Source organism: Mustela erminea, chromosome 6 (assembly GCF_009829155.1).
Source record: "Mustela erminea isolate mMusErm1 chromosome 6, mMusErm1.Pri, whole genome shotgun sequence".
NCBI lineage: Eukaryota > Metazoa > Chordata > Mammalia > Carnivora > Mustelidae > Mustela > Mustela erminea.
The window spans coordinates 65,472,747-65,544,835 of NC_045619.1; the positions used below are offsets into that span (position 1 = coordinate 65,472,747).

Genomic DNA, 72,089 nt, shown 5'->3' on the forward strand with positions numbered 1-72,089 from the left:
GAATGACTGCGTTCATCTTCCAGGAATTCCTTCCACATGTCCCTTCTCATGCTGAGGAGTGGGCAGATCTCTCAGCAGGAGGCCTGAAAGCTTAGTTCTGCCCAGTCCTTCTGTTTCTGTTTGGTGACTTAGTGTTTATTTTTGCTATGGTAGCAGATAGAACTCTAGCTGGTTATAACTTTCCTTCTCTCTTTACTTGGTTGGGGGTGAGAAGTCTAATCAAGAAAAATCAAAGATGGTGCAACTCTGTCATATCTCACTCAGGTCTGTCTTTCTAACACTCCATGTTTGGGAGTCAAACCTCCATAGAGCGCTTTCAGACTTTTTCTCTGGCCCACTCCAAATCCTGGTTTCTGTCACAAAAGACAAAGAAATGTTTGTTGAATTCAACACAAAGTGACATGTAGGATTTCATGCAGGATCTCACTTGTTCTGCCTCCCTTTGGTCCTAATTTTCACAGATTTTACAAATTTTGGAAAATCCGTAGTTTGTGGTTGTGGTCATATCCCACTTGTACTGAAGGAGTAAACTTTTTAATTTGTTTCTCATTCTTCTAATGATATGTATTGTTTAGCTGATATGTACTGTTTAGAATTGAAAAATTGGAAAAGTTTTTAGTATGCTACTTAAAATTATGAAGTTAAATGATAATAGAACTGCTTATCAGGAGAATCAAAGAAATACAAATAAAAGTAAAAACTGTTAAGTGTCTAAAATTTAAATAGGGAGAAGAAGAAATGGTAAGAAGGAAACTCTAACGTAAAATAATAATATAGAATATAAAATAAAATCACATATAGTGAAGTTGCCAAATATATCTACTATAGTAAATATAAACCGGATAAGCTTTAAAAACAAAGACTCTTAGCTTTTATTAAAAACCAAAACCCAGGGACGCCTGGGTGGCTCAGTTGGTTAAGCAGCTGCCTTCGGCTCAGGTCATGATCCCAGCGTCCTGGGATCGAGTCCCACATTGGGCTCCTTGCTCAGCCGGGAGCCTGCTTCTCCCTCTGCCTCTGCCTGCCATTCTGTCTGCCTGTGCTCGCTCTCTCCCCCTCTCTCTCTTTGATAAATAAATAAAATCTTAAAAAAAAAAAAAAAAAAAAAACAGGGGCACCTGGGTGGCTCAGTGGCTTAAACCTCTGCCTTCGGCTCAGGCCATGATCTCAGGGTCCTGGGATCGAGCCCCGCATCGGGCTCTCTGCTCAGCGGGGAGCCTGCTTCCTCCTCTCTCTCTCTCTCTCTCTGCCTGCCTCTCTGTCTGCCTCTCTGCCTACTTGTGATCTCTGTCAAATAAATAAATAAAATTTAAAAAAAACCCAAATATAGACTATTGAAATAGTAAAAAATTAAAAAATATTTGAACAGTGTAATTTATGACAAGTAAATAGTATCATGTCGTTACTATTGAATATATATATATGTTCATAAGAATTCATACATATGTGTGCACACACACAACTTACAGTCTACAAATAGGTTGCAAAACAGTATGAAATGACCTTTACTTAAGTAAAAGACCTGAGTATGTGTATTCTAAATATACAAAAAAAATCTGAAAAGATTTATAATACCTTTCGAGGAGTAAAATTTGTTAGGCTATAAAAGGAAAAGGGGATTTTATTTCTCACTTTTTATGATTCTCAACCGTTCGTCATGAACCTATTTGGCTTTTATAGTAAAAACTTTTTAAATAACTATCACATATATTCAAAAAATGAATTGTCAAATATTTTGCATACAAAACTGAATCCTTAGTCTATGCCCAAAATCGTTTCCTTTCTCCTGGATTACTTAAAAGGGCAATGTTAAAGTTTTCTATGACTCAGTCACAACCTGCCACAACTGTAAAAGTGGAGAATTTGAAAGAAAGTAGATTCTGTTAGAACCTTGACGATGGAGGTATACGGTCTAACTGGAAAAATGACAAATGAGCCTCAAAGGACGGCAGGTGCCAAATACTGGTGTATTAAAGCATTAGACATTGTGAATAAAGCAACTGAAATTTTGTTTTTGTTTTTTTTTGTTTTTAGAGAGAGAAGGAGTGCATGCAGGGGCGGGTTGGGGAAGGGCAGAGGAAGAGGGAAAGAGAGAACCTCATGCAGGCTCTGTACTCAGCGCAGAGCCCCACAATCAGCTCAGTCTCACAACACTGAGATCACGACCTGAGCTGAAATCAAGAATCACATGCTTCACTGACTGTGCACCTGCATGCCCTCCCACTGAAGTGCTTTAAGCAAGTAGCGTAACACCATCAAAGTTGCATTTTCAAGAAATTGATGGTTGAAGGTTGGAGAAAGAAGTTGGAGGACGCCAAGAATGGAAACAGGACTCATGATTTAAGGCTGATCATCTTAAATCTTCTGCTAGCTCAAATACTAGGTTGTGAAATTTGACTTACGAGTCTCACAACTGGAGGACAAAATACCAGCTTTTTTTTTTTTTTTAACTCATGAAATATAATTACATGTTTGCAGCCCTCTCTGGACTACCTCATTTTTTTCTTCTTCCAAGTGGCAGTTAAGACCTTGGATTCAACCCAACCATGTGACAGTTTTAGTCAGCAGCTATATTTGCGTCTTGTAAATCCCAGCGACTAAAAGGAAAAGAGAGGAAGAGGTCTTCAGGCATAATCTTTTGAAGTCAGCCTGGATCCAGACTGAGGTCAGTTACCTTGGTCTGAAGAGCAGAACAGATTGTCCTTTCAACGGGCAGACAGGTACTAAAGGAAAGAATCCCAAAAAGTTGAACTATGAATGCTTACTCCTTTTCTCTAGGGGTGGGGCCATAAATGAAAGGTCAGAGGGGACAGAATTGTTCCTTGCATACTTTTCTTCGTTCCCTGAGAATGTGATGAGTAGGGAAGAAGTGTGACCCTGGAACCAAGGGGCCAGGCACAGTGAACTTCAATCACGTTTGAGACTGCAATGTCCGTCAGACTCCTGGGAGCAGAATGGATCATCTCAGTGTCAACTGAGTACAGAGGGCTGTTTCTTCAGCATGCTGTAAGAGCTCCCATGAGGGAGTGAGAGGGTGGTTTATTGGAATGGGGGCTCACATATATATGAAGCCAACATTTGACTTTTTGAAAAGAAGTTAAAAGTGTTATTTCACTCTTAGAAGAATAAGTTAATGACTTAAGGAATGCATTTACAAGGTTCCTGGTTACAGTTTGAGGTTTGCATTTAGAAAAGGCTTTCAGGCATGTTCTGTGGATTTCTCTTTCCTTATTTCCTCCTCTTCCTTTCCCTTCCATTCCCTTCCTTTCCTTTCCTTCCTTCCCTTCTTCGCTGTCTACAAGTTTATAAAGAATACTAACTTCCAAGCTTTGGGCTATGCATCATTCCACTGACAGGTTCAAAGGAAGTACACACAGTAACTATGGAAAATCCTACGTCAGAGCCACTATTCAACAACATCAAGGAGAAATTAGTGGGCATTTTATGAAGGAAGATGACCAGAACATTGATAGTTTTCATCTTACAAACTACGTTAGAGTGTTTCTTCCTATTTCTAACTGTCCAACCCTTCTCTTTACTTTCTTTTAGTGCTCTGAACTATGATGGTGCAATTGGAGAATTTCTGGTTCTGCTAATATTGTGGATTGGATAAATTGAATAGTAACTTGCTACAAACACCCCCAAAATACTGGGATAAGGTACAGTACTCATTTTTTTTTTAAGATTTTATTTATTTGTCAGAGAGAGTGAGCACAGGCAGACAGAGTGGCAGGCAGAGGCAGAGGGAGAAGCAGGCTCCCCGCCGAGCAGGGAGCCCGACATGGGACCCGATCCCAGGACGCTGGGTTCATGACCTGAGCTGAAGGCAGCTGTTTAACCAACTGAGCCACCCAGGCATCCCAGTACTCATTGTTTTAAACACATAGTTATATTAGTAAGAAGAAAGGAAAATCCATATATAAAAAAAGCAATCTGAAAATCAGGATAGTGAGCTCATTACCTGAAATAGAGTTTTCTAACTAAGGTGATGAGTGGAGTATTTGTGGGGTATTCTTAATCTTATTAATCCACAAGCATGGGTCTCACTCCCTGCGTGAGAACAGAAGTTGATGGCTTTGAGGCTGCATGAGGCAGAGAAATGGAACTGGAAAGTAATACAAATCATGGTTCTGGAAGCAGAAATTAGAAAAAAATATTCTTTCACTGGCAGAAGTTGTTGACAGGGAAATTTTAGTTCCCTTCAGGATTCTTGGGTAAAAATAAACACATAATAAAAAGACTTGAGAAACTAGGAATAAAGTGATCAGTCCTAACCTGATAAAGGGAATCTAAAAACAAACCTAGAACGAACACCAAACTTAATGCTGAACTTTTTAAAAAAAGATTTCATTCAGTTATTTATTTATTTATTTGTTTATTTATTTTAGAAAGAGACAGAGAAAGAGCGTGCATGAGAGTGGGGAGGGGCAGAAGGAGATGGAGAGAGTGAATCACAGGCAGACTCCCTGCTGAGCACAGAGCCCAATGTGGGGCTTGATCTTATAATCCTGAGATCATGACCTGAGCCAAAATCAAGAGTCAGATGTTTAACCTACTGAACCACTCAGGCACCCCAATGGCGAAATTTTTTAAATCTTCACTTTAGGAGAAGAATATGAGCTCTCACCACTTATTGTCATTATGCATCATCACAGTGAGGAGGGAAAAAAAAAGGCATGGGAATTGGAAGTGAGGAAGCAACATATTGTTTTTTTACATTCTGTCATCTCCTTCTTGGAAAACATCAAAGAACCTACTGACAAATCACTAGAGGGGCTAGGGGAGTTTTGTAAGGTAGAAGAAACAATAAATAAGACAAAAAGTCAAAAGAAAAATGGACAGAGGATTTGACCAGATGCTTTATTAGAAGAGGAAAAACAAGTGGCCATCAAATATACTGAAGGATGCTCAGCTTTATTAGGTATCAGAATTCAGATTAAGACCATGCTGAATTATGATTTCACACCCACTGGGCTGGCCAGAAGCAGAAATTATGGTAAACTAAAAAAGTCTCCCAAGTAGATTTCTGAAGCTCTTTCTTTTCTCACAGTTCCTTCCTCCCTACAACTCTGCCCCAGAACGCCAACCAACTTTCTTTCTCTGACCAATCTGTGCTTCCTTAGTTCATTGCTCTCAATGATCCTCCCCGCTGTATAATAAGGAACGTGCTTCCAAGCAGAGAATAGGTCCTCTTGGTCTTTTTCTTTCCCTCAGGCATCACAATCTGGGCCACCTGCCGTCCAATGCCTGAACACAGTTGTTTCACTTATTTTGTTCAGTTTTTCATTTGCTTGTAGTGGGAAAGCAAAGGTGGGCCTTCTTACTCTTGTCATGACTGCAAACAAAATTTCCCTGTATCTATGCATAACAGAATTCAGAGAGAAGGGAGCAGCGCAGAAAAAGGACTCTAGCAATCTGCACAGAGGTAACCTTGTGTCTTTCCTGACACGAGAATAAGCATGCTTAGGGTAAAACTCTACGTGTTTGGAGAAAAAAAAATGACCAGGGATCTGTGGGCTTCATGCTTCCAAGAACTCGTACAGGGCATGAAGTTCCAGGCAGTCAGAGTTACAAGTCCACACTGATCACCTAGGGCATTTATTAGAGACCCTGTATGAGTCAAACCTCATGAATAAGATTAACTCATCCCTTGAGATTGTGCCATTTGAGACAACATGGCTGCACCTACAGGGTATTATGCTGAGTAAAGTAAGTCAGGCTAAGAGAGAAAAGTACCGTACAGTTTCACTTGTAAGTGGAATCTAAAAACAACAACAACAAAAAAAATGAGTAAACAAAAAGGAGAATTAGATCTATAAATACAGAGAACTAACTGATGGTTGCCAGAAGGGGAGTGGGATGACTTTGGAATAAGTAAGTCACAAGAATAAGAGACACAACATAAGAAATATAGTCAATGATATCGTAATAGTGATGTGTCAGGACAGAAGCCAGCTATACTTGTGATGAGCATAGGATAATGTATAAAAGGTCAGATCACTGTGTACACCTGAAACTAATGTAATATTGTGTGTCAAATATATTAAAAAGAAAGAAAGAGAAAGAAAGAAGGTAAAAGAGCTAAGTCATACCTCCAGTAAATGTTACTCTGGACCTTCCCTGACAAAGCTTAAATAAAACTCAAAAAGATCAATGTAACTTGCAATAATTTTACTACCTTTAAAAACAAAGCCCAACAGTCTGTAGAGGAATTCAACAAAATCCAGACTTAAAAAAACATATCATTTACAATGTCTAGAATCAAGTGAAAAATTATTAGACGTTTAAAGCAGGAAAATGCAACCTATAATTAGGAGAAATATCACTCAATAGAGAAAGACCAAAATGATGGAAAAAGATGGAAATGATGGGATTAGCAGACAAGGATGTTAAAACTACCTTACAGTATATAAAGGAAAATGTGAACTCAATGAGAGCAATAGAAATAGAAAAAAGAACCAAATGAAACCACAGACGGGAAAAAAAAAAATCTAAAATGAGAAGCTCACTGAATTAGACTAATGGCAGATTACACTGTGCAGAAGACATAATAATAGAAAGCAACCTCAATTAAGTGTACAACGAATAATTTTAGTATAGCTCATCTATGTGTATATTAATAATATATTTTATAGTAACAATTTTAAGACCAAATTCAGCAATATAAGTACCTATACAGATATATATATATATATATATATATATATTAATAGTGTTTGTCCTGAGACTACTAAGTTGGTTTAACATTTGATAGCCAATCAATGAACTTTACCAAATTAATAAAAGAAATAATACAAGTTCTAATGCCATTTAAATAGATATAAAAAACTAATTAAAAAATTAACCCTCAATCTTGATAAAACTTTCAGCAAAATAACAATAGATCTATTTCTCAACTTGTTGAGTGGAATCTATGAAGATCATAAACTGATTTCATACTTAATGATAAGTAACTGAAATATTTTCCCCCAAGTTCAGAAACAAGCCAAGCATATTCACTCCCAACACTACCATTCAATGTTGTATTGAAGGTTCTAGCCAATGCAATAAGGGGGAAAGGGAAAGAACTAAAAAAGATATATTGATTAGAAAGGAAGTAAATAAATAAACTTGTTTTTTTTGCAGCTGGCATAATCTTCTGTGGAAAAAAAAATGTAAGGTTCTTAAAAAAAACTACTCAATGGGGCACCTGGGTGGCTCAGTGGGTTGAAGCCACTGCCTTCAGCTTAGGTCATGATCCCAGGGTCCTGGGATTGAGCCCCGTGTCTAGGCTCTCTGCTCAGCAGGGAGCCTGCTTCCCCCTCTCTCTCTGCCTGCCTCTGCCTACTTGTGATCTCTGTCAAAGAAATAAACAAAATCTTAAAAAAAAAAAAAAAAACCCTACTCAAACTTAAAAATAAATTCAATTGAGTTAAAAGTAACAAAGTTAAAATACAAAGTTTGATTGCATTTCATTGTGTTAACAATTAACAACTAGAGCTTGAAATTGGAAAAATCAATATAATTTATATTGTTAAAATATGAACTAGGAAAGCTAACAAGTATATGCAAAAAAATTAACAAAATATATCCAATTCTAAAGGAAAGCAGCAGAAAAATCTTGGTGAAATTGGGGCAGGCAAAATTTTAAAGTAGAACACAAAAAGTACAAAGTGTAAAGAAAAAATTTTAACATGGACTTCATCAAAATTCCAAAATTTTGTGCTTTGAAAAAACCCTTAAAAATAAAAAAGCAGGGGCCCCTGCGTGGCTCAGTGGGTTAAGCCTCTGCCTTCGGCTTCGGTCATGATCTTGGGGTCCTGGGATCAAGCCCCGCATCGGGCTCTCTGCTCAGCAGGGAACCTGCTCCCCCCCCCCCCCCCCCCCGCCTGCCTCTCTGCCTCCTTGTGATCTCTCTCTCTGTCAAATAAAAAAATAAAATCTTAAAAAAAAATAAAAAAGCAAGTTGAAGAACTAAACATTCTCTTTCTTCCACTATAGATTAAAGGAATTGTATCTAGAATTTGTAAAGAATCTTACAATTCCTTAATAAGAAGACAAACAACCTGTTTTTTTAAAAAATATTTTATTTATTTATTTGACAGACAGAGATCACAAGCAGGCAGAGAAGCAGGCAGAGAGAGAGGGGGAAGCAGGCTCCCTGCTAAGCAGAGAGCTGATTCGGGGCTCGATCCCAGGACCCTGGAATCATGACCTGAGCTGAAGACAGAGGCTTTTAACCCACTGAGCTACCCAGGTGCCCCAAACAACCCATTTTTAAAAAATAATTTAAACAGATACATCAGAGAATAATTACACGAATCCTCAATAAGCTCATGAAATGAAACTCAATGTAAATATTCATCAAGAAAATGTAAATTAAATCTACCATGAGATACTACTGCATACCTGTGAGAATGGTAAGATTAAAAAGACAGACCATACCAAATTTTGGTAAGAATTTGGAGAAACTGAACCCCTTATTAATTTCTGGTGGAAATATAAAATGGTACAACCACTGTGGAAATAGTTTGGCAATGTCTTATAAAGTTAAATAACATTTTCCATATGACCCAATCATTAAAAAAATTTTTTTTAAGATTTTATTTATTTGTCAAAGTGAGAGAGCACGAGAGAGAGAGAGAGAGAGAGAGTGCACGCGAGCGAGCGCACAAGCAGGGGTGGGGGGAGGCAGGCAGAGGGAGAAGTAGGCTCCCTGCTGGGTGAGAAGCCAGATGCTGATGCCAAACTCCACTCCATGACCCTTAAATCATGACCTGAGCTGCAGGCAGACAATTGATTGAGCCACCCACGTGTCCCTGACCATCATTTTAATCCATATTCACTCAAGAAAAATGAACAGATGTCCACAGAAAGGCTGTTTGTAAATATTCAAAGACTGGCTTTATTCATAATGGCCCAACCTGGAAATAATCTAAATATCCTTCAACACGTAAGTGGCTAAACAAATTGTAGTATAATTACACAGTAGAATACAACACAGCAATCTGAAGGAATGAAATATTCATACACCCAACACGATGAGCCATAAAAACATTATAATGAGTAAAAGAAGACAACAGAATAAATACTATAGGTTTCCATTTATAGGAAACTCTAGGAAAGCTAAACCTAATGTATTGTGATAGAAAGATCATTTGTTGCCTGGAGTCAGGGATGGGCAGGCACTTTACCGGGAAGGGGCCACTGGGGAATCTTTTGAAGGTGATGATAATATTTTATAAATGATTTTTCTGTTGGTTATAAGTACATATGCTTTTGTCTTACTGGACTGTACACTTAATAGGAGTACAACTTATTATTTATAAATTATGTCTCAATAAAACTTGACTTTAAAAGTCTTGATAGGGGCACCTGGGTGGCTCAGTGGGTTAAAGCCTTTGCCTTCAGCTCAGGTCATGATCCCAGGGTCCTGGGATCGAGCCCCGCATCGGGCTCTCTGCTAGGTGGGAAGCCTGTTCCCCTCCCCCCACCGCCTGCCTCTCTGCCTACTTGTGATCTCTGTCTGTCAAATAAGTAAATAAAATCTCTAAAAAAAAAAATAAATAAAAGTCTTGATAAAAGCAAGTACAAGGGCAATCTTATAGTTTTGATTTTCATTTCCCTGATAATTCGTGATGTTGAACACACTTTATATACATGGTGGTCATTTGTGTGTCTTCCTGGAGAAATGTCTAGTGCAGTCCTGTGCTCATTTTTAAAATCAGGTTATGAGATAACATCCCCCAACTGTAGAATGGCTATTATCCAAAAAGAAACAAAAGATAACAAGTGTTGGCAAGCATGTGGAGAAATTGGAGCCCTTTTATACTGTTGGTGAGAATGTAAAATGGCTCAGCCCCTGTGGAGAATAGTATGCAAGTTCCTCAGAAAAATTAAAATAAAACTACATCTAATCCAGCAATTCCATTGCTGTGTATGCATCCCAGAGAACTGGAGTGGGATCTCAAAGAGATATCTGCACCCCCGTGTTCATTGCAGCATTATTTACAACAGCCGAGATATGGAAACAACCAAAATGTCCATTCACAGACGAATGGCTAAAGAAAATGTAGTCAATATGTAGAATGGAATATTGGCCTTAAAAAAGAAGTAAATCCTACCGTTTGTGGCAACACAAATGAAACTGGAAGACTTCATGCTGCGTGAAATAAGCCAGTCTCAGAAGGCCAAATATTTTATGATTCTACTTATATGAGGGATCTAAAATAGTCAAAAGTAGAGAATAGAATCATGGTTGCCAGGGATTGCCAGAGGGAGAGGAAATGGGGAGTTGTAAAAATGAAAGGATTTAATTTAAGCAATTATAACATTGCCTGGCACATAGCAAATACTCCATAGATGTTAGCTTTTAGCATTAATATTGTCTTGGCTCTCCAACAAAGAATGTTGATAAGGGATTACTTTAAGATGTGAATATCATCTATTCATCATTCTTGTGAAACTCAACTTCAAAGTGCACACACGCACACACACACACACACACACACACAAACTCAGAGACACACACGTGCAAGCCAGGAAGAGGTGACAATTATGACAGTGCAGTTGTGAGACTCTAGTAAAGGTCTTGTTCATAGAAATGAAGAGATAAGTTCCAATTTGGGAGGGATTATTAGCCAAGGAAAGTGTCAGGACTTGTCAATGAAGCAGAATTACTTTAAGTTACAAGCATTTGGAAGAGAATGTTATGTGTATTGTTTAAATGTGTAACAATTCCTGAATTATAATTCCAGTGAGTCACCGGGCACTGACCCCACCAGGGAGTGGAGGGTGTGACAGCCATTCACATTCTTGTACATACCGGCCTGTTCACTCCCAGGGGATGGAGTGTTTATGGACATAACCTCACTCGAGCCTGTGTTCCTTCTTGCAGAATTGCAAACATTACACAAATGGCCTTCATCTTGCCTCAGACTTGCCGCTAACCTACATGTGGTTTCAAACCCTTCATCATAATCTCCTACTGACCTTGTAGCCAAATGAAGACACTGAGTATTCCTTTACACAGTCACATCTTCTTCACCCCATACTTGTGATTTGGGGACTTTAGGAAAGGACTCTAAGTTCCTCTGATTCTATTTTACTTTGCTGGATTTGGTTCATCACCCAGTCCAACAGATTGGTCCGTTTGTTGAAAGCATACTCTGTCATCTAATAAATTTGTTATCCATTTCAGTTTTGGGTCCTCAGGATATCTGGTAAGCATGCATTCTATGACTCCATCCAAGCTTTTGATAAAAATATTGAAAAGAAAAAGATCAAGGACAGAGCTTTAAAGCAAGTCATCCCAGAGATCCTTCCAAGTTACCATTAACAGCAAGCTTGACACTGGTGTATACTCTGATCAGCTACAACCATAGGGGCTTCATAGTCAAACATATTCTGGAGATGTTCTCTATTGTGCAACTCTTAGAATTTTGCATTACAAGTCAGCATCCTAAAGATTTAGGGAATTCCCCAGTGAAAAGGGACTTATCTCACCATGATGTACTCGTTCATGAGACACACTTAACATTCCAGGGACCTACAACTATGGAGATTTAGGATCCTGTGAAACAAGGTCTGACACCCAAAGGAGAGGACCTCAACATCATGTGAGTGGAATGCCATTGTGTGGAGCCTAGATCATGTGGGAGGAAAACGAGAGGTCCGGGCTCTGTGTGTTTTATTGGTTTTAGTCCATGATACTCAGAGTCTCTGGCAGTTCAGTGCTCTTCCTCACTGGCTCTGCTCATCTCTGCAGAAGAATGTGGAAGACAAGGGATGGTAACCATGATTCTAGAGAGAGAGTCAAAGAGCTCTCATCATTCCTGCCGAAACTGGAATCTCCCTGAGTAGAGCCATTTTGGTGGTTCTCCATGGACAACACTTAGCTGGGAAATATAATGCCTCAAAAAGCTGTGATGAATGTAACTTGCTTTTCATTTCTATGACTAAGGGTCAATCATTCTGTAAGGTGTAGCCACAGTGGCACCATCTCTTTTCTGGAATGTAGTGGAAGAAAGATAGCCTTCTTGTTTCGTATATGTTTCCCTCCTCTCTGAAAGTCCTGTTTCTATCAGTGTCAGGGATAAGAGGAAAAGAAGAGATGGGATTTTGTTTGTTAGCTTTGTGGGAGGAGGAACCCCTGTGGAGAAACACAGTGCGTACAGAGAAGCAGGGAAGGCCTCTGCTTTACGTAAGCGCGGACGGGTGACTGCATCTCCGTTCCCCTCTCCCCGCGTGTACTGGGGATGGGGAAATGATGAAAACATCAAGGCGTGACTTCAGTTTGCTAATTATCCAGGGGCTCCGTCAGCCAGCCAAATAACATGCGTCTGCTCCTGCCTTCTGGCCCAAAAGCTGACCCTGTCTTAGCAGGACCGCCCTCCTTCCAACCTCAAATCAAATCCTCTTATTCATTCATCCGTGACTTCTCCCACACACTGAAGAGGCCAAATATGTTTAATTACAGAGATTATTTTGTAGCCCAGTGGACTACCACCCCACAGAGACTCCCGCTGAGATCACAATGTTCATTTCCCTGTCAGAAGTCTGCTGTGATTTTAATTTATGTTGTCTCGGAAGTGAAGAGTTCAAGGTTTTTCTCTTTGCTAAGATATTAGACCAGATGTCACTGACGGGATGTTTCTGGCAACAGCAGGAATCGTGTTCCCAGACCCCTGAACAATAACTTTGTAAAGGTTCTTCCAATCTCTAAACACATGCGTACTCCTACCCGTTCTGCCTTCTTTGCCTCCTGTTTTTCTTTCTGTTTTTCTTGGCAGGTGTTGGTGTTGGGTAAACAGTCCTTTCACGGAGGTGCTTGTCTGTCAGGTCCCACAGAGAGTCAAAAAAAATGGCAAGTTAATAAATTCAGGATTGTGTCTGGCAGGAGGTGTGTTCCAGTCCCACATGGCACATCGGGCAGCAGGTTAAAGCAAAACAAAACGTAACAATGGAGTGGAACTACAGCACCCAGAAGCCCAAGGTTAAAACAGAACTCAGTAAATGACCTAAATGTAAATGTCCCCGAAGCCAAGAGCATATGAGGCAGCAGCAGAAAGAAGACCAGAAAGGCATGACTTTGCAGCAGTCACCATTGGACAATTTAAAAACTACTTATAAAGTAGCAAGAGGAGTTTTCAAAATGAAATTGTTCCAAAAATGTAATGTTTTTAGGATCTTGCCTTACAAGTGTTGTCTGATGAAGGTGGCAGAAATGCTGGTTCTTCCCCATGCTGCCAAAGGCGTTCCAGGAGAGTGCCCCCTCGGTGTCTCGTCCCCTGCCATGCGGCAGCCTCAGCTTTAAAGAAAATGCAGGACTGGGGGCGCCTGGGTGGCTCAGTGGGTTATGTGTCTGCCTTCCATTCAGGTTGCGATCCCAGGGTCCTGGAATCGAACCCCACATTGGCTCCTTACTCAGCAGGGAGTCCACTTCTGCCTCTCCCTCTGACTCTCGCTCCTGCTTAGGCTGTCTCATAAATAGATAGATAGATAGCAGCTTAAAAAAAAGAAAAGAAAATGCAGGACTGTTGGTTATTACCGTTTTAATCTTTTCTAAGGACTCCATGTGTTTTAAGCCACTGAGCCACCCAGGCACCCCAGGACTCCATGTGTTTTAAAATGATTCCTGTATCCTTGGTCATGATATCTGTTCACTTAATGCAGTGGGTAGGGAGACAGGTATCTTATTGGTGCAAAAGCAGAATTTGATATGCACGATAGCAGAGGACAGCTTTATGGAGAGGAAAATGAAGACTTCTTTGGATATGATACTTAAGCTTTTAAACAACAGTCAAAGAGTGAGACTTTGAAATGACATGGAAACTGAAGAAGGAACTAACTTCTTAAACAAAGGGCTGTTGAGAGTGGGACAGGCGCATCTGAACTTTGTGTAAAATGATAAATGCCACCAAGGTGGTCCCAGCAGATTGTAACATTTAAAACTCTAGGGCGCGTGGGTGGCTCAGTGGGTTAAGCCGCTGCCTTCGGCTCAGGTCATGATCTCAGGGTCCTGGGATCGAGACCGGCATCTGGGCTCTCTGCTCAGTAGGGAGCCTGCTTCCCTCTCTCTCTCTGCCTGCCTCTCTGTCTACTTGTGATCTCTCTCTGTCAAATAAATAAATAAAATCTTAAAAAAAAAATAAAACTCTAATAAGGGTCTACGTCAGGGCTCCATTTAGCAGAGAAGCTTTCCATGGAAAATAGAAAACATTCTTTCTGAGTATCTGAGGATCTTATGTGTACAGCTCCATGAGCTCCTCAGCAGAAGTAAAAGCATTGATTTCCTGTAAACTCTTCAGGCCAACAGATCAGTCACGTCCAAAGATGTTGGCTGGTTGAAAAAGAGAAGGATTTCATTCTCCGTACCTCTGCAGAGTGCTGGAAGCTTTTGTTTGCCTAGGCCACTAATGAGTCTTTCTTCTCCAAAAGCAAAATAGCAATAACAAAAACTGCAGATGAACAAACAGATCCTCCGTGGGGCAATGAAACCTGAGAGATCAGAGCGTTCTTTGGGCACTTTATCCTCCCTGATTTTTCAGTCTGCACTTGGACCTCATTCCTCACCTGACGTCAAATACAGAGTCACTTTAACCCAAAAATATTTGCTTAGTGAGCAAACCAGTAACACGGGAGAAAAGCACATTAAAGGAAAGGACTCATCTTCCTTGAAGACTCGAAGGTGACCTGAACTGAAGGCAAAAATTTCCAGGGAAAAAAAAATGGATGTCTTGGTCTTGACAGTTCAAGGTCAAGAAGTCTTACTTAGAACATCACTTGGTGGAAAGTTAGAGGAAGTCCCTCTGTAGAGGATACAGAAGACTCCCTTTGTGCCATAATGGACTGATGTTATGAGTTACTGATCCAGCGACCAAGACTCCTCTAAAGCACGTTAGGTAGGGTTCCTGCTAGACATGTATTATGGAGAGATGACAGAGGGTGAGTGTAAGTTCCTGTTTCTGGAGGGCGAGAAGGAAGGACCTGTCAAGGTCTGTATGCAAGGATGCCAAAAAACTATTATAAGAGAAGCCTGACCCCAAGAACAGAAGAGGATTCACTGGGAAACGTTATTCCAGGCACAATGAACTACTGGTGAGACTAAAAGGAGAATGTTGCAAATAGCAGAATATCTGTTATTCTGTTTTTCCAAGACCTTGCAAGGTCTGACACAGGGACTTGGACCAGATACTTGGGGAGAGCGGCTTGTAACAGGTAGGACTGTATGGCTAAAACTGCTGTAAAACGTGTGAGTCCAAGGTGATGCTCTTCATGTTCCCTACTAGTTACATGTCTATATACATATATACTAGTACAGGTGTATCATGTTAGTTACATACAAAGGATTTTCCCCTCCTTTACTAAAGGGGTTCTAGGAGTACACGGGAAGGCATAATGGAAGAATAATGTCACCACACAAAATGACAGAGGACTTAAAGCCACAGTTGCCTGCATCACCGTCACATTATTCCGTTCTTCAAAATCCTCTAGTAGATTCTTACCAGACTCCAAATAATGCTGAGATTCCTTGCCAAGGTAAACAAAATTCTCTGTGTTGACCCCTCCCTGCCTTGCTCACTCTATCCCCTCACAGTCTCTCCCTTTCTGCTTCAGCCATTATGAATCTTTGTTCTTTTGTCAGAAAACCAAATCTACCCCAGCCTCTGGGCCTCCAGTTTGTTTTCCTTTTGTCCAGCCTGCTCTCTCCCGAGATCTTCACCTCACTTCCCCTCTCATCACATGCAGGTTTCTGCTTAAAGGTCACCCTCTTAGAGAGGCCTTTCCTGAAATCCAGAACCTGTGAAGATGAATTTGAGTTGGAACTGGCTTCCCCTATTCTGAGCTGGAGGTCGCATACGGTCTTGCTCATTGGCTAACAGCAACCCCATCATGTGCCGAGACTAGTGTGGCTGGGAAACATGGTCATCACAGATCCATCTCAGGTACAGAATGTGATTTTTTTTTTTTTTTAACAACCCTATTCAGCACTGTTTTGAAGTTTCTTTGAACTACTGGGGATTCTATGTAGAGCTGAGTGCTGAAAGGTAATCGGCCCAAACTCTCAGCATTCAGAAGTCATACATCAAAACATGATCATCAGATCATTCTGAAAATTAAGTTTCTGAGAAATGAGGACCTCTGTTAAGCCATAGAAGAATATATAATAGTTTGCGGAGTCAACCTTTGCAGACAGAGCAGAGATGAAGCCCATGTTATCTGTGAAAGTGTCACCAATACTGAAGACTGCTTGGAGTAAAACAAAATGAGCCTAAAGTGAAAATAAATCACCTGATATCCAAAATTTGACAAATAAGCAACTATATTTAAATCCCTTTTCTCTGGGATACAAAGCAATAATAAAACTCACAGAAAAAAGAAAGAAATGAGAATGAGGATTTCCAACCCCTTTATTCTCAGAATGAGTGAATATTGACTGCAAAAAGATTGAATAAAAATGAGGGTGTCTTCTGATCAAATTTTAGTTTTAAAAACACGCTCTTAACTTTGGAATGTTTATAGGTTAAGTGTGTTTATCTAAAATAAATCATGCCCCAGTGAAGTTCCTAAAGTTACTACAATGCTAACTCATTTTGTACCAGGCATGACTAACTCGTATCAGCTTAATAAGTCTTGGCAGCACCCAGGTGGAAGAGATGGAAAGAGATACTATCACAGTTTATAAACAAAAAAGGAGAACAACTAATGTTACATGAATCTGTTCACACTTGAGAATGCCAAGATTTTTTTTTAAGTTACAATGCAGATCTTTGTGATAATTAAAAAATAGACACAAGCTTCCTTAGTTTTCATTCATCAGTACAAATGAGGTGTGGTTTCTGCAAGTGCAGGTGTGCATGGCAGGAATACACACATGCCCCACATGTCAGAAGCTTGCTCGGCTCATGCAGGTGAGCTGTGTAAGAGGAAAATATGCTGGGTGCTCTCTTCAAAATTGATGGAGCACAGACTCCGGAAAAGGCCTCCATCACTATGAAGTCAGCAGTCCAAATATAGGCCATGTGATGGGGTGGACCCCACAATCAGCTTCAAAGTAAACTTTAGTGGTTCACCCAGAACTATAGTTTATAATTTAGGAGGAACTGGAGTGTCTTGGTTTGTCTCAGATCTTTCTTCAGGAACCTATACATAAGCCAGTGCTGATTCATTGTAATGGTATTGGTCCTGACATATTTTCCTTGAAAATATATGTGGCTTGGAGAAACGGGGGATTCTGAAAATTAAGACAGGGAAAACCCAAGATGAGCACAGAGTCTCTTTTAAATGCAAGTAAGGAAGGAAGAGAAAGGAAAGCAAAATGAAAAACAGATGGAAAGTTTGGTATTGAGTAAACTATAGTCTTTTTTTTTAAATTAACATATAATGTATTATTTGTTTCAGGGGTACAGGTCTGTGATTCATCAGTCTTACACAATTCACAGCGCTCACCATAGCACCTACTCTCCCCAATGTCCATCACCCAACCAACCTATATTCTTAGTAAATAGCCCAGGCAAGGCTAAGGTCATTCTGAGCCATATTTTGAAACAACTGCCCCAGGGGTATGAAATGGCGTTTTTTCCAAAATAAAGGCAGATTGACTGGACTACTAACAGCTTCTATAGTAAGCATTAGTAAGCATGTCTTTACGTTGAGCTGAATTGTGTTATTTCCACACTATTTATATGTAAGTGATGCTTCTTGCAGCTTATCAGACTGCTTAGTTTTCCTTTAGGTAAAGAACAAGCTACTAAGATAAACAATGGATACAATGTATGGCAATGTTTGTGTTGCAGGGACATATGACTTTGGTTGTGTTCCAGGGATTTCTAAAGTGAGTGAGTTTATTAGGCTTTTTCCATTGTTGAATTTCTCCTTCTGCTGGTTCTTGAATTTTTCTATTTCATGATTTATTCCTTCATTCTAGTGAAGCACATCCCCTTCAAGTCTCAAGTCCCTTGAGAAAGAAGAGGTCAGAGGTTAATAATTTTTTAAACTCAACTGTCTGAAAATAAATTTTCTTATGTCCACATATTTAATGGATAGCTGAAAATCAATTATTTTAACTCATAATTACTTAATGATAAGGTTGAAACACACCTCAGAATTTTTAATGCGTGACCTTGCTGTCTTTGAGTTTTACTAGGCTGTAAGCCAGGCGTATTCCCTCTCTTCCTCCATGACATAATTATATCTCTGGAAGTCTTGAGGATCTTCTTTTTGTCCTACGTATTATACAATTCATGTTGTTGGTGTGCCTGAGTGTTGGTCTTTTTTACTTATTTAGCTAGAATCGCATGCCTTTTTGTTCTGGTAAGTTTTCTTCTATTATTTCTTCTATTTCTTTAATAATGTACTCTATCTTCTCTGCTCTCTTCCAGAATATCTAGTCATTAACTGTTGGGTCTCTAGAAGTGACCCTCTGATTATCTTACATTTTATCTCCAATTTTCCATCTCTTTCTCTTTTTGCCTTCCATTTTTTTTTTATATTTTCAAAAGTTTTTTTTCTTTTTCTCTGTTTGTTCCCTTTTTATAATACCCTATTCTTTTTGATAGATGCAATATTATCTTTTATTTGTCCAAATATATTTAACATAGTTGCAGTCTTAAAGTTGTGTTTCCTGGTTTGACATATTTCTTTCAAGTTTATTATTTTCTTTTATTTATCTCAACCTCCATTTTTCATTTTTACTTTTCATAATTGGCTCAAACCGTGAGCTAATCAATTAGAGGACCTCCAAAAACCAATATCTGTAAGTCCTTTCTTTAGAGTTATTCCTTTCTCCAAAGAAAAAAATCACCAATCTTTTGCAGATGGTGAGGTTGGCAATGATGTATTGTTGGCTGCTAGCATCCCCGAAGAGCAAAGATGAGACACCATTTGCTAAACAACCTTCCACCTCGTCTTATTTTCATTAGCACGTGATCCTTTTTCTACTCTTCTTGCTTCTCTCGTTCTCTTTGTGTTCTCTGCTTTATACCTTATTAAAAACTTCTTTACTTTCATGATTTGAGCTTGCGGCGATCCACCATGTTTAAGCAGTCTTAGCTTCCCCTTGTTCCACAGTGCCTAGACTACAAGAGATTATCAGTAAATGTCAGCTGAATGGATGACTTCGAGTCACAGACATACAAATGTGAAGCAACAGGAGGGAACATTCTATTCTTTAAAACTTTTGTTTGCTGAGAAACATCAATTTTTCCTCAAAGATGGTAGGACTTTTCTATTAAAAGGGATGAATTGTGTTCCTGTCACTTTCTGCACAGCAATTCAAACTTCAAATTTCAGTCATGTCCCCTGATCCCAACCATGGTTAGACTGAGAGCTCCTCCAAGGCAGACTCACGCTTGGCTCCTCTTTTGTTTGGTGCATAGTCAGCTCCTAAAAAAATATAAATGAAACCTTTCTTTAGATATATGTGAACCTTGTCTAAATTGTTCTTAATCAATGTCTAGTTCAGTAGCTTGGCAACAAGATACGAAAGTCAACAACAGAATCAGACTGACCAATGGCTCAGGCAGATCAATGGCTGCTTGCTCTGGGCAGGCATTTTCAAACTGGTATTTTAGCTCACATTTATTTGGAAGAGAGGTGAGATTGTACAGCAAAAGGTGGGATGAGCAGACCAGGTGGTAGTGCCTCTTTTGGCCCCAAACTTGCAAAAAGAGAATTTGGTAAAAGAGAGAAGCTTTACAAAGCTCCCACTTTGTAAAAAGAGAAGCTCTGCATAAAGAAAGATTTGCAGTGAACTAGAACCCTTTGCAAATTATTTCAGACACTCTTTATTGCATAAACATGCTCTTATAAGTGGAGTAGTGCAGCTGGTGGTGGTGGTGGTGGGAGTTCTTCTGGCTTATCCGTGTGAGTCATATGGTTCTCTGCCTAAAAAGAGTTCGCATATGTTCGATTTTCTCTATCTCATTATGTTTCCAGTCTCTTTTAGATATTCATATCCTGGGTAATTGCTCAACAAGTATTACCCTTAATTCAACTTTAGTCAATGTATATCTGCATTGAATCTTTTTTTTTTTTTTTTTTTTAAGTTGGTAAACGAGTTGGAAAGAAAGAAAGGGATGTTTGCCTTCATAATCTTGGTGGGGTCATTCACATAGCAATTCCATTGTTATAGCCTGTCTGGGTATAGTCTCAATCTTAACTCAGCTTTCTGGTGGACTTGGCAAATACCAATTCAGTATTGCAGTCCTTCTTAGAATGACCTTAGTGGTGTTATCACAAACATTCACATCTTTGACTTGGTGACCCTTTGCAAAGGCAACTGTTGGCTTATCAAATGAAGTTTTTTAGGCCTAGAATAGTGGTCAAAAATGAGACCACATTGGAGTTAATTAAGCAGCAGCTCTAAAAGTGTTGCATCCAAAGCAGATTTCAGATTTGCCCTTTGAATACTGGACAACTTTGGAAGCAGGGATTTGAAATACATGTGAGTGGTAATGTTGTCTTCCCAACATGATGCTAAACATGGTTTCACTTCATTTTGTTCATACTTTCATCTTCTCTATAGATTTCACATTCCTCATACATGGTGCTTAACCTCACCTACAGTTTGCCTTAAGCCCTCATTACCTCATTGTCTGTTTGAGCAACTTGTGCATGTTTAACAACCTTAGATGAATGTGGCTATATTTGCTTGTACATCAGTATGTGTTATTACTTATTTCCTAGAAACCTTTTTTCCCTTTCTTTCTTTCTTTGTTTCTTTTAGAGAGAGGGCAAGTGAGGAGTCAGGGCAGGAAAGGGCAGAGGTAGAGGGAAAGAAAGAATCCCAAACAGGCTCACGCCCAGCATGGAAACCAACATGGGACTCAATCTTATGACCCTGAGAGCACAACCAGAGCCAAAATCAGGAGTCAGATGCTTGAACGACTAAGCCATCCAGGTACCCCTCTTTTATTTTACTTTTAAAAACCTTATCAGTCTTCATTACTACCATGCCTAAAGCCATCTTTTCTGGATGTCTTATTTGTTCCTTTCTTCCTAGAACAGGAATCAGTTTGGGTCTTTCAGGGCCTAAGTTGCAATAAAACACTCTAGAAACAGAAATACTATATTGGCTATTACTACAATGTCAAAGAGTGATAACTACTTTTCACTTATTTTAAAATTTAATTTAATTAGTTTCATTATTTTACCTTTATTTTTATTCTTTGTAATATAGTTTAGTGGAACTGCTAAGACTTGAGAGTGAGACAGAATTGGATTCAATTTATGAATCTACTGCTTGTCCTAGCTTTGTGATCTTGATTGAGCTAATTAGTCTTTCTAAGGTCAAATCTAAGGTATGACCGAATATACTGATTTCATAGAATTGTGATAAAAATTATGTAATAAAGCGAAACTCATCTTACTAATGGGTAGATTTTGATTGTGTTCTTTTAATTAGGTCAAGTATTTCTCAGACCCCATTGTACACCAAAATCACCTGGGGCACTTTAAAAAAATACAGATGCTTCAGACTCAGAGATTCTGATGCAACCAGTCTTGGGTAGGAACTGGACAGTGGTATTTTTTAAATCTCCCTAGGGGTCCTAATGTTCAGCCAATGTTAAAAATTGTTGGATGAGAGCTCAGTGAATGTTAGCAATCATCATTCTAGAGGGATGATGACTAACTTCTTGGGAAACTTAGAATGATAACAGTGCTTCGGCCACCATGAGGAAGATGAGAGTCTCTGAACTACAAAAATAATCAGTTCATCCTCATTTATCCTTATGGTTAGTGGTGCTGGAGAAAAGAGAGTCTTATATGGCTTTCCTTCGTTCCTCTGTACCTATTAAAGCATTTGTAGGTTCTGTAGAGAGAGTAGAGATCAGTGTTTTTAATATCAGCAAAAATACTTTTGAAGCAAACAATTTTTAGTAGTTACTACAGATCTTCTACTATATTGGTTTAAAAAATCTGATGTAAAAGTAAAGGGAAATCCATTTAAATTAGTCATATGAAGTTATAGATACATCATACAGAAATTTTTAAATACCTGATTTTAAAAAAATAAAATAAAACGTCAAATGAGAAATAAGTTAGAAAAACTTTGGCATAGGTACCAAAGAAAGTTTAAAGCTATTTTATGTGTAAGTCAAAAGTTCTCTATTATCTTTTTTGGAAGAATCTGCACAATGATGGGTTTTGCTTTTAGTTCTTTAAAAAAGCAAACCTGTAACTCTCATAGCAGTTTGTTACTAGTATTGGGAGATCCATAATTAAGTTATCCCATACTTAAAAGGTAACTCTAGAAAGTCAGTCAGAGCAAACATTTTCACATGCTAACAAAACCGGAATAGAGCTAAGGCCACCAGGGATGAATAAAGGTCTGATTTCTTTTGTAGCTTTTCCAGAGGTTTGACTATAAGAACTACTACACAGGACTAAGTAGAAGGTAAATACATTATTATTTTCATTATTCAATAATAATAAATTAATTCATTGCACTGAAGAGACTACATAAACAACCAAAAATAACTATTCAAAGGAATTTCTACAATGTTTGGAAATGGAAAAGAGAAAGTTGGCAAAGAGATATTCTAAAACACACAAATTCACATCAAAGACATATGGTATATTTTTGTGGGTTTTCCCTAAAGTACAACTAACATACAGCCCTAAAATATCTGGTCCTATAACCAAGCACCTAACACTTGCCAGATGCTGTGCTAAGTGCATCATCTTATTCAATCCGCACAACAACCTAACCATTATCATCCCCATCTTACAGATGAGGAAACCAAGGATCAAAGAGTTAAAGTCCTCACTACTCCTAGTGTGGTTTAGGAGGAGCAGCCACACTGCCTGGTCACCTGCAAGGCATGCACAATGACGGGCTCTTCCCCACAAACACTGGATCACCACCATCAGCCTTCTAACAGGATCTCCAGGTAATTCCTCTGTAACAGTCGTACCGGTTTAAATAGGTTGCCCTGGGTATACATTCAGATACTAGCCCAAGCCGGGACTCAATTTAGTCAGTGTTAGTATAAAACAGACACTAAGATGTGCATCCTAGGAAAGTCAATGATAATACCATTTTATAAATTAGAAAAGCTAAGATTGAACACAGGCATCATGCAGGGCACAGATAGGTCAGCCAGAGGGAAGGCGGGTAACTGGGGTTGTGGGCTCTAGAGATGTGAGCATCCACATTCACCTCCACCCTGACTCTGAGGAGCAAGCTGCTTCCGTTTTCCAACAACCCCAAGGGCACCGGCCTCAGGGTCTAACCTCTCTCTACTCCATACAGTTGAGGAGACACTATCTTTGATGGGCTCAAAGGAAGAATTGTTCACTTCTCTGTCTGTGGCTGCCACTGCCACCACTGAGACTGTGCGAGGAGCCCAGTGCTAACTCACACTTCCGTGGTAGGAGAGCACTCCTTGTGGCTTTCCCTGGTTCTTGAACACACCTCTTGCTGAAGCTCTCCAAACCCTCACACAGCGAAAGTCAAAGCACCCCCTTATTTATTTCTGGGAATCCCCACAGGTATCTCCTGTGTTCAGAGGTGAGTCCTGCCAGCTGCCACTTGGTGCTCTCTGTTTTCTTGTTTCTCCCCCAACTTTCCCCAATCCCCAACCCCTACACTATGTCCAGAGTCTGTTCATTCTGTCACAGCTGTAGCTTCCCCTGAAAACTTCTCTGTCCACTAGGCGGCCGCCAATTACTGCATTTAATTTAACCATAACCCTTTTGTGAGGTAAAACATTTGCAGATGAAGAAACTGAGGCTGAGCCAAGCCCATTAATAAGTTAGGAAGCTAAGAAGTAACACAGTTAACACGCGGTAGAGACTGGATTAAAATTCATATCTGGTTGCCTCCATATCTGACCAGAGCCTTTTACCAAGTGTAGACATTTGCCTGTGAGAGTGAGGGGCTCTGTCTCCCAAGAGGGCACCCTTGTGAGGACGACCGCGCTCCACCTAAGCCAAGAGCGGGTGACTCTGAGCTCAACTCAGGGAAATGAGGTTTGTGCTGTTATTTAGGTTTGTGCCCCATTACACCTACAAAGGCTCTTCAACAGGTCCTTTTACAGATGGGTGAAGAGTAACTCCCACTGAAACACGTGGCAGATCCCTGCTGTGGGCAGCAGTGGGAAGTGGCCTCTAACTGTCTCTACCTGACAGCAAGAGACTCGACACAAGAATAGGCCCTCTGACTGGTGTTGACAGAGAATGTGCTGCCACTGCCAAAGGGAGGCCCTGCCAGTGAGAGCCACCATCACGGTGACTTGGTGATGAGGCCTGCCCGGGGATCTCCCACCAACTATAGCTGCCCATGCCAAGAACCTTTCTCTCCAGAGGCCACAGGGAAGTCATGTGTGGGCATCACACCTGGGACACGGTCCAAGGCCACCTTTGGGAGCCCAGATAGCATGTAGTTTGGGGAGACCTGGCTCCCTTCACTGTTTCCAGCGTGAGTCACATTGGTGAGGATAGAGTTTGTTGATCTTTCAGAAAACTCCTAAACAAGAACGAGAAAGAAATTCCCAAATGAAAAACGAGCAGGGTTAGAGGCACCGACACTGAGATTTGGGGAGCCTTCTGCCGAGAATTTCAGTTCTAACTGGATTCCTCAGCTGGGGAGTGTCTGGGAAGGGGGGTTACGTACATGTTATCATTTGCCATTCGCTTTGGGACATCTGGTCAGCAGCTGTTTCCAGAAAGTTCTCATTTAAACTTTGGGGGTTGTCATCATCATGGTGCAATTTTTTTTCCCCCTTCTCAGTGCTCTTAGTCTCTGGCACCATCATATTTCTGATATCTATTTTTGAGGTGTATCTTAATTCCCTCCTGAAATTTCTACATGTTTCTCTGAGGCTCCTGCCTTGTCTTTTATTTTCAGATACTTTTCCAGGAGTTCCGTTTACGTAACTTTGCTCCAGGGTCCCCAGACTCCTCTCAATCAACTGCATCTGCTGGCCAGTGTGGGTCATCCTGTCATCCCTGTTTGGGTCTGGTCTTGTCGTTCCCTCCACGTTCCCTTCATGTCCCTGCCACCCAAACACTTCACTCTTCACTCTCACACAGAAACACCCTCAAAGATGTTGACATATAATAAGTTACCTTCTTCCAGGGCTTGAGAAATTCTCTAGGAAAAACTTAGTCATTTGTCGAGGCTTCTTAAACTCTACCATTCTGCTGAGTTTCCAGGTAATTACTGCTAACTGTATTGCCTGTGGCCCAAGAGAAGCCTCAGATTCCCTTTGCCAAGCAGGCCAAGAACATTCCCATGGCACTAGGCAGAGTTTCCGAGGGTGGGAGGTCACTGTCAATCCCGTCCTCCACGAAATGTGCCACAAAGTGCTGGCTGTCCCACAGGCTTGGTGTGGACCCTGAATGACATAATGTGCCGATGATGCTTTAATGTAAATTAACAATTACAGCACAATGCCTTCCATCTGCATTACGTGCCTTTGATGCTAAGTCTGTTTGAATTCCTCTCAAGTCATCATTTACATGCTCACCTGCTTCAACCCCCTTTTGGTCAGGTGGCCCTATAGAAATGATTCTTTGCAAAGACTTTTTGCCTTATGGAGAGAGACTGTTTTTCCTAACAAGGGGCATTTTTAGAGTTGATAAGTACCAGAGTATTCAAGTTTCTGAAGTTTTCTTTTCCTAATTTGTTTTTCTTTTTTTTTTTTTTTTTTACACAACAATATTGCTGGAAATATGTACTGAGTTCTCAGTAAAGGGAATATTCCCCTATATTCTCAGATGAATATGCTACAAATTTAATTACTTTTTTCCAGTAAAATTATTTCAGTGATTTTCTTAAAATGAAATTACTTTTTTAAAAAGATTTTATTTATTTATTTGAAAGAGAGAGAACAGAGGGAGAGTGAGAGGGAGAAGCGGACTCTCCACTGAGCAGAGAGCCCAAACCAGGGCTCAGTCTCAGGACCCCGAGATCATGACCTGAGTCTAAGGCAGACATTCCAGCTGAGCCACCCAGACACAATTCCTTCCCCCCACACCACATATTTATTTATTTATTTGACAAAAAAATCTTTTCTCATTATTTTCATGAAATGCTGTACATGCCCTTTCTTGTTCAGATTCACCATTTTGGTTGAGAGTAAAAGACTATATAGTCATGCTTAATGCTGAAATATTCTATTGTGGAAATTCCAGACTCAACAGTTTTAATTATTCCATTTTTAATTCACTTTATATTTGAAAATAGAAAACATGTTCTCAATTGAAACAGCAACTGGATATATATCATAGAAGAATGTCTGAGAATGCCAAAAATAGCAGAAGAACCAAGAAGAGGCCTTTATTATTTAATTATTTTAATCTTTTATTCATTTACAGCAGGTATGTATAAGACAGCAGGTTAGTAGCGTTAGAAATTAATTCTTTTCCCCTAAATTGGGACTATTAATTTTTGTCCAGCTTTACTGAGTTATAACTGACACATAGAAATTGGATATATTTAAGGTGTACAACATGGTGATTTGATATACATGCACATTGTGAAATGATTACCACAAGCAAGTTAATTGGCACACCCATCATGTCACGTGGCTAACATTTTTATGTGTGTACTGAGAACACAAGATTTACTCTCAGGAAATTTCAAGTATGCAATACCCTATTTTTCACCATAGTCACCATATTGTACATTAGATCCCCAGAACTTATTCATCTTATAACTGGAAGTTTGTACCCTTTGGCCAACATTTACCTACTTGCTCCATCCCCAACTCCTGGCAACTACCATTCCACCTTCTGCTTCTAAGAGATTTAGTTTTTTGGAATTTCCAAATAAGTATGAGGCTATACAATTTCTGTCTTTCTCTTTATGGCATATTTCACTTACCATAATATCCTACAGTTTCATCCATGTTGTTGCCTATGGCAGGATTTACTTTTTTTTTTTTTAAGGATTTTCTTATTTTTATAAATAAATTATATGCCTGTGTGTGTGTGTGTGTGTGTGTGTAATCACATCTTCATCTATTCATCGATCAATAGACAATTAGATCTTGACTACTGTGATAATTTTATAATGAACATGGAATTGCAAGTATCTCTTCGAGACTCTTACATTATTTCCTTTGGATATAAACCTAGAATGGGATTGCTGGATCATATGGCCATTTTATTCTTATTTTTTAAGGAACTTCCATATTGTCATATTTCCAGACTTTCTAATAAGATGTATCAATTTATAATCTTACCAACAATCTACGTGGGTTCTCTTTTCTCCATCTCCTTGCCAACATTTATTATCTCTTGTCTTTTTGATAAAGGCTATCTTGACTGGTGTGAGGTAACATCTCATTGAGGTTTTGATTTGCTTTCCTTGTTGATTAGTAATACTGAGCATCTTTTCATGTCCCCGTTGGCCCTTTTGTTGGCCAAGTACCTGCATGTCTTCTTTGGAATAAAATACCTATTTTGTTCCTTTGTCCTTTTTTTTTAAATTTTATTTTTTCAGTGTTCCAAGATTCATTGTTGATGCACCACACCCAGTACTCCATGCAATACATGTCCTTCTTAATACCCACCACCAGGCTCACCCATCTCTCCCATCCCTTTCCCCTCCAAAACCCTCAGTTTGTTTCTCAGAGTCCATAGTGTCTCATGCTTTCTCTCCCTCTGCAGTTTACCCCAATTCACTTTTCCTTTCCTTCTCCTAATGTCCTCCATGTTATTCCTTATGCTCCACAAGTAAGTGAAACCATTTTAAAATTAAATTTTATATACATACATAAAATTCTAAATTTAATTAAATAAATAATATAAATATAATTAAATATATTTGTAATTACATATTACATATATAATATATATAACATACATATATATTTGTATATACAGATATTTGTGTGTATATATATGTTTGCTATTGAAATGTGTGTTTTTCTTATGTCATTAGGATAAACTCTGAGAGAATTGCAAATGTTTCTCCCATTCCATAGATGGCGTTTTCATTTTGTTGATGGTTTTCTTTGCTGTGCAGAAACTTTTTACTTTGAAGCAGTCCAACTTGCTTCTCATTGTTTCTGTTGCCTGTGTTTTTGGTGTCATATCAAAAAAAAAAAAAATCATTGCCAAAACCAATGTCAAGAAAACTTTTCCCTATGTTTACTTCTAAGAGTTTTGTGGTGTCAGGTCTCATATGTAAGTTCATAATTCATTTCAAGTTAAATTTTTTGTATAGTGTAAGATAAGGATCTAATTTCATTCTTTTACATGTAGATATCCATTTTTTCCAATATCATTTAGTGATGAGACATTTTCCCCCCCTATTTTGTATTCTTAGTGTCCTTGTCAAAGATTAGAGGACTATTTAGCAGAGTTGCAGGATACGAGATCAATAATCAATATACAAAACTTAATTGTATTTTTATATATTAGCAATGAGCAATCCAACAATGAAATTAAGAAAATGATTCCATTCATAAAGAATATTCTGGTGAGGAGGAGGAAGGGGAGAAGGGGTTGAAGGAGAGAGAGAATGAGAATATTCCTCTAAGAACTGTAAGTTGGGAGAGTGGTTTGAAATAAAGTTATTCGGGGCACAGGGGAGTAGGTTACAGATTCCTTGCAAACAATATCAGGACCTTAGCCTGATAGTAGAAAATATTGGAGAGTTTTATGTTTTTAAAGAAGGAAAACAATGTATTTCTGTTTTAGAAAGACCATCCTGGCTGCAGTGTGGACTGGAGACAGACAGAACTGGATTTAGGGAGATAGTTTGGATGCTATTGCAGTAATCCAGGCAGAGGCAGAGTTAGACAAACTAGAAAGGAGTGGTCAGACTTGGGGTCTATTTTGAAAGATAAGTAACCTGAAAATGATTATATATAAAAGCAAAAGTATGACTCAATAACAAATATTCTCGGTGTTTGCTCATGAACACATAGTTTCCTGAAAAAGCTACCTAGATAGGCTATGAAAGTTCCAGGCAAGGTCTTATCATGGAAATATCTCCAATCTAACTTTCCTGGCAGCTTGCTGAGTACAGTAGATAACTACTATTGTACAGATACTACTATGGGTATGAAACTCTTCTATCAAGAGGCAGAAACTCCAAGAGTAAGACAAAATTATGAAACTGGGACACATTTTTAAAAATTCTTGCCTATTTGCTCATTTATTCATTCAATAAATACTTATTGTGCACTTACTATGCATCAGGAATTATTTTAGGCGTTTAGGACATAAGAATGGACAAGACAATAAAGTCTTCTTTAAAGATTTATTTATTTACTAAAGAGAGAGTGTGAGCAGGAAATGGGGCAGAGACAGAGGGAGAGAAAATCTCAAGCAGCCTCCCTGCTGGGCATGGAGTCTGAGGTGGGGCTCAATCCCAGGGCTCTGAGATCATGACCTGAGTGGAAACCAAGAGTCAGTCACTTAACCTACTGAGCCACCCAGGCACCCTAACAATAGGACCTTCTTACTATAATGAAGCATATTCTGGTGGGGACAGAAGCACAGTAAACAGGTAAATAAATGAGTAAAGTGACCTTAAAGATTCTGAAGTACTTCAAAGAATATGGAGTTGGAGATATAGTTGAGAGAGTGGCTAGGAAGGAGTTCCAAGATCCACAGAAACTTTTCTGAGAAAATGGCATCTCAGCTATGATAAAGGGGGCTCACAAGGCATTATTATATTTTATAGTTGTAACAAATAAAATATGAAGATGGGTTCATTTTCTACTTAAGTCTAAAATAACAGCATGTGGGGCACCTGGGTGGTTCAGTTGGTTGGGTGTCTGACTCTTGATTTCAGCTCAGATCATGATCTTGGGGTCCTGGAATCGAGCCCCATGTCAAGCTCCATGTTCTTCAGGGAGTCTGCTTGAGATTCTCTCCCTCTTCCTTGGTCCCTCCCCCGGATCACGTGTGTGCTCTCTCTCTCTCTCTCTTTCTAAATTAAATAAATAAATATTTTTAAAAATAATAAAATAACAACATGGATAGAACCAGTGAATTATTTGATAAATTCAAGCAAGCTAGCTGGGATTTTTTTCTTATATTGATTTTTTTTTTCTAAAAATCCCCAAACTCAGAATAGTAGGAAGTAAGTACAGCTGACCATAACCGACTTATGATCGACCTCTGTCACTCGTGTCTAGCCTATAAAAGAGAGGATCAGATGCTTGAAAGGATGATTGAGAGTGCCATTAACATAATGAGTTGTAGGTCAAGGGGATAGAACCCCTCCTTTTCTGTGGAGTTCATGGCTTTTGTCAGCAAAGGGTAATTAAAGGTTCCTACAGGTTATTTTTCAGAAGCAACTTTCCAATCTTCAATGTCTCTATATTTTGGAATCCATAATGTTATGGTAACTGAGGAGCTATTTTCCGGTTCTGATAAGTGAAAAAGCTAAACAGGAGATACAGAGCCTGTTTGGAGCTTTGTAGTCCTGGAATTCTTCTGTGTAAAGGAAATGTCCAGGCAGAGAGTCCTTTGCCCACAAACATCCCATCTCTCACCTTCTTCATGTTCATGTTATTTTCCTCAATTCTGTTGGCTCTTCCTAGCTCTGGAGTGATGCCCTGTTCACTATCCTCCTGGTGACTTATCTCTAGAACCCCTTTGATTCCCCTCATGTGTTTGAAGCTTAGGGTGACCATTTTCCAAAACAGCTCAATCATTTCACAGGCCTGCCATTAGTGTATGAGGGTTCTGATTTCTCTTGTTACTTGTTACTCTCTTTTCTTTTAAATATGGCAATGCTAATGGTTGTGAAGTATCTCTTTGTGGTTTTGATTTGTATTTCTTTAATCACTAAAGATGTCACAGATCTTTTCATGTGCTTTCCATCCATTTGTATTTTTTCTTTTGAAGAATATCTATCCAGATCCTTCACCCACTTTTAAAGTGAATTATCTGGGATTTGTTGCTGTTATTATTGAATTATAATTGTTTCCTGTGCATTTGCAAGGAATATATGTCCTATTCTTACTTGATGGAGTGTTGTATTGATATCTGTTAAGTCTAGTTTTTTTATAGTGTTGTTCAAGTCTTTTATTTCCTTATTGATTATTGTCCCATTGTTTTACACATCATAGAAAATGGGATATTGAAGTCTTCAACTATTACTACTGAATTGTCAGTTTCTCTCTTCAATTCTTTCAGTCTTTGGTTCATATAATTTAAAGGCTCTCTGGTGAGGTATTTATGTGTTTATAATTGTTATATCTTCTTAATGTATTGACCCTTTTGTCATTATAAAATGTCCTTCTTCACCTCCAGTAACAATTTGTCTTAAAGTCTACTTTTTATAACATTCGCATAGTCACTCCAACTTCCTTAAGGTTACTGACTGCACAGTATATCTTTTTACATCATTTTGCTTTCAACCTATTTTTGTCTTTGAATTATAAAATGTATCTCTTGCAGAGCATATGGTTGAAGCACGGGATTGGGGAAGGGGAAATTGGAAAAGTTAAAATGCCACCAACACTGTTCTTAATGAGATTCAAACATTTTTCTTAGATAAATGTTCACTTAATTTCTGTAAGCCTTTGTGATTCATTTCTAGTGTTCTGAAAATGTTGACCCTGAATATTTTTTTCTAGTGTATTTCCATTTTTTCTAGAATATTTCCATTTCCTTTACAGATGAAAAATTAGGGAAGTTTTATTCCATCATTTTCAGAAATGTAACTATATAATCTGATATTTTTAAGTGATGTAGCAGCAAAAGATAGGAGATATTCATAAATGTCTATAATACTGGAAATAATACTGGTGTAATACTGGAAAGGCAAAAACAATAATCACAAATCCTGCAGGCATGCCTTTTGATGACTACATTATAGAATGGTTGGTTAGTGGTTCAAAATGGAAATATTTTTAGAAAAAGGGAAAAAGAATGTTCTTGATATATGAGAATATGTGGAATTATTTCTACACTTTTATTCTTCAGACATACTTTACTTCCTCTGAATGGGAAATTTTATCCTCTTGTTTCTGAGTATACATTTCTCTTCGCTTAGAATAGAATCATTCCTTAATATGCTTGACTATCTCCTCTTTGTTTCAAGAGATCCTACTATACGGTTCTGTGGCATCCTGATTTTATACAGTCACAACATCAATCACATTGCAATTGTTCCTTAAATGTCTGTCTTTACCAGTAAAAGTTGAGTTTTGGTGAGAGCAGAGCAGATTTCACTATTATTTCTAACACTTAGGAGACAATTCAATACATATTAACTAAATCAAAATGATATAAGTTGGATCATATTAGAGCAAGAAAGATTAAAAAAACCCTTTAAAAATTCTGTTTCCCTACCATCTTCTGCATCTTTTTCTTCTTTCTCACTTATTTAACCTAGGAAAGTCTTAAACATTAAAATTAATACTCGACCCTTTGCTAGAAAATAATACTGCATTATTTTATTCTGATATAATTAACATCACTGGAAGTGTTTGAAAAAAACTGTTATCTGTGTAGGATATTGTAGAAGTACTTTAAATAGGAAATTATTTGGAGAATTATTCCCAAAGGGATCCTTCTTATAATACATAATTGTAGTGTATTGCAGAAAAGACCACATGCTCTTATGCACTTGAGGCCGCTGAAGAGCATGTACACTAGAAAGTTTCATTTGCTGAAGATCACTGAAAAAAATTACACATCAAAAGCAGTTATTTTTACTATTTAGAAAGTGAATTTCTAAATTCATCATCTCTATGAAGAATCATAAAATTAAGAGATCTCCCAAAGCTTCCTAGAGCCAAACTCTAATCCTGGAATTTAATCATTTCCATTACATTTCATTTATTCAAAGAATGAGGTTTTGCATTGATTCATAGATTCATTTATTAAATAATAGTCCAGGTACTGCCTTACACCCTTGGAATTATAAAGATGAATGAAGTTGTTTTTTTCCCCTGAGAAATTTAGGAGTAAGAGAGATATGGAAAAATATAATTATTATATGATATGATAATTGCTCTGAAGAATTTATATATCAGAGGCTGTGGAATGGAGAAAGCATGTAACTCCAGTTGGGATGAAGCATGAGAAGAAATCTCATGAGAAATGTAATTAAATCATCTTGAAATAAAAGTATGAGCTAATCAGATGGATGAAAGAAAAAAATATTTTGCAAGGGAGGGTGATAGGATGGAAGTTAAGAGGTTAATAAATGTTAACTAATGTTAATGTTAAAATGGGGTCTTTTCTAATCTGGAGTTTTGGATGATGGTTCCAAGCTGATGATAATAGATGTCAAAAGCCTACACATTCTAAGATAGGTGTTAGGTCATCTATTAGTGCCCACAAAAATCCATTTGTGTAGCCATTATGAGTATTTCTGGCAGAAGTTATTACCAGTCTTCTCCTCCCTAGACAATGGAAAGATAAAATCTTCATATAGATTAGTTGAGAATATTTAATATCTGAAACTAGAGAACATTTATTTATGAATGATAAGGAGTCAGCTCAAGATTTTACCTAAGTACATTCAAGAACAATTCAATTGAATAGTCTTTAAAGAGAGGTGGTAGCGAAGAATAATTGCCTTACTAAGTTACTTCCTTTAATCAATTAGTTACTGCCATCTGAGAGAGTCTGGTGTGCACAGGGATTGCCCATAATGTGTCAGATTGAAAGCCATAGGCCAGATCATTGAAAGCTCCATATATATTGCTAAGGTGTATGGAGGAGGTGGTAGAGTACCTGATCAAATTTGCCTTTTAGGAAGTCACTTCTCTAGACATATGGAATTAGAGTGGAATGAATTAAATATTGAAGTGGGATGACCACTCAGTAGGTAATTATGATCTTCTAGGCAAGAGCTATAAGGACCAAAATTAAAGTAAGAGAAAGAAAGAAAGCAAGAAAGCAAGAAAGCAAGCAAGAAAGAAAGAAAGAAAGAAAGAAAGAAATAGGCTCAAGAGATATTTGGGAGACAGAATACATGACTTGGTTATCAATTATACATGATATATAGAAAAAGAATTTGAACATTATCAAGAATTCTGTTTTAAGATGTCTGCTAAAATGGAGAACATCTCTGGAGGAGCAGTGTGACTAGAAGGAGAATTTATTTCTGGATTGGATAAATGGTGCATAAGTTGCCTCTGGGGCATCCAGGTGGAGCTAGATGTACAGATCTAGCCCTGAGAGGCCAGAGTTGAAAATACAGTTGCACTTGTTTTTATCTATTATGAAGCCACAAATGTCGTATGACACAGTCTGAATGAGATACAATTAGAAATTTGCTACATGGAGGAATTTTTACATCCAGGAAGGTTTTTATATCCTTGATTGCAAAAGATGTACTTGTCTGGCATGTCCTCTTTTCTTTTGTCATTTCCCCTTTCCTCTTCCTACTGTAATGAGATCCTGATGCCTCAAGGTACAAAATCCATTTGAATTCATTAGCAACAGCATAAGGACAATGCCTGCAAGCTAGGGATTAGGGAGCAGAAAGTTAGAGTCAGGATTCCTCTTAGCATCACTAAAATACCCTGGACTTCTGTATTTCTTCTTACATGAGATGAATAAACCCATAAATATTAATCCATTATTAATAAAAGTATATATTAAGAGTTAAATACTGTCAAAACTGATACAGGAGTCATGCACTCTTACAGGGTAGTTGAATAAGAGACTATTAATGCCCAAGGTACTCAAGTGCTCAGGAGCTAATCTGTTTTTTTTTATCATGTGCATACGCTGAGTTGCCCCACAAGCCAAAAAAAAAAGAAGAAGAAGAAGAAGAAGAAAAATAAGAAGAGCTGTGTAGAAGAGTAAGGGAACAAACTGAAGCAAATAAGCCTAAGAAAAGTCAAATAAAGCTGACCTGTATTTCAGTTGTTTACTAAATTCTATAGCTATGTGTCAGGCACTTACATATCAGTGAGTGACCTCCTTGCAGGCAGCTAAAATCGGTAGAGATTTTCCTACAGGGCTTCTCAATGATTGCAGTTGCCTTCTTGATGATTTTACTGAAATCTATTCTTACTCTTTACCTTTGTTTCTATTTCTAAGCCTTAACTCCCTGACTTCCGGGTATCCCTAGGCTTGCACTGAATCTCCATTGCCCTGTATGCTTGAGAATCACACAAACATTGTGAACTCCCTCTGTTTGTGTGATAAAAGAGGGCTGTTGTGGATTGAACTGTGGATTGAATTCCCCACAAATTCATATGTGGAAATCTTAGGATCATTGCCAATGTAATTAGATAAGATGAGATCATAATGCAGCACAGGGGACCCCCTAATCTAATGTGACTGGTGTCCTTGTCAAAAAGGGTAAATTTGGACATAAACACACACACACAAGGAGAACACCATGCAAAGATAAAGGCCGAGATCGGGAAAATGTTTCCATACAACAAGGGACGTTGAAGATTACCAGAAAAACCACCAGAAGCTGTAGAGAGGCAAGGAACTGAGTCTTCCTCATACCCTCAGATGGAACAAATCTGCTGGTACCTTGTTCTCAGACTTTTATAGCTTCCAGAACTGTGAAACAATAATTTTCTATTGTTTGAGACCATCAGTTTGCGATCTTTGTCATACAGCCTTAGCAAAGTAATGCATAGGCTTTAGTTTTTCTTTCCCCTTGGTATTCCAACAAAAAGAATTCTTCTTGTTATTATCCTTTTTTATCCCTTTTCTTTTTCTCCTCAGAGAGTATACCCAGGACCTCTTGGGACCTCTCTTTCAAATCAGCCATAAAGGAATATTCTTTATGATACATTTTTGAGGAAGTGCTCGTTGCACTTATATTTCAAAACCAAACAGTTATTAATGGTCTTCCTCTTGATGATTGTATTGGAAAGGTTGATTAATTCTATTCCTTAAGGTGTGATTTAACTTTCATTTATCTCCTTATTTATCCTACTGGAATGGCAAAAAGATGAGAAAATGAACTGTCATGGAGATTGTAAGGTTTTGATGAAACATTTGCATTCAGAATTAAAATGCTTAGTGCCAATGCCATCTCTTTCCAACTTAGAGTGAGTGACAGTGTAGTCACCCTCAACTTAAACTGAACAGGGGGTATGTTCTCAAAGAGGCCTAGTAGAAGGATGTGGGAGAGGAAATCTGTGCTATATTTCAGAGTTTATGATGAAAACTGTTTCAGATCATAGAGCACTAGATAAAATTTGGAAGGGATGAGGAAAAAAAAGGTTAAAAGGTAGAATATTACTGTACTTTATTCCAAGAAAAGATATTCTGTCCCCTTTGGAGAGCAGCATGATTCAAATAGAGGTTCAGCCAATGGCCATCTGCATTAGACCAATACCCCAAGCACCCTGGACTTCTATACCCTGTGCCAGGCCACAGAGTCATTTTGGCCTATTTTCATATGGATGCTTCAATAATACACAGAGAGTTGCATTAGAGAACAGTAAAGGACAAGCCCTTTTTGCTGTAATTCAACTTAATTCAAGCCACATTTACCAAATACTTCAGTGTGGCATGTACTGTGCTAAAAGGATTTGGGCTATGTCTTATTCCATTCTCAGTCTGGTGAGGGAGATCAGAAAGTTTTCTTGTCTTCATGCAATATGTCAGACTTGTAATACATCAAGAGCAGAGATCAAGTCACACTCTTCTTTGTATCTCTCCAGTGCTTCACATATAATAGATCCTTGGTAGAAATGAAATAATACAGATACTTACAAGGAAGCTACAGAGGCCCAGAAGAAAGGGCAATTAATTCTACCAGGAGACATTAAAGAGAAGCTCATAAAGGAAGCTATAATTAGATTGGGACTCAAAAGATACTTAGAACTTCACTTGGATAGAAAAACGTAGGGAAATAAAACCATTTCTGGCTGAGAGACTAAAATTAATAAAGGCAGGAAGACAAGGAAGCATGACTTGATGAAAACAAAAGTAATAAAGTCAACTAAACACGTAATTCATTATATCCTTCATTTTTTTTTCAAGGACTTTATTAATAAGGACCTTAATAAGGTCTTTATTAAACTTATCTACTGAACCTAGGTTTGAGGGGCTCAGCACCTCTGGGTGACTGGTCAGGCCCTTTGACTCCACAGGCCTCCTGCATGGAAGGGTAGTTTTAAAGAACAAGATAATGCACAAAAGAGGGAGAATACATCCATGTGAGGAGCCAACTTCCCATGTTGATGGTAAAGGAAGAGCCTTTGGATTCAAGTGCCTTTTTTTTTTTTTTTTTTAATGGAGGGTCTAATAAGAGGTAGAATTTTCAAAGTCCATATTCTCAACCATAGCATTTTACCTTCCAAAGAAGTCTAGGCTTTAAAATCCTAAATGCCACTTTGAAGTAATTACTCTCCTCTATTTTTGTTTAAACATCCAAATGCTTGTATTTTTAGCAGCAATTCCAGAGGACGTTGACTCCTGGATGTTAAGAGGTTCAGAAGGAACATACGGTGGTGTGCTTCCAGAATTTTAGTAATGAAATCACTATTATTCCCTCTCTGCCTGCTACCTTCAGCTCACCATGAAGTCAATTTTACTATTTCTGCTGAACAATTTCCTCCAAGCCATTATGGCTCACTCAGACCCTCAATGATCATAAGGACACAAGAAGAATTAGAAACAATTAGAAGTGAAGAAAATAAGAAGTCTCTTTAAATATACCAGTAGTCACGATAACCAAAGTGGTGATTAGCCTTTCTGAAGAAGCAAACTTTATTGTTTTACTTTACTTTACTTCTTAAAGTGTCTTCTTTCAGGTATTATTTTGATATTCTGGCATTTTTCTTTCCAGGGAGAAGAAAAGAATACTATATGGAAACTTGTAACACATAATGTCCATTCACCACTAAGACAATTGAATTTAAAGCTGTATTATTACTTTTCATTTTGTTGCTGTTACTCTTGTGATTGATGATCGGATAGCCTTAAAATCACACCTGATAGGCAGACCCATATGGAAGAAAAAATGGTTCAAAAGTTCTGAGTGGTAAACACTAGGAATTCCAAATCAGGGAATTGGAGGGAATGGAGGGACTTCAAATGAGCTCTAAGTTATCTGTTTTTCTCCCCCTTAGGAGAAAGAGGCAATCTAAATCATGAGAAGAATGGCAGTTACATGTTATTATTTTGTGCCAGTAATGGAATAGAATTTGGCCAAGTAAGGAAAATTGTGGCCACTTATGTTTCATTTCCGCAAAAGGAAAGACAGTATTCCTGCGGCATGGATTGCAGAAAAATAGTTCCTTGTAACAATAATAGGTGTTATAAGAAAAAAAGAAAAAGGTAACATAATTTTTATAAAGGTTTAAGCAAGGTTAAATGAGCCTTTTTGGAAGAGGATTTCTTGGAGCTTTTAATATACTAACGTGCATTCTGATAATGAAAATTTATCTTACTTTTTTGTGGAAAAAGTTTTAGGACCTCCAAACACTTTAGAACTCATAGCAAGAGATACTTCACTTTTGTGTAAGAAATGGTTTCACCCTATCTCATGAAATAAAGCTGTTATGCCTTTAGTATTATTTTAAAAAATTACTTTGGCTGTTAGCATACAACTTTTTCTTTCTTTCCTTTTTTTTTTTTTTTTTCATGTTTCCGTCAGTATCTTGAGGGACTGTATCTCATTCAAATTTGGAGGGCAGAAGATACGGCAGCTGGTTGGTGCTTTATTTAGCTGATCTCACCAAAAACTTTACTGTATCTACAAACAGAGTTTACAAATATCTAAAAGGTTGCTATGGTCTTTGCTAACAATGGGCCCTGAGGGAAGGACAAGAAATAGGAGGTTTAGGAAAAATCATTTTAAAAGGCAGATTGGTTTATTGAAGAACCAGTGTACTCTGAGTATGAGAGGTTCGTCCTTCAATTTAACTTACTTTTACTGAGATCTCGCAAGTGACCATATATTATATTTTTATTTTTTACTTTTTTCATACACTGTACTTTTTGATGCGAGTTTTCTGTTGTGTGGTATGCTTAAACAGAAATATAGGAGGAGTGGCAACTGTTTCAAATCTGTGGGCAGGGTTACTGACATTCTCATAGAAGGTCCTACCAATAAGTTGGAACTCCAGTCATGCCAAACACAGAAATAATTCTGGCAAAATAAATGAGAAGACTTGTTTTTGAGGACCATTTCTCTTAGAACTTCATGAAAAATATATCTCATTTTTTCAGCTTTCAAGGAGATGATATGAATATTATAAAAGTCATTATGATTTCAGAAGTTGATCCATTCTCAAGTAGTAACCAAATTTCCCAAAGAAATAGTCTCAGAGTAAACATCTCTTGTTGCTCAATATATTACACAAAGCATCTTCAGAGACTCTTAAAATTTGATACCAAGGTCCTTGATGGAATAGCCATGCGTAGTGTTCAAATCAGTTTGGTAGAGTGAAAGCCTAAGGAATAATCATATCTTGCGATCCAGAACTCCTGGGCATGAGCATTTGGATAATACAGTCTTCTTTTTTCTTCCAGGGTAGTTTATTGCTTTTAATGTATTTTGGAAAGTATGTGAAGTAAACCATTTCTAAAATTTACTAAACTTCTTTCATACTACATGCATTTGAGAAGAAAGACATTCAACATTCTTCTCTGTTTTTCTTGTGCTTGAGGTTGATTTCAGAGGCCCTTTCAGAGTCTTTACTGTCAACAGACAGATCTGCTCAACATCTTATACTCATAAAATATTCATATCATCAATATCTACCTAGCAACTTTATATGGTCAATGGCTTCTAATTTGTCACTGGCTTTCCAATACTGGTCATATTATTACTCCATCTCAACCAGACTTACTAGGCACCTGTTTTTATGTCTGCCCAGTTTTTGTCCATGGCTATTCTTTGATGGTCTAGAGAGATCATGACCTGAGCCAAAGCACCTGACTGAGCACCCTAGGTGCCCCCAGGCTAATCCCTTTAAGAATGGAATAGAATTTGGCCAAGTAAGGAAAACTGTGGCCACTTAACGTTTCATTTCCACAAAAAGAAAGACAGTGTTCCCTGGGAGTTGGATTGCAGAAAAATAGTTCTGAATGAACACCATTTTAGCTCAACAATTTATGGTCATCAAACACATGAGAAACAATTCAGGCCTTTGGATGATTCTGTAGTAAACCATTCTTTCCAAGCATAAATGTAAGAGAATTACAAAACTATATCATGGACTTCTAAATGAAATAGTGGTAAAACACAACAACCAAAAATCAGGCTCAGAGCTTTAGAGTTTTAGAGCTACAAGGCAAGTTAGATATCATTTTGCAGCAACTATTATTTTGCAGCAAGAAAACGGAGTCTTCCTGAGATTGAATGACTAGCAAAAGTTATACAGTTAGTTGCAGAGGTCTCTTATTTCCCAATCTCGTGAATTTTCTATATATCATTCGACTTGCTATAGTTTATTTGCAATAAAATTATGCTACCAGGGCACCTGGTCGGCTCTGTTGGTTAAGTTTTTGACTCTTGATTTTAGATCAGGTCATGATCTCAGAATTGTGGGATTGAGCCCATCATCAAGCTCCCCACTCAGCAAGGTGTCTTCTTGAGAATTTCTCCCTCATTCTACCTCTGCCCCTTACCCCACTTGAGTGGATGCTCTCTCTCTCTCAAGTAAATAAATAAATCTTTAAGGGTGGCGGGGTTATGGACATTGGGGAGGGTATGTGCTATGGTGAGTGCTGTGAAGTGTGTAAACCTGGCGATTCACAGACCTGTACCCCTGGGGCTAATAATACATTATATGTTTATAAAATTTTTTTTAAATTATTAACAAAATAAAATAAATAAATAGAAATAAAACTATCTATGGTTCTCTACCCCACTTTCAAATTCCTAGAAATACTCAATAATTCAAAATTATTCCATTTTTTAATTAGTATTATACCATACAGCCTGTTAGAGAAGCTTAAAGGGATTAGCCTGGGGGCACCTGGGTTGCTCAGTCAGGTGCCTTTGGCTCAGGTCATGATCCCGGCTGGTCCTGAGATTGAGCCCTGTCTCATGCTCCCTGCTTGGCAGGGAGTCTGCTTCTCTCTCTCTCTCTGCCCCTTCCCCCTACTTGTACACTTTCTCTCTTCTCTCAAGTAAATAAATAAAATATTAAAAAAAAAAAAAAAGAGGATCAGCCTATACAAAGTTATGCCACACAAGAATAGTGTTTTGTTATGAATCATCCTAAGAGTTCTTCTTATTCTTTCTTTATATTCTGGCCAATAGAATCCTGAAAAAAGTGTGGACTCACTTAAGTTCAGTGTAGTTAGGTTTTCAAGACTTAAGTGAATTGAAAAGGGAGTAAAAGTACGGACACCTGGGTGACTCAGTTAGTTAATTGTCCAACTCTTGATTTCGGCTCAGGTCATGATCTCAGGGTAGTTATTTGGAGCCCCTCACCCCTACCCTCTATTTTTTTCTCTAGAAAAAATAAAATAAATAAAAAGGACTAAAGTAATATTGTGGAATATTCTATTGTTAACGTATATAATATACACAATAGCTATATATAATGTATGAAAAAATATATATCTATATATATACACATAATATATGGGCCCAGCACGCTTCTGCTGCACCACTCTGCTATATATACATAATATATCACTGGCATGATATATCACCGTCAATCCCACCTCATTAGAGAAGATGAAATACTGCACTAGGAATAGGGGAATGTATCTCCAAGTTTGAGTCAAAGTCTTCTCCTTTATCTCTCATGCTGATTCTCTAATATCCACAGATTCCCTTCTAACACCATATATTTTGAGTCTCACTGAGTCACAGCATTAGATACCAGATCCACCATCATTCCCATGCTCAATAAAGATTTAATGGGTGCCCATATATGCTGAAATTGGACCAAAGGACATAATATGGTGAATTCATTAGACATGGTCCTTACTCTCATAGCACACACTTTTTAGCAACTATCCTTTTCTGGTGTACATACTGTAGAGAAGTACTGAGTTTTATACTGATAGTTGCTCAAAGTTTGGTTGTCACCAAACCTGTTTTTTTTGTTGTTTCAACTATTTTTATTCTTATTTCACACTGTACAAACACATTTAATATTGAAATACTGGAGGTTTACTCTTTCTTTGAGGAAATGTGTTCTTATAATTTGTATTACCAAATCATTAATTTACTACATTACTGAAATGAATAGGGCTTTACAGATCTTCCTGACCTTCAGCAGGAAGAGAATAACTCAAGCTCTATGCACCTTGACCCATATTCTTCCCTACTCCATGTAAGTCTTTTATATTATGGTTATCTTCTGTTTTCTAATATTATGTGTCTTCTTGATTGCAGGTGAATGTAAGAGTCAAGTAATTATTAAATTTTTTATTTAAAAATATTATTCTATGTGTCACTGGTCAATATCCAGTCTAACCCATCACTCACCAAAAAAACAAAACAAAACAAAAAAAAAACAATTAACGCATTCAATAAAGACATCTTTGAGAGTCTGTGGTTTGAGAATAACATTGAACCAAACTGAAAGTTTGTCTCTAAATGTGGAATGGAATCAGTTTTCTTATAGAAACTGCTATGAATGTTCTTTTGGTTTCTCAGGGTGTCTCATTAATGTTATCTATTAAGCATATTTCACTTTAAACAGGGCAAGAGGAATAGCACAAGCAGACCCTAAAATACCACCACTATGTTTACTTTAAAACAAAGTCTGTAAAAGCCCAGACGTACCATTTTTGTATAATGGTGGTCTGGGGACAAACCTCCTCCATCTTGGAGCTTTCATAACTAATACAAGCAGACAAGACATTTCCATTTATCATGCAAATGAGTGCTAAACTTGTTCATGCATGTTCATAATTTAAAATTTTATATAAATTTATGTGCAAATTAAGTATGGCCCTTAGGTCTTTGGCAAGTTGCCATTGTATCCACTGGAAGTATAAAACTTGCACAGCTCAAAATTTAAAGGTTTTTCCTTGAGGTCTGCTTCATTGACTTTTGCTTTTTTTTGTGGTCTGCTGGGGATTTGATGCCTGATTCTAAAATGTATGTTTATGATCTTATCTCTCCACTTGGGACATTCAGTGAATGAGTTGACAAAAACAAGTGAATTAAGTGTATATTTTGGAAGAAATATTGTTAACTAATTTTCAATTTCAAGACTTTCTGTTAAGTTCATTGAAAACCTTCACTTGCTAGTAATTATGTAAACAGAATAGTAAAGTGTTGGACAAGTTCTTTTGTTTTTAGCTGCCTCCTCTTAAAAGTTACCTTGCAAAATGGTTGATCTTGTGAATGTAAAATTGGCCCTCACTTATTCAAAGGTCATTTAGCCAGTAAACTGCTAGCTCGTTTCCAAGTATCTGAAAGAAGGCCTACGAAAACATTCCAAATTGATTTTGCAGTCTGTGTACCAAAGGTCATGTACTACAACCATAAAAGAGACTCTCTGACAATTAATGAAAGTACAACCATTGTACTCATGCTTTTTCCTTAATTTTAATGTATTTAATTAGTTTGTTTCCTGATCTGCACCAGTTTGCATACAGCAAGTCCAAAGAAGCAACTGTAGGTCTCCTGACTCTAGGAAGCTGTAACATTTGACAATCCGATTATACATTGGGAGAGGGAGAATGAAAACCAAAACCAAACCAAACCAAAACAAAACAAAACAAAAACCTGGCTTAACAGTGTCAAACTGAGGGCAGTTGTTATGTGGTTAAAAGCTCAACTCGCTTTAACAGCCAATGAGGTTATCATGGCCTTACTGCACAGCAAAGAGGTGGATTAATTCATTCAATAAACCTTTGTTAAGAACTTAATACATAGCTGGGGTTGGGAAAGCAAAGACAAGTAGAGGGTAGTTCATGTCCTTGAAAATACCAAAGTTCAGCTGGGAAAGCAGAAACATAAGCCATTATGATAGGAAAAGACAGTGCAATAGAAAGACAGAGAAGGGAAAAATTATTTGTCTTGAAGGAATAGATAAGTAATATTCAAACCTGGACTTAAAAACCAATCAAGAGCTTTCCAATCTAATAATGAAGGAATGGCCATAATAGAAAGAAATGACAGTATATCCACAGGCCTAGAGTAGTGGAAAAGCATGTGTATGGCAGGCAGAATTCTAATTTGGCCCCCAAGATTCCCACCCCTGCTGAGCATGCCCTCTATAATCTCTTCTTGAATGTGAGCAGAACATGCCAGTGAATATAAGGGGATATCACTCACAGGATTATGTTGTAACAACTGTCCAAGGAGATTATATACATGGAATTAAGGTTTCTAATCAGTTGACTTTGGGTTAAGCAAAAATGGAGATTCTCTTGCGTGGAACTAACTTAATCTAATGAGCCCTTAAAAGAAGGGAAGAGATTCAAAGAGAGAGAAATTCTCCTGCTGGCCTAGAAGGAGCAAACCTCTCTGTTGTGGATAGGGCCTATGTAGGGATCTGAGAGTTATCTCTAGGTGCTGAGGGTAGCCCTTAGTTAGAGTGGGCCCTACAACAACTAGCAATAAAAGAGCTACCTCAGTCATATGGCTACAAGTAAATAAATTCTACACACAGTCTGAGAAAGTTTGGAAATTGATCTCTCCCCCGTAAATGTGAAACTTCCATATGAGGACACAGGTGTCTGACACCTTTATTTCACCTTAGTGGGACACTGGGTGGAGAACCCAGCTAAAATGTGCCAGAATTCTGATTTACAGAAACTATGAGATAATAAACTTAAGTCTTTTAAACTGCTACATTACTGGTAATTCATTCCACACACACCAATAAAAAAAAGTAATGAATACAGCATTGGGGGGGAATAGAAGTTTAAGATTTCTAGATTGTGAGGTTGATAAACTGGACAGCAGGAAAAATGTAGACAAGGGAAAAACTAATTAGGTGTCTGATACATAATGAAAGGAAGTTTGAATTTATCCTGCGGGTCATGGGGAGTCTTTAAAAGTAGATAGTGTAAAGGGTGCCAAGACCAGATTTGCATTTTAGAAAGTTAATGCTGGCCCAAACAGTAAAGATAGATTGAACAGAAGAGATGATAGAAGAATGGACTCAGACTGTACTGAAATAATCTTAATAAGTGGTTATGTAAGTTTATTAAAAAGCAATGACAGTAGTGAATAAGTAAAAGAAGATTAGAAAAATAGTTAAAAGGTAAGACTGACATGATGACCAGCATGAGAGCAACATGAAAGAGAAAAATTAAAGATTCCAGACTTCCTGTCCCAATGACATGAGAATAAGGAAAGATAAACAATTAGAGAGAAAGGTTATTTTGGATTTTGAAAATGTCATGGTTTAGTTGCCTAGAGGATTTCCAAGAGATTAAGAGGAAGTACTCCCTGTCAGTTAAAAATATAGTTCTGGACCCTAGAACAAGGTAGGGGCTGGTGATTTATCTGGGAAGTTATCAGTATAGTTGAAGGCATGGGAATACATGAGATCATTCAAGAAGAATATGAACTTTGGAAAGAGGATGGCAGATTAAACTACAGAGCATCAACATTTGAGTGGAGGTAGAGTAAGAGGAGCAGAAGAGGAAAATAAGGAATTATTATATTAGGAGTAACATCTGAAGAAAATGGTATCATAGAAATTAAGGAGGAGAATTTTTCAAAGAAATGAAGATTGAACATTGCCAAATGTCAAAGGACTAATAGAGCATTAAGGATAAGCCTCTGGATTTAACAATAGAGAAGACCTTCTTGGCTCTAATCAGAGCAACTTGTCCTTAATAAGAGGGTTTCAAAGGAATGGAGGGTGTTGGAACCATACTGTGGTAGATTTTAGTAATAAATGGTAAGTAAAACATTGGACTACAAGGAACATCTTTAAAGTAGCTGGGCAGCAACAGAAGGAAATTAAAGGAAAAGGACCCCATCAAAAAAGTACAAGGACAACTCATAGAGTTGAAGAAAATCTTTGCAAACTATATGTCCAATAAGGGACTTGCCAGATTTATATATAAAATATATAAAGAACCCTTACAACTCTATAGTAAAAAGACAACCCAGTTTAAAGTAGGCAAAGGATCTGCATAGGAATTTCTCCAAAGAAGATACACAAATGGCCAATAAGCACAGGAAAAGAGGTTTGACATCATTAGTCATCAGAGAAATGTAAATAAAAATCATAATGACATACCTCTTTACACCTGTTAGAATGACTGGATCAAAAAGTCAGATAACAAGATTTAACAAGGATGTGGAGAAATTGCAACTCTCATACACTGCTGGAAAGGAGACAAAATGATGCAGCCACTTTGGAAAACAGTCTAGTCTGGTAGTTCCTTAAACGATAAAATATAGAATTTCCATATGACCCAATAATTTCCTTCCTAGGTATATACTCCAGAGAAATAAAAACATATGTCCACACAAAAACTTGTGCACAGATGTTTATGACAGCCTTCTTCAAAAAAGCCAAAGGTAGAGACAACCCAAAATGTCTATCAACAGGCAAGTAGACTAAAGTCCTTGGAATATCCATTTATACATTGGAGCGTTACTTGGCCATAAAAAAGAACAAAGTACTGATATATAAACAACAATGTAGATGTACCTTGAAAACATTATGCTAAGTGAGAGAAGCCAGTCACAAAAGACTTTGTACTATATGATTCTACTCATATGAAATTCTGAAAGAGGGAAGTCTAGATATGGAAAGTAGAGTAGTATTGCTTTGGGCTGGGGGGATGTGGGAGTGGTAGCAAAGGATGAGGAGGATAATAACTAGAGGGTACGAGTCTTCTAAAGTTGATGATGACAATGGTTGCATATACCTGTAAATACGCTACAACCATTAATTGTACACTTTAAATGGGTGACTTATATGGTATCTGGGTTATATCTCAATAAAGCTGTTTAAAGAAAAGAAAGTGAAAGGAGTAATTCAAGGTAGATAGGGTCAAAAAGAATGTTTCTTTTAGCTCATGAGAAATTCCAGTATATTTGCACTCTGGAGGAAGGAGTTGGTGGCTATTCATAGTGATTGATGTTCATGATGATAACTCTGAATCATCAGAAAAGGTCAAATCCTGTTCAATATGTAATATCTTTTACAAAGAGTTCCAGCAAAAATATCGAAAAGAAATTTCCTCCTTTGAACACTAAACTTACTTTCTCTTATTGGAAAATTAATTTGTGAAGAACATGCATTCCCTCATTGACGATGGACAAATGAGGTGTTACTCTAACTAGAGGAATCATGGTTACCAAAAAAGTGTCTTTTAAAAGATTATTTTTTGTTTCTAAAGTTTCGAACCAATCTTGGGGCTATGACAAAAGAAAAGGAAAAATATACCACATCTCATGATTCCCATACGACTGTTAATAAGATCTGTATTGACCTTTAACAGTCTGGCTCATAAGCAATGAAGGAAGTACGGTCAGGAGTCAGGCTTTGTACTTGTCACACTGCTCTGGAGTAAGAACGGAAGTGCCATCGTAACTCAGCTATCCAGCAGACAGTCAACCAGAATAACTTCTAGTACTCCCCGTGTTTCGGCCAAAGTGGCGTGTTTCTCTTTTGAAATTGTGTTCCGCAATATTATTGCTCTTACTTATTTATTTATTTTTTTTTTACGGAGTACTTCATTACTCTTCGACGTCTGCTGTTGTAGGATATTGCCTAGCTATGAAAAACAGATTGTTAAAGACTTGCTGGCAAAACCCCAGAGGATCTGTGTGGATTTATTTGTTTTAAAATGTATTAAAATTCTCTGGATACAGATGAATTTCGCTTGCTCAATATTTTTTTTTTATTGTTTCACCTGCTATTGAGTAGAAATTGCAAGTGAGAAGGGTTTTGTTTTGTTTTGTTTAAGTTATCAAGTTTTATCAGGAACCTAAATATTTTTTACTGGAATGATCCACTTTCAAACAACCCACCACCCTTAAGAGGGGGTTACTCATAAACACAAGGTGTCCAGATGTCTTGAATAGGAGCAAGTATTCAGCATTTTTAAGAAAGGGTGAGAGCACTTTGGAACTTGGCAGGAGCTCAGCCCCATTAAGAGAAGAGACTCCCCATTTCTCCGTTGATGACCAAGGAAAATGGTCTGCTGGATTCTGAGTGTGAGAAAAGGCGGCCGAGAGCTACTATTGATGGAATAAGCCAGGCAAAACAACTTGCCCGGTGCTGGGAGGGGGAGCCAGATCAGAGCGTCCTGTGAAAGCAAGTCCGAGAGGGACAGAGATTCATTTCTGGGAAGGCCATAATGAGAACAAACTGTATAATAAATTATAGCCTGTTTTTCTTTTGACTTGGATTTGAGCTTTGATATAGAGATCAAGTGGTTTAAATAAAAGTGATGAATTTCCATTTTGTATCTATTTAGTAAAGAAAGCATCAGAGAGAAAAAAAGATTCTTAGGGCTTTTCTGTAATTTTATGTCAAATACGAAAATGAGATGTCTGAAACCATACTCAGTACCGAACCATATACATATATATACCATGTCCCATACTCACGTACTTATGATAAAGTGTAATTTATCAATTAGGGAGGTAAGAGATGAATGACAATAATAATAAGATAGAACAATTATAAAAATAGACTATAATAAAAATACCATGAATGTCTCTCTCTTTCTCGAAATATCTTCTTGCATGGTATTCACCCTTCCTCTTACAATGATTATTGATGAGAAAAAGTCTACATGATAAGATGAAGTCAGGTGAAAGACGTGGGTGCTGTAGTGATAGGTTACTTTTGACCTTCTGCAACATATCAGAAGGAGGATCATTAGCTTCCAGACCACAGTTGAGCAAGGATAAAGGAACCCGTGGAAAGTAAAACCACAGATAAGGGGAGACTACTCCTTCCTTTCTATCCTGAGACCAGAAACTCCAAATAAGCTCCTTCTTGTGTCTTCAGGGGTCAGGACAGGGAGTAAGGACTAAAAGAGGCCTGAACTAAAAACAATATTGTTATCCAAATTGCACAGATCCACTGGCATCTATATGCTGTCAGTATATTCATGAGAATGGAAAAGACATAGACTTTGGCCTCCAAAAACCTTGATTTAAATTTGTGTGGCTCTATTTAGTAGCTGAGTGACCACTAGCCTCTTTAAGCCAGAGTTGTCTTATTTTTACCTCTCTGTTTCCTAATCCATAAATTGGGGATAATAATATTATCTAACATTGGCTATCAACTGCGATATATATAAATGTCCTTTTATATGTTGTAAAACAAAATACTTATGTTAATTGGAAAATATCCTTGAATACTTTTCATCTGATCTTACAAAGCCAGGATTTGAACATAGAGCTATGTGACTCCGACGTTTTTTTTCTGAAATTGCCTTGTTAGTCAACTATAAATTAGTAAATATTTATAAATAATATTTAACAGTAATCTTTATAAATATTTTCAACATGTGAAGTGTTTTTCTTTTTTTTTTAAGATTTCTTTTTTATTCATTTATTTGACAGACAGATCACAAGTAGGCAAAGAGGCAGGCAGAGAGAGAGAGAGAGAGAGAGGGGAAGCAGGCTCCCCACCGAGCAGAGAGCCAGACACGGGCCTCGATCCCAGGACCCTGAGATCATGACCTGAGCCAAAGGCAGAGGCTTAACCCACTGAGCCACCCAGGCGCCCATAAAGTGTTTTTCTTTAAGAGATACCCAGAAGGCATCAGACATAGATACTGTTTTCAAGGATCAAATAGTTTATGAAACTATTTAAAACTATATGAAACTATTTATAAACTATAGTTTATGAAAAACAAAACATGGATACAAATATTTACCCTCATGAGTTAGAAAATGAGTCTTAAAGGATTTCATTCAACTAATTCATAATTACCTATTGAACATCTATAATATAAAAGGTATTGTGCTAGACCCGGGGACAAGAATGATAAGCAAAAATGGACATGATTCCTGCCTTTTTGGTGCTTATTGTCTAGAACGAGAAATAAGGTTGAATAAATGAAAAATCAAAGCATTTATAAAGGCTTCAAAGTAGAGATTCTTATAAAGTGCAAGATGATTTAGAGAGAAAAACTACTTCCAATGGCGTAGAGGAGTGCTTAAAAAAAGAGTTCATTGGAACTCAATTTTTGAAGACAGAGAGGATTTGGATGTACTAAATAAGAGGGAAAGTTATCTCAGAGAGAGGAACAGACAGGGTGAACGGAGGAACAAGGTTAATGAAGGTGTGAGTATTCCGAAGTGTTTGGAGGAACTGAAAATAAATCAATTTTCTTAATATAAGGGAAGGTGGTTAAAAAAAAAATTGCCAGGGGTGTTGGAGCTGCACCATGAGAGTTTTGAATGCCAGGTTAAAGAGTTCAGATGTTATTCTATGATCCACAAAGAATCTCTGGAGGTTTATCAACAGTAGGGATGTGAATGGGTTTGTATTCCATAAAATAATCTCAGAACAGAGAACAGATGCCATTTAAGAGGCTCCTTCAGCAATGAGCTACTTGAGGACCGAGACAAAGAAGGCCCATATCAGACAGCCATGAGAATCCAAAGGGTCCTGCTGTCAAAATATTGACACAAATTGATTGGAAAAGACAAGGACAATAAATAATTATTAATAAATATGTGGAAAATTAAAAAAAAAATCAGTTGCAAATCGGCATAACATTTTTTTCCTCAATGGAACTCTTATACTAGTGTTGCATATATGTTAATGTAAAACTTTCGGATTTGAATTTATCTATAAAGGAAGGTGGATAATAATCACTGAGATGGCACAGTCATAATAAATGCTTTATTCAATAAAGCCAATCAATAGATTGGTGCCCTTTGTAGGAATTTCATGACCTAGATTCACCTATTCAAGTAGAAATCGTCAGGGCTCGAAGGCAGCTTAGTGACCAGAACGAACACTGGGTTTTACAAGCAAGGAAGCTGAAGTCCACAGAGATTAAAGGACTCAAGTGAGGCCAAACAACTAATAAGAGACAGAGTCCAGATGTCCTCTTCCCAAGCCAGGGCTTTTTTCACCACTTCATGGAGCTCTTACTTTTTAACACTGATGTTTATTTAGGAAAACGATATTCTCCTTGCAGCTGGGCTTGTCCAATCCGTAATGGTTGCACAGTGTTTCAGAGAGTCAGTGAAGGAGAGATCCCGTCTTACTTTGGATGAGAAGAGTTGGGTGTAGGCTAATACCGCCGGGCTCGTGCCAGATTCTCTGTCGTGTCCATCCTAGGATTCTGTCCTGTGTCTGAGAAAATTAAGTAACTGATGGGAAAAGCCACAGAGGATGGAGAACCTGGTCATGAAAGACCTCATTCCAAGGCAAAGAGAAGCCAACAGGCACTGACTTAAATAGAGTTGTATAAACCAGGTCTGGGAGAGAGCATTGCCAGGGGCATTTTCACTGTTGACTTCCATTTGAGTCACCGGTAAAGGGACCATACCAAGAAACTAGGACCAAAGCCAAGAAAATGTAAAAAGTTATTTCTTCCCCGTCTCTGTGAGATATTGAGAATGCAAGGTGAAAATGGCAGGTATGTAAGCAAAAGAGGCATGGGCAGCCTCTATGACAGTGGGTTGCCAGCTGTGGCAGCCAAAGTACTTGTTGTGTTGACCAGATCAACAACGTTTACTTGCAGACAACAGCTGTCTTGATTTTAGGCATTGATGTCATCAACCCAGGTAGCAGCAACAGCAAATATGTCTTTACTTGACATTTAGTAGCTCACTTGTCACTTTTACGTTGGGGAGATGCTGGGAAAGAAGTGGATATAAATTTGGAAGTACCAAAGGTATTTGTGGGAATCATCTAGGGAACTCCTAGAATTCCTAACGTGGAAATTCAGAGGGTTGAAATTCCTATAGTACGAAGTGGAGTGAACAGAAAAATTCTCGTATTTACCTAACATTTCTTCTAGAGGTAAAAAAATGAAACAAAATTTAATCTATTTTTATTAATATTATGGTTGTTATTTTGAAATAGTCTTAGGATCTGAGACATTGTTAGGGGCTTGGTGGGTTTATATTTCTGAGTAATCATGGGTTCTGTAGAAATCGACCTCTGAAGAGTTGACCCCTTGTGTCATGAAATCTACTGGTGAGTTTTGTGAAAAAAGTAAAAAGGAATTGAATTGCCTATTTTTCTTTTGCTTAGATCTCAAACAAGCTTTTGTTCCATGTGTTGACCCATAGAAAGAGCACAAGAGTTAGGGACCTGACTTTAAGACTTATTGTGCAATAGGAACTTAAGAAAATTATTTACTTTTTCTGTCTGACAGTTTTAGCTTTAAAAATAGAGATCTTTCTGGAATATGGGAAAAATTCTGTTCAGTAAAATAGGATTTGTTTTAAATTGTATTCAACTACAGGAAATCTGTCTTTCCGTGGGATTATTTCATAGCCTTTGCAGTAGGGTTTTCCAAACTGTGTTCTTTTTTTTTTTTTTTAAGATTTTATTTATTTATTTGACAGAAAGAGATCACAAGTAGGCAGAGAGGCAGGCAGAGAGAGAAAGTGAGGAGGCTCCCGCTGAGCAGAGAGCCTAATGTGGGGCTCGATCCCAGGACCCTGAGATCATGACCTGAGCCAAAGGCAGAGGCTTACCTTACTGAGCCACCCAAGTGCCCCAAACTGTGTTCTTGATAATACTAAAAAATATTCCTCCATTAAATCAATAGGCAAATGCTTGATTAAACAGAATTAAATAAATCTTATTACTGAGGTACTTCTCTGAAACTTTAAAATACCCTTTGTCAGTATCAAAAAAGGGGATGTATTAAATAGAATTTCTCATCTAAGTAAAGTGTTTCAGAGGATGCAAATGTGGAAAAATCTGTGCATAGTGTTATCTGGATTTTTGAAACATGCTAACGGACAATTTGATTAGGCTCCTTTTTCCTTTCTTTTTAAAAAATATTTTATATATTTATTTATCAGAGAGTGAGTGAGCACAAGCAGGGGGAGTGGCAGGCAGAGGGGGAAGGAGACTCCCTGCTAAGCAAGGAGCCTGATGTGGGACTTGATTCCAGGACTCTGGGATCATGACCTGGGCTGAAGGTAGACACTCAACTGACTGAGCCACCCGGGCACCCCTCCTTTTTCTTTTGTCAAAGAAAAAAAAAAGCATTTATTATTCTGAATCATGCCTAATGATGAATATATTTGAATGATGAGAATTTTCAATGCCTTTTCTTATAATATTAAATTGGAATATATTGGTATTTTTAAATTGTCATTAATTTTTCAAGAATTGACTCAAGAATTCAGGGGCAAGTGAAGGAAGAGAAGAGGTTTCTCTATCCATTTTTGCTGAACTGGGGTTGAGTCTTAAGGCAAGGCAACAAATAAATAAGGTACTCCTATCCACATTCCTGAGTTTTGAACTTTTGGATTACAGAGCCAAAGCATTTTGAGCTTCTAAATACTGGTAATACATTACCATCAGTGGATGTGGAGACTTAAAATATGCCTACCATATATTGGGTAGATATCTTAGTGGAGACCTAAACTCTTAGTGGAGACCTAAAACATGCCTACCATATATTGGGTAGATATCCTAACAGTCTCCTATACCATGTAATGGCAGTGAACTATGCTCTGGAAGCATCAATTTGTACAACATGATACTAGCCCCTCAGACACAGTTGATTGGTCCAGAATATGAACCCATGACTTAAGCTGAGCCAATGAGAATCCCTTCTCTAAAAATTTTGAAATAGAATGATAGGATTCTGGGCTTAGGTTTGGCTCATCTTTTAATTAATTACTATAGTGTGCAGACACCTGCTCATGACCAGTTGCACTGGAATGCAAGGAAAAGTTGTCTGCAGAGCATGCGAAGGATGAAGCTGACATCCAAGAGAGGAAGAGCTGAGGGGTAGGAAGACATCCCAGCTCCCCAGTCCTTGGTTCTCTCTCCTCCTGAGAGCTGTGCATTTTTTTTTTTTTTTTAAGTCTTGGGCACTACAAACCATATCTATATTCTATCATTATTCCTCTCAAAATAACCTGAGTTTATTTCTATTTTTCCAAACTACGAGCAAATGATTTTGTTCAGTACAAAACAATACAAAGGGTATGATACCATGCCAAATAACAGGGTGAGACAAAGTATAACATAGTAGGAAATGCATAGTCTTGGGAGACACACACTTGAGTTTGAATCCTGGCTCTTCCGATTGTAGGAACCCACTGATAGAGGGCAACATTACACTTTTGGGGCCTCATCTCATCTATAAAATGGGTATAAGTAAAAATACTTCAAAGAGTTTGGATAAGGATCCAACAGATGACTGAAAATGCACATGGTACATAATGAGAATTCAATGAAGTTTATAACCATTATTAACCATTTTCTCATGGAAATAACTTCAATCAACTTGTCACCCTCATAACTGTCAAAGATTGGAGGAAAGGAATGGGAAAGATGGGAAAGGAAAACAGAAAAAAGGGAGGAAAATCAGACCAGGCCTGGGAAAGATGTCCCTTGGAAATCACTGCAGTGCCTTTCTCTCTCAGAGCACTTTGCACACATTTACACCTAGGGGTCAAATCATCCCTTTCAGTTCATTCTGTATGCTAAACAAGCTGTCTTTAAGATTATTTGCATGACCACTCCTTCCTTCTTTGCAAGGACAAGTAAAAGTGGCCTCATGAACCAATTCCCCTTCTGCAGACAAGGATCTCTGGAGCTAATGAAGAATGCAGAAAAAGTCATGGGTTCTCTTCTGCATGTTCGCTGTCCTAGGGAAGAAAAGTGTGTGGGTCCCACCCTCCAGTGCCCAGCCTTCCATGCGGCTCATTGAGAAGATTCAGCAACCCTCCCCTTGTCTTGGTCCACCCAGTGTTTGAAAAGCAAAGGCAACACTCTTCACATGAGTGTAAAAAATACCATTTTATTTTTTGGCTTTTTCCTAAAGGAAAATGGACTATTTTCAGTATATGTCTTTCTTTCTTATTGGTCATTTTCAATGACTTTTCATATTGCCTCCTTGCTCCTTGTAGGATTAGATGTTCTGTTGGCAAAGGCAATTATGTAAATGAAAATATTTCTATTTCTGCAGGGGGAAAAAAAAGACTTAAGTGAACCTGTTTGGGGGTAGTGCTTAACCTGGGGAATATTCTCTAGGTTAAAACAAGGAGGGGGAGGAAAGGAAAACCAGTCAGGGCTCAGAATTAGATAAGGCACAGAGAGAGGGGTGTGAGGGAAAGGATAACTGTAGACTGACTTGAGTGGGCCCACTTCTGTCACTGATGGTAGCTGGCAAAGACTGCAGCCTAGAACATTCCTTTATTGAATTCTGGGTTGGTACAAGAAATATGTCTTCTGCCTGCTGTGACATGACTCTTCTTCTGAGTAAGACATGCACAGACTTTTTTTTTGGAAATGCCACAGGTTATATCTCCTGGCGGCTCGGTATTATTTCCTTTCATAAAAATAAAAATATGCCCCCAATCTTGGTTAAAATCATAAATTATTTTTTTGATAACAAATTTTAATGCAATCTCTCATCTTTCTTGACTCATTCCCTATAAATCTAGGGAAGTCAGTCTCAGGTGGTTTTCCTTGCTATGACTCTCACCTTAGCCTCCCTTTCATAGTTTAATTAGATTTGTCTGGATTTTTTTTTTTTAAATTCCCAAAGTCTTTTAAAGATGCTAATGAAGACTGGTCATTTATTCTGCTCTGGGTCTTTAAATTACTTTCTCAGCCCTGTAATTTTGAGCCGAATGGAATCCATTAGCACCTGTTAGCTATGTAGCAGCTTTATCAGTAACATGGGATTTAGTTCATAAGGTTTTGGGGGGAAAACAATAAAATAATGGAATAAAGGAAATTCTCCTATCCCCAAAACTTATTTTTTGTATTAAATGGTAACCCTATGCTTCCCAACAGGCAGGGAAAAAAAAAAAAACAAACCCACATCATATGTAAAAGCAGGCTTTGGAAATGTTAATGTAATGATTGATTAACAAGTGACCTTGTTAACCAAGTTAATAAATTTGGGAATGCGTTCAAGAAGGTGAGGAAAAGGAATGTGTTCTGAAGAAATTGGGTTCATGAGAAGGTTGGAGATGGGTAGAAAAGGTCTGGACCTGCGGAGCAGCAGCTGGGGGAAATCTCTCTCAGACAGCAAGGGCTAAAATTTCTTAACTTCATCTTTCTGTGGAGATTTCTTAAGTAATCGTCTCTTTCACTTATTCAAAATTATTTCGCTTTATGTTCTACTGGAACCATAGAAGGCAGAGCTCCTTCCCACTGTCCAAATAAAGCAAGATAAAGGGGTTAAATACAAGTACCACAAGGCAGTCATTTGCATCCTTAAAGAAAGACAAAGCCACTGGAGAAGACCATTCCAACAGGGAAAGAAGAAAGACCTATTATTTAGAACAACTAGAAGTCTCAAATTGGCTTTTTGTTGTTGTTGTTGTTGTTTCAGTTTTTTATAAGTCTAGCCAAAGATTGTAGTGTTTCACTTTTATAGAATGTACTCATTCATTCATTCCGCAAACTCACCAACTCCCAAATGGCTGGGATTGTGGTAGATGCTGGAGGTATAAAATAAATCAGACACATTTGCACATTTCCAGGATTTAGCAAACTTCAGTGGGAGATTTACATGTAAGCAATTTAAAACAGTAATCATATGGCAAAAATTCATAATAGTAGTATAGAAAATTAAAAAGAAATTCAAAGGAAGTCACTACCAGTTCAGTTCAGGGATGTCAGTATCATTTTTCAGAGATGCCAACAGTTGAATTATAATTCGAGAGATAAACAGGAGTTCACCAGGTGGAAAGGGGAGGGTGCCTGCTCTGGTGAAGAGAAGGGCATAAAAGAAAGACAAGCACGTGAAGGAATTTCATGTGATAGGGCAAAGTTGTAGCTGAAGTGTGGAGGAATGGGGATGTAAACGGAGGACGGTAAAGGGAGTTGAAGCATTGGTCAACACCAGATTGTGAATGGATTTTTCGGTTGTCTTCTATAAATTAAAAATTTGGGAAGCTATGTCTTATGCAACAGGATCCACTGTCTGATTTTATCTGGACATTTTGTAGCAGAGAAACATAAGACAATATGTCTTAAAGGGTTAACCCTTGTACGACATATAGAATGGATGACAGACAGGTTAGGAAGTGATAGAAGAAGACTAGTTTATCCTAATAATCTTAGATGAGAAATAGAGCTTGAACTAAAGTGGCAAAAATAAAGAAAAGAAGTGAAGATATATTGATGAAATGTAATTAAAAAGAATTGTTATCTGGTTGGATCGGGATGATAGGGGTCAAAACATTCAGAAATGACCCAGAGATTTCTAGCTTAAGCAACAGGATGACATCCTCCATTGCTCTGGAATATAGGAAGGCAGCAAGCCATGAGAGGATGCAGTAAGTTCAGTTTTGAATGTGTTGAACTGGAGGTTCCTATAGGGTAGTCAGGATGTCCTGTTCTCTAGGCAATTAGTAATAAGGGATTAGGATTTAGGAAAGCTAAAAAGCCTAGGAATATTGTTTTGGTGGTCACTAGAATTTAGGAGAAAACAGAACTCAGAGATGTGGATAAGATCACCCCAGCAAGAGCACAGAAAGGGAGCAAATGTAGTCTACGAATGTGGGAGGGAAGCCAGGAAAGGAGGTAGACGAAGAGAAGTCACAGCACTCGAAGAACCAGAGAAGAGCTGTGGAAAAAAGTAGGTCCGAGAAGATAGGAGCAAGCAACAGTGTTTCTTTAGTGAGGCATCCTATAAAAATACAGTCTCTTTTGAGACACCTGGGTGGCACAGCTGGTTAAGTGTCTGCCTCTTGGTTTGGGCTCTGGTCGTGATCTCAGGGTTGTAGGATTGAGCCCCAGGTCAGGTCTGGCTCTGTGCTCAGTGAGCAATCTGCCTGAGATTCTCTCTCTCCCTCTCCCTCTGCCCCTCCCGCTCATGCCCAGTCTCTCTCTCTCTCAAATAACTAAATAAATCTTAAAACAAAAACAAACAAACAAAAAAACAGTCTCTTGAACTTGGTAATTACTAGTGATCTCAGTAATTTCAGTATCATGGTAGTGATGGGGCAAAAACCAGATGATAGTGGGTTGAAGAGTACTTGGAAGGTGGTGGGGAAAGAAAGAATCAGTGGTTTGGAGATTAATGGAAAGAGAGCAGAATCAAGGGAAGACTATACTTAAAAGGAGAGGTAGACAGGCTTATAGACTTAGGATGAAGCCTGGGGGAGGAGGATTGTTGAAGATTCTGGACAGAGCATCAACATCAAGGGAGCAGAGCCCCTTCTGGATCCTCACAGGCTTTAAAATTATATCTCCCAGCCTACACCGCAGCTGTGTGGGGATGTGGATAGTAGCCAATTAAATGTGAAATGAATCTATAGCAAGATCTACCTGGGTGGGGATAGTATATTTTGTTTTTAGAGCCAAAACAAAAATAATTGCGAACTTATGAACCATTTATAGTCCTTTTTTTTTCTTCCACAAACTATTCAAGTTAACAGGGGAAAAATAAAGTTTCTAAATAAAGTCTTCTTCTAGGATTGCATTTTTGACTTGCCAAGCCAAACGAACCAAATCTTTTGTTTCTCTAGCAAACTCGCTTCCCAAGAAAAATACACCTGCAAGTATCTAGGGCCAGGTTTTCCCCACCCACAGCCAATTTCTTTTTTTTTTTTCCCCCTCAAGCAACATTAGAGGGCACTTCTACATTGTGCTATGCTATCCTTCAGCCAAAAGGTTAAGCAAGTGTAAGTTAGGGCAATCCAATAGCTCTCTTTATTTTGGAGGTGAAGTAATTGCCCCCCTCATTTGCTCCCGCAGATGCTTCGGCTCCGAAGTGATCCTTCAGTGTATTCCAGGAATAGATAGTTTGAAGATTCTTGACAGTTCTGGCACGGTAGCAGGCAAGTTACCATGTGTTAGTGCTTGTGATAATAGCCATTGTCTGTACCATCTAATTATCTCGTCTGGCATTCGACAATCAGTCATTCTTCCGCGGCTTGAGGAGAAGCAAACTCCATATTTTATGTGCATCGTGGAGACACTGATTCCCTAAGTGCAAAACCCAGACACTTTATGTGAAGTTCTGGCGTGTAGGCAGGCTTTGTAAAACTCCAAACTATGGAAACTTTTCCCAGTGTATTTTATTTTGGAAGTTTGGGGTTTTGAAAAAATGAAACCAAAAGACAGTCGTTCCTGGGATTATTCTGGTGGCTCGAAATTCTCATCGACCTAGGCAGTGGCTTGCTTCTTCACTTATTAAGGGAAGTGAGGGGAGGTGAACAAGTTTTGAATGCTTGCTATATGCTAGGCCCTGTGAGAAGGCCATCCTTTGCCTTATTTGTTTCTCATGACAATCCTGAGAGAGAGAGAGAGAGAGAGAGTAAGAGCAGGAGCGAGCGAGAGAGGAGATCTTCTCATCGTGTACATCTAGAAATTAAGACCTAGATAAAACAGTCTGTTTCAGATACCACACCTAGTGAAGGGTAGAGCGGACAGCTAATTCCATGCCTGCCTAACAATTCCTAATGCCCTCTTTTAAGTACCCTTTTAAGGCATTTTTTGATTTTACAAGGAATAAAAGCATTGGTTCTATACAGAAGTAGGAAGTAGTAGCCAAAAGGAACCACCAATAGATCTTATTATGGACCACTGTAAGAAATGGACCACCTTTTGCATCAGCATGGTGGATCTCAGTGTGTCTGGGTGGCTCAGTCATTAAGCCTCTGCCTTCTGCTCAGGTTATGATCCCAGGGTCCTGGGCTGGAGCCCCACATTGGGCTCCCTGCTCAGCAGGAAGTCTGCTTCTCCCACTCCCACTCCCCTGCTGTGTTCCCTCTCGCTGTCTCTCTCTCTGTCAAATAAATGAATAAAATCTTAAAAAAACAAAAACAAAAACAAAAACTAATGATAGATCTCTTCACTAACCCTGACATAAGGCATGCACTGAGGCACATTTAGAATGCCTTCTCTTCTCTCCCTCCATCCAAATCCTTCTTTATGAACCCAGCTCGTCTCTCTCTTTTTCCATAAAGCCAGCTGTCAGTACATAAGCCTCCAATGGGCCTTTCTTTTTTTGATCTCTTGTTTTACTCTAGAGAGCTCCAGACAGTTTACTTAAGTTTGTACTGCTATATATTTTTACCCAGCATCTTCTTATTTGCCTCATCTCCTTACTAACCTACCTACCTTCCTTCCTTCCTTTTCTTTTCTCTTTCCTTTTCTTTTCTTCTTTCTTTCTTTCTTTCTTTCTTTCTTTCTTTCTTTCTTTCTTTCAACTGTCCAGTATTTGACATGAATTGAGGTCTAGAGCAAGGAAAAACTGATGGATAATAAATTGGATGAGTAGAAGTCCTTTTGATTTAATGAGTAAAAGTCTATCATTGAAATGCGTGGGATGAAGGAAGGGATGAAAACTATGAAGGAAAAAAATGTAACCTTTTTGAATTGTGAGGTTAAGGCTAGCTCCATGGCCGTGCCATTTAATGTGGACACAAACATGTATTTTTGACAAGCTAGGACTTACTTTCTTTGGACTACGGGAAACAGTTGCTTCTCATCTGCTCCATCAGCTTGTGTGGAAGCCCAGCACAGGCTACCGTGTCAACAGCCGTGAAGAATGCAATGGCAAGCAGACGTCCCAGAGAAGAGTTTGCTGGAAATTGTCCACTGCCCTTCCGCACCCACTGGCACCCACTGGCACCCATTAGTACCCTATTTGCTCTGATACTCGGGAACCATAAGCCTTAGAGATGCATTTCCCTAGACCCTTTCAACAGAAGACTTCTGTGACCCTTTAGTGCTAACCAACTTTGAAAGAGACGTGGGGGCTGTTTTGACAGCAGTGAGATTTCCTGAAATCTCGCGACCTTTGGCTGCAGAGGCACATTTTCCAGGTACTTTGCACCAGAGAGGAAAGTTAGTTGGTCCTCTCCCAATCCCTACCAACAGTCTTCTAAACACATGTTGTCCTTTATGACAACAATTTTCAGTTTCAAATACCTAGAATGATTTCCATTTTCTTGATGATACAGAAAGGGACTTGAGGTCAGACCAGAATCCTAACTCCACCCTCAGGGACAAAGATTAAGAACAGAGAAGCAGCCACAACTAACGGTATCTGGCTTTTCCTTTCTAGTTTTGTACTGAGCCCTTTTCGCTGTTATGCTACTCCTATGGACTGAATTGTGCTCCTTGCCCTTCCCCCAACCCCCCACATTCACATGTTGAAGCCCCCTAGGCCCCAGTGTGATATTTGGAGATGAGGCCCTTGGGGAAGTAACTAAAGTTAGATGAGGTCATTAGAGTGGGTCCTCACGAGGGGATCAGTTAGTGGCTTTTTAAAAAAAATTTTTTAAAGATTTTATTTATTTATTTGACAGACAGAGAGAGATCACAAGTAGGCAGAGAGGCAGGCAGAGAGAGAGGGAGAGGCAGGCTCCCCGCTGAGCAGAGAGCCTGATGTGGGGCTCGATCCCTGGACTCTGAGATCATGACCTGAACCGAAGGCAGAGGCCTAACCCACTGAGGCACCCAGGTGCCCCGTCAGTGGCTTTATAATAACAGGAAGAGAGAGAGAGATATCTCTCTACCATGTGAGGACGCCGCCAGAAGCCTGCTGTCTACAAGCCAGGAGGAAAGCTCTCACTAACAACTGAATTGGCACACATCTTGATCTTGGATGTTCAGCCTCCAGAACTGTAAAATAAATGTGTGCTGTTTAAGCCACCCAGACTATGGTAATTTGTTATAGCCGCCTGAGCAGATTAATACAATAAGGATTACAATTTGTAATGTACTAAACCTATTTCCCTGCTCACGTTCCATTTCTTCCTATTACCATGGAGCTGCTGACACCTGCATTTTATCACTCCCCAGCTAGACCAGGAAGGCCCCGGGGCACATGGATTCAGGTTATGTTCTGAGATTCTTGAGTGAACTCAGAGTCTGACCCAGGCTGGTCCACTACCTCATTCACGGACAGTTAGGTAGATTGCTGGAGGAGGCTTGCCCGACGCTGAGAAGAGCCAAACACCTACCCTCAAGTGATGACTCTGCTCTATGCTCTGTTTCTTTTTAAGCTTGGGCTAAGAGTGGACATCATTCTTGAAGATATCATAAAGAGCAATAACTTCTGTAAACATTGCCTTTTCTTTTGCAGGAGAAGTATATCTCCAAAGCTAGAGAAGTATTTCCTGAGCCCTGGAAATGAAGGAACCTGGGAACCCCAACCGTCCTAGAAAATAAACTTCCTACCTTCCATAATCCCCTCCTGGGTACCTAATGCTGAAAGAATGGGCCAAATCCCTAAAGAATCCGATATTTTTTCAACTCAGGCCTTTTTTGACATTCCACTTAAGCCTCAGGGAAGACATTGCCTAGATTTTCTTCTTGTAGGATGAGAAAAGGAGTTCTTCACCTGAATGATCCAAAACATCTTTGTCAGAGAAAAGTAGACTTTTCCTTTGGAAATACTGGCAGCTCTGGAAGTAGAAATCCTCTCTCCTGATGGGGTTAGGTTTTTGGTCATGCGTGACACATTACTGGCATTAAACATTGAGTGAATCGATCATTGAGACAGAAACAAGCTAAAGAGAAAAGGGGGTCACCCTCTACTATGGTCTTTCTTGAAGTGAAAACTACAGAAAACCTAAACAGTTGAATGAGGATGACACAGATTCTGCTCTGGGAGTCTCTATTCTACATTTGTTTGAAAACCAGTTGTTGGACATGATGAAATATAGAATTGCTTGGGCAGAATCCAAAGTTGCTGAGCAGCCCCAAGCACTTCTGCCAGGATCCCAAGTCCAACTCTATGTAAGGTACATTCCGCCTTGCCTGTGTGGCTGTGGTCATCCATTCCTAGCTGGTGAACTGTATTAGATCCCAGATGGAAGCATTAGATCTCACATTCTCTTTTAATGGAATAGCTTGTGGAGAAGGGCGAGGCTTGGGAGCAGGGTAGCAATACACAGGGTGTATTTTCAGATATATGGTTCCAGATAAAAGAGAGGGAAGACCCTTTTCAAAACTCTCCATACCAACAGAGCCTCGCCAGTAGGGGTAGCTGCTGAGCTGCCAAAAGATGACATTTAGTAGCACAGTTCTTTCAGGCCTGGTGGAGCTTCAAGACCTGGTCCAAATTTTCCAGTTTATTTCTGGCCAACCCCCCTAAAATATCGTATCTTCCGGCCATGCAGAACTATTCATTATTGCCTTATCACACCCAAATTTGCTTTCCTTCATGTTTTTCTCTGTCAGAAATGTTATCTCCTTCCCTTTCTTGGAAGCTAGATCAGATACCACCGTCTCTGACCAACCATCTCAGAACCCCAAGGTGGAACAAATTCTCCCTTAGATGATGTGTTCTACCTACCTACCTGCCTGCCTACAAATTGTTCATACTATTTTGCAATTGTTTCTTTACCTATCTATTTTCCATCTGGAATGTGAGGTGTCTGAGGGCAAATTCGTTTGGTGCTCACATTTTATCTGAATACCTGGTATAGCTCAGCTACACAGATGCTTCCCTGGGCAAGGAAGAAAATACCACTGAGAAATCATATCAGAATTGCTCAAAGAGTCCATGCTCTCAAAGATACCATGATTACTTATGGCTGAAAGGATTTTTATGTTTACCTCTCCATCTAAGACATTAGAAATTCACTTCCCATTAAACTCCATAGACAAGTGTGTTGGTAAGTGTGAGGTGAATGATTCCTGTGTGAGTCAGTGCCCTCACTTTGAGGACATGTACTTACTGTTCCTAGGATAAGACTGGCAGAGGAAATTGAACAGATAACATTACTAGAAACACGTAGAAGAGAGGTACTTGAGGTGCCCAGGACATGCCCTGGACAGACCGCACACACATGTCTGGAGTACATGAGAGTCATTAGCCCTGGTGCGGGAAGCCTGGGCCCTCTTCTCAGTCATTATCCCCAACAACAGAGCTGATTTCGCTTGCAGGCTAATCCGAGGGCTGCTTAAGGGATTGTTCCCCACTGATGTCTTTTCACCACCAGGTAGTTTTAGGAGATGAGGGAGAGAGGGTAAGAGGGAAAGGGAGAGTCAAGAATCAGAATTCTCATAACAAGGAAGAATTTCCACATCAAAACCTAGATCTGTTTGTGCCAAGTGTGAAAAGGCATGAAATAGCTAGGCATGAGCTATTCCCCAAAGACTTGTCTTTTACTAGAAAGAACTTTGTAAATGGTAATAGGTATTAGACTGGCTGGAAGCAGATTTGCTCTGGGCCCAGAGACATAAAATAATCATCACTTTGTTTGTCTGATTCTAAATGGGCTTAGTATTGATTTGCATTATAAGAATTCCAAATTCCCACTACTCTGGGAAAGTAATCCAAACCAACTACTTTTCATTCCTGGTTGTTTCCTACACATGAAACTTCTTTGAAATTCTGCACCAAATGTGGAGGAGAATACATATGAGAAGAAGCCTGACCAAATATTGTATCTGCTCCCCTTGCATGTTTCCATCCCAAACTCATGAGGCTGGGTTCCGTTTGAGCTGGTTCTCTAGGCTGTGGCTCGAGTTCAGTCCATACACAAGAGGAGTTCCAGTTAATATAGTTCTAAGAAAGCTTGAGAGAACAGATGTGGTGTGTACCAGAGGGCTCACCTCTAGTCCATGGGCCTTAGGAACACACATGAGTACCACATTACATGTCATTAAAAACATGGAGGTCAGAGTTTTCCAGTGAAAGGGACTTTAGTGGTTATTTCCTTCCTACTTTACAGTGAAGGATCAGAACAGTGAGTTGCCAACACTGAGACTAGAAACCTTCTGCTGACTTCCACAGCCACGCTTCTCCTACTCTCTCACAAACTGTCTCTGGTAGAGAACATTCTAGCTTTTAAATCCGTCATGGGCGCCATGTGAACTTAATGCATATAGCAAGTCTATTCATTCGCTTGTGAATTTAACAAATAGTAATAGTCCATTATGTGCCAGGACCCTTCCAGCTGCTGCGTGGGATATTTCAGTGAACAAAATGGACTCCAGTCAGTACACTTGCAGGGTTCGTATATTCTAATGGGATACTGAAGGCAAGCGCCCTCATGCTCATCCGACAGATCAGGAAATAGAGCCTCAAAAAAAGAAAATGGCTGGGAAACAAGCTAACTAATGATAGATTTAGCACCATGATTTAGACTTCTTGCCCAGGACTCCCCTAGCATGGATATAAATCCATGGTTCCACCTCAAAATGTGTTCAGAGCCTGAGGATGTGAAAAATTATGTTCACACAATCCTTCTTATTTAAGTCAGGCAAAAATCTATCTGAGGATGGAAGCTATGTGAGGAGGGAGAGCTGGAAGGGTTTTATTTAGAGAACACAGATGTATTAGGGTTATTTGTAGGTCTCCATGACATTTGGTTTTCCCGGTGCTTATTATGGGTTGAGTTGTCTCCCCCCAAAAAGGTACATTGAAGTCCCAGTTGCCTCATGTAAACTTATTTGGAAGGAGGGTCTTTACAGATACAATCACGTTAAAATGAGATCAGCAGAGTGGACCCTAATCCTGTAAGACTGGTGTCCTTATAAAAAGGGGGGGAAATTTGGACACAGACAGACAGTCATAGAGGAAGATGATGTGAAGTCACAGGGAGAAGACCACTTATCAGCCAGGGAATGTCTAATGCTCTGAGAAGCGAGGAGAGAGGCACGATGCAGATTCTTCTTCACACCCTCAGAAGGAACCAATCCAGCTGATATCTTGATTTTGGCCTTCTAGCCTCCAGAACTACTCAACAATACCTTTCCATTGTTTGAGCCGTCCAGTTTGGGGCACTCTGTTACGACGGCTCTCGGAGGCTCGTGCAGGAATCCCAGCACATCACTTTACTTCATGTTCTCATAAAATAAAGCACCTTTTTTTTTTTTTTTTTTTCCCTCATGAGAAAAACCTCTCCATACCCACTGAAATCTCCCACATTTCTCAGGTCAGGGACACAAATTTGCTGAGGTTAAAAGAGGAAGATAAATAGATCTCAGACAAGTGTTATACTGACAGAAACTGAGTCTGCCCCGCCCACCTCCCCCAGTCAGCCACTCATACATTTCATAGCTCTGGGCAACTGTCTGTAAATGACGGGAGACCCAGCCCCAAAGATAAAGGAGGTCTGTTCTCTTACTGTTTATTGTTAAGTCAGAAATTTTCAAAAGTTTTAACCATATGAATCATGCAATGAACAAACCCACACAATGTGAGAAGATATAAGGGAAGGAAATACTCTGATATCATTTGTACTAAAAAAAAAAAAAAAAAAAAAAACCAACCTCCTAATTGATGATGAATCATAGAAGAAAAAAATCATAGAAGAAAAAATTTTCCCTTCTAGTGCACTATCTTTGAAACTCACAGAGAAAGAGTTTGCTTACATGTTCTCAGATCTCACCAGTCCCCTGAATCGAAGTACTTTATTTATTTATAGTTGTAAATCAGTGTCAAATTTAGGGATGGCCAAGTTTGAGCACTCAATGGATGAAAACTGTATCAAGTGGACCAAGGAACTTCCTGATGACAGGAAATCTCTGGGACACAGTAGGTGCCCATCGTAATGTTTGTTGAGTTGGCATACATGAAAAGCTAATGAGCAAGAGAGACAGAGACCTCTTTATTATCCATCGGAAAGGTGTGGAGAGCTGAGGGGAAATAGGGGAGGTGAGGTATGCTATGTTTACTGCACCTGTTCTAGAACGATTACAGTCACCGTTATATTGTGTTTCCCTGCACAGGGTTGTTTATCATTATCTCTATACATGGGATTGTTTGCCTATATAGATGTTCTCAGGAGAGCACTTGAAAATGTCCAGTTACATAATGACACTTGGCGGAGGTTTAGTTTTAATCCGTTCAAGTGACTGTACTTGAACTAGCACATTCCATTCCCTTTGCCCATCCCATTATTGCTACAAAATGGGCTTTGATAGCTCTAGTCCTGGTCTCTTCTTTTAGTGATCTCACTTAACACAGTGAACTTAAGGGTCCAAACCACCTGCTCAGTGCATAGCAGTTTTGTATGCACTACAAGAACCCAGCACCAGCAAAGTAAGGAAATCAGTGGTTTTTATTGCAGTTGTGCCCAATGTACTCTCCAAGGAACAGTTGACCTAGCAGTCTATTCAAAAAGTTTCTTTATCTTGGTGTCATCGCTATGGTGCCATCTTTTGTCCTTGTTTCCACTTTTGCCCTTCTCAGAACATGATGCTCTTAAGAGCACAGCCTTTGGAGCAAGAATGTCCAAGTTCAAATCCAAGCTCCACCACTCATTAGCTCTGCTACCTGGGAAAAGTCATTTACTCTCTCCACACTCAATTTCCTTGTGTGTCAAATACAGATAATAATACCTGTATCGTGCGGTTGGTTTTAGCATTGAGTGTGTTAGTATACATAAAGTGCAGAATGGTTTCTGCTACACAGTATACACTGTGCAGGCATCTACGTCAGTTATTACTGTACTGGCTCACTAGGTAACATATGGGAGGTGGAAGGAGGATATCAGCCAGGCAGAACAACATTAGTAGAGGCTTAGAAGTCTTCCCATTGCCAATTAAAAGGAAAAGAAAAATGGACAGATATTGGAGATTCAGAAGAGAGGGTAATTTTGTGGCAAAACACACCAGTCTTTACCAAGGAAAAGGGGGCGAAGTATTTGTATTATTTTAAATAGCAGTCTCTTGCTGAACAGGGTTCTACAGTTCAGCACTTGAGACAGATGGTAAAAGCCACATGCTTGTGGATTTTCCCACTTTTTCCACACTCACAGACTCACAACCACTTTTGGTGCCCGTGGTTTAACCTCTGTTTCTCTAAGTCCTGTTTATGAGTCAAGCGGTTTCATGTCATCAGATTGATGGGGAAAGTGTGAACAGGGGATAAGGATGTGGAAGCAGTTTCCACACTAAGCAGGACCACAATGTGCCAACGCTAAAAAGGAAAAAAGAATTCAAGGTCTTCAGGCTTTGAGAGATTGGGTTTAGTTAATTGTGAGAGCTCGCTGCAATCAAAGAAGCTATCTGAGCCCACAAAAGGCGTTTTTTATTGGAGCATAAATAGAAGTCTCAGTGTTGGAGGAGACGAGGCCGAGGCAATGGTGGCAGCCAGGCAGTGGGACTGGGGTCAGAGACAGGCAACCAGATTCTTGAATATCTCCCTCCCTTTCTGCTTGGAAAGGGCACAGGTCAAAGTCCACCAATGATGGCAGCATCCTGTGTGGTCATGGCAAAGTTCAGTAATGAGGCCAACGGGGCACTGTGATGTGAGCCCCACTAAGCTGTTTGTTTCAACTGGTGTGCTTAAGCAACAATTTGCTGATGAAAGTCGCTGAAGAAAAAGCCTATTCCTTATTCTTCACTCCTGCTTGACCCCAGGAATTGTCTCAGAATCCCACGGAGTCATAGCTGATCCGAACTTCCTAAGCCCTCAGAAATTCCCCAAGTCCCCATCCCCACCTAATGTCAGGAAAGAAGAAATAAAGCTTAAAGAGATTAAGTGACTAACCACCAACTACTGAAAGAGCTGGGACTGGAATTGTCCGTCTCCTGAAGAGGAGGGAGGTCTTTGGCCCTTTCTATTGTCCCATCCATACCTCTCTGGATTGTGGTGGTCATCTGCTGCAGAATTCTTAAAAGAGCAGAATATTTTTAGTCTCTAAATTATCCACAAAAATGATTGGCAGCAATTTCAGGGTCAAAGACACAGTTCATTTATAGGCACATGGGTAGGTCCTTTCGCATTGAGCTGATTACTGGTGTTAAATCTAAAGACAATTAAGCAAACTTTCTTTGTCTGGAAGACTGAAGAGCAAAGCAGTATTGTGGGGGAAGAGTGGTTTTTGAGAAACCTCCATTTAGAAAATTTTTCTTAACCTAATCTTAACCCTAAGTATTTCCCACACTTAACTAAAATAATTAATGGATCTTTCAAAAAATCTACCCCTGCTGTAATTAAAAATGACTTCCCTCTAGTTTACCTCATTTCATCTTCTTCTTAACCTAGCACTATTTCTCCTTTTGCTGAATAAGTCTCATTTTTCTTTCCATTTTCCTTTACAGACCATGGTTTCTAGAATTCCCATCATTTTAAGTAGTTTCCATTGTAACCTCTCCAGTATATCCACATCCTTCTTAAGTTGTATTACTCCTAACCAGACATAAAATTCCATTTGAAGAGTTCCCAGGAAGGAAGCGAGACAGTAAGAATATAGTAGTTATTCATGTGCATTATATAACATACAAACACAAGTAAAATGCATTTGGCAACCTCCTGCTTCTGAGGTGGGGGCATATTGGGACTTTGGCTGAACTCAGTATGAACAGCTTCTCTGTTTTCCCTTCACAGCTCAAACACTATTAATTCATTTTGTCAATCCACTCATTAATATCTTAATTCCAGAAATAATTTAAAAGATTTCCATAATGGAGATAACCTTTGGGAAAAAAATCAAAATTCAATAGATGGAAGGTTGGGATAATTATTTTCATATCTTAGATACTAATACAATTAAGCATAAATTTAGCTCAGAATTTCCTGGAATCAAGGCAAAAAGAGAAAATGTTCTGCTTTAAGTCATTTTGAAGATTACTTCAGAGGGATAAACAAGATAAAACTTCCCTGCTCATAGCTCTTTGCTGGCGTTTCGCAGCTGGTGATTCGGCACTTAAATACTCCTCGAAGGCTGTGGGCTTCTTCAACATGGGTTTTATTTCTTATAATACAGTTTGTACTTGAGTAATGCTTGTTGAATGAATGAGTATTACTTTTTCTGATTTCCCAGGAACCCTTTATCAGGGCCTCAAATTCCCCTAAAATTATCAACTAACTACATTAATGTTTTTTACTGTCTAGACTTCTTACGACTGAGAGCAGGACACTCTTGGTTAACCAAGTAGGCTTTGATATATTTGTGTATTTTTAAATTTCATTTCGTAAAGGGGTTTGTAAGGACACTTGCTTTGAGTGGTTTATCTGCAGATTATGCATAACCCTACCCTGATCTACACCAAGTCTTCCATAATAGGTTAGGATCAGGGTGACATGAAACAAGACTCCTGGTGAGCTCTAGCTCGGAGGCAATGCCAATGGTCTTGCATATTAATTAGTCATTAAAAAAAAAATCTTGATGCTTAGTTGCTTTGTTTTTTTAAGCCAACTCAATGTACTCTTTTTCAAAGAATTGTTGTCAAGGGAGCCTCTTCAGACACCTGTAATAGTCCTAACATGAAGAGGCACTTAAACATCAGCATGCCAATTTACATAATCTCTTAAAAATCTCATTTTATTTTCATAATTACTTGATCCCAAGTCTACTACTCAATCTAGTTTTTTGCTCCTCTTATCCGTAGAACAATAATAACCTTTGGGGAAAAAAATAAAAATTCAATAGATGGAAGTAGAGCAATAATAAATAGAGCAATAACAAATAAAATGAGCACAAATCCATAGATTATCCATAGAGCAATAATATCCATAGCCATAGGGCAATATCCATAGAGCAATAATAAATAAAACGTTTTCAAGGAGACAGCTAAAGAGATACAGCATACTCAAAAGCAAAATGCACTTTTTAGTAAACTAAAAACAGAATTGAAAGGCAAAGCAGCAAGCATGATGGAAGTCACTACGTTGCTGGTCTCCATGCCCCACAGGAGGCATGGCAACCAAGTCTTGGCTTCTCAAGGAAAACAGATACTAAAAGTCCTCTGTGCAAGATGGAGGACCAGATCTGGACTTACTGCTTGAAATCAGTGCCAAGAAAGAGGCTCCCCTATACATCAAGCTATGTTTTAAAAATAACTGTCAACCTGTTGCTTGGGCTGTGGCTTTGGAAAGTGATGTAGGTCTAGAAGACAGAAATACTAAGACAGTTTTGTGACCCCAGAAACCAAATGGTTAACTAGCCTGATGACTGTATCTAGAATAATCTAACGTCACTGCAGGACAGGAGCCGCCAAACACCATTGAAGACCTCATTCTAAACAGGGAGCTCAAAGGAAATGGCACACATACATACAACATGGGAAAACTGCTAAGGTGTGAGGAGACAGAGGAAACGTAACAAAGAGGAAAATAAATGACAAAAAACAAAAAACAATATTTCTCATTAAAAATGATTCTGCCAATCCCAAAACCATAATTGAACACTAATAAAATTGGTGAAAAGATGGAGGGAGGCAGTGAAGAGGTAATGACTGAGAATTAGTCTGCACTGAAGAAACACAGGAGTCTTTAAACTGGAAGAGCTTCCAAGGACTGGGAGGAAACATTTAAAACAAACTCAGACCAACACATACTTTTGTGAAACTAAAGAATACAGAGAACGAAGACAAAATTATAAAAGCTACAGAGAGGAGACATTGACAGAAGAAGAAAAACTGAAGGCACCTTCTTAAAAGAAGAGAGAGAGACTGAAAATAAATAAATAAGTGCTCAAATTAAGAAATAAAGAAAGGGGTGTCTGGGTGGCTCAATTGGGTGAACATCTTGGTTTCAGCTCAGGTCGTGATCTCAGTGTCCTGGGATCAAGACATATGTCCATCTGTTAGGGTTCTGTGCTCAGCAGAGAGCCTGCTTGTGGATTCTCCTTTCCTCTGTCTCTGCCCCTCCCCCTGCTCCTGCTCACTTTCTTTCTTAAATAAATAAATAGATCTTTCAAAAAAAGAAAAAAAAGAAATAAGAAATAAACACAACACACCTAAAAAAACCAGATGGAAGGAAACAATAAAGATAAGGGCAGACATCAGATGAATTAGAAAATAAAGACACAGCAGATAGGATCAATAAAAATCAACAGATAGTTATTTGCAAACTGCTCTATGAAGCAAAACTTAGTAAGACCAATAAATATAGAAGAAAAGTCATGAATCAAAAATACTAGGGCCATAAAGGAATAATAACTAAATATAAGTTGAGATTTTAAAAAATATTTTATCAATAGCTCTGTCAATAAATTTGCCAACCAGAATACCACTAAATTAAATCAATCATTAAAATAAGCTGAATTGGTGATCAAAATTCTCTTCCCATGAAAGATAATAGGCTCAGAAAGTTTTACAGATGAATGTTCCCAAGCGATTATGAGAAAAATAATTTCTATCTTATACAAACTCTTTCAAGTACAGAAAGAGGAGGAACCCATAGCATGTGATATGACTAATGTAATTTTGGCGCCAAAATGAGAACAGGAAAGTACAAGGAAACAAAATTATAGACTTCTTTTACTTACAACGTTCCTGCAAAAATCCCAAATAAAATATCAGCCG

The 72,089-nt window shown here is 38.6% G+C and overlaps 1 long non-coding RNA gene across 1 annotated transcript; it reads left to right on the top strand.

Moving 5' to 3' along the window:
* The first annotated feature begins 3,560 nt into the window (after positions 1-3,560).
* LOC116593370 lies at positions 3,561-59,530 on the top strand. Its single transcript, XR_004286880.1, has 3 exons — positions 3,561-3,659; positions 22,715-22,874; positions 58,623-59,530. It is a non-coding gene; the product is annotated as an uncharacterized LOC116593370 (long non-coding RNA).
* Positions 59,531-72,089: the final 12,559 nt, after the last annotated feature.